Below are 68,261 nucleotides of genomic sequence, written 5' to 3'. Positions count from 1 at the left end.
ATTTTAGTAATGTCAGACACTGTAATTTTGAAAGTTAAAAACATATTTCTACTCTCTCAACCCTTAATTTTTTGTTACTTGGGATGTTAGAGATATATGTGAAAGTATCTACAAATCTCAAGTAAAAATACCTAAAACATACGGATAAAGGGTAAAACAGTGATAGACAAAAGATACTTCTATTTTTCTATTTTCCTTAAGCAAAACATACTTCGTAGAGTGTAAAATCCACACCTTTATACAAGGCTTTGGATCCTAGCCCATCCATTTACCCGTAAAAATTGTTGGGTTAAGTGTCATTGGTTTGATCATTGAGCCACCTATTATTGACTAGTGATGTCATAATTATTTTATAAATATTAATTATTATTTGATACGAGAAGGCGAGCTATCCGAGTCGTGCAAGCTGTCCGAAAGGTTGAAGAATGTTACTTGTTCAATTTTGGCGCAGACTTTCTAGACTTGAAGTCCAAACCTTGGCTTAAACTCTAGTTGAGGGTCACGAGTCCTTATGGTTCTAGTCGTTTGCTTTAGTTTGCTATTTTAATTTTTTTTTAATTTTGTTAGGGCCAGCTAGTCTGTTTTGGTCCGATTGCTAGTGAAAGGTTTAGTAGTAAAGTTAGTTGTTGTTATTTAGGGCCGGTCCATGTTTTGGTCCGCATATGTAAAGGCTATAAATGAGCCTCCACAACATTGGTTGAAACAGAGTTTGATTATTGAGAAATTCGTTGGTATTTTCCAGCAATTGAGAGAGCTTTGTCTCATGGCTTCTTCGAAGGTTCCCTTGAACCCCTTACAGAGTTTCAGGTGTTAAAAAATCGGCTTATCAATTCAAGATCACGTTAAATTGTGATGCCCTCTATCTAATAAATTTGGTTCTCTAATTCGATTAATTACAAGTTGAGATTATATCAACATGTTCGTGACTTTTAGAATTAATTAGGATCAAGTTTTTTTTCGGCTGCCAAACCTAATATATTAATCATGTAGGTCCAGGGTATGTGATCACGGGTTAAATGTTTCAACATGTTCTTCATAAGAACACATTAATCAAGAAAAAAAAAGGAAGAAATCCTAACTTAAGCGTTTCAACATGTTCTTGATAAGAATAATCAATCAAGGAGTTCTTGATAAGAACGGGTTAAGTGTTTGTTTCAACATATTGAAACAAGAACATTAGGTTTGTTTCAACTTGTTCGTGATAAGAACGGGTCAAGTGTTTGAACATGTTCTTGATAAGAAACAAATCAAGAAAAAAATTCTTATCGTTAGGATTTCTTCCTTTTCCTTGGGTCGTTAAGTGTTTCTTCTGTCCATGTTCTTCTTCTTGTGTTCGAGTCTTCAATTTCAGCAATTACTTGTCTACCTCTTGTGTTAGTATCTTGTGTTATTCGTGAGTTAAAAAAAAAAAGTGTCGTACCTTATTTTGTGTTTTTGGTGGCTGGTTTGACTGGTTCTTGAAGGTTCTTGGAATTCTTGGGATTTCTTAATACAAAATTTTGAAATTCTTGATCACTTTCTTCAGTTCTTGGGAAATCTTGAAGTTCTTGAACACACTCTAGTTTGAATTTCTTGAACTTGATTGGACTGTCTTGATTTGTTGCTTGAAGTTGCGACTAAAAAAATAATAAAATAAAAAAGAAAATCAGAATCAAAATGCAACTTGTGCCTTGATTGATCCGTGGAAAAAAAAAAAGAAGAGAGAAAGCAATTCGGATCATAAGTGAATCAATAAATAGTCTTGTTCTCTTGGAAACCGTGTGTGACTTGGAAAAGTATCCAAATCTGGAAATATAATCCTTATCAGATTCAGTTCCAGCTTCTTGTTTATGTAATCCGAATTCCACCTAGGGGAAAAAAGGGGGCGGGTCCACAACTGAATTATCTTTCTTGATTACAATCCAAGAATCAATCGGACTTCTTGTTCAATTTCCAGCTTGATGAGAATCGGGTAGAGTTATCTAGGTTTCTAAATTTCGGCTTGTTGTTTCTTGAATGTAGTCGACTTGTTTGCTGTCCAGCCTTGACGACTGATTTGTGCAGCCATATTAGTTCGTTGTTGAGTCTTTTGTTCAGTTTCATTCGAGTCTAATAATCAGAAAGCAAGCCCAAATCAGTTCCGGATTTCTTAGGTAGCGATAGGATCTTTTCCTAGTTCCATTTGGATTTCTTTTCTTTGGCTACTTGATCCGAGTTTGTCCAGCTTTAAATTCAGTTTCTTTGAGTCAATTTTCCAGCCATATTCCAGTCCTTGTTGTGTGTGATTTCCAGCATAAATTAGTGTCCCTTTGAGTCTTAAATCTTTCTTGCAAATATAACTAAGCCATGTCTCGTGAGGGAGAAATTCCAGCTGTTGACTCTACACTTTGAATTGAAGCTCTAATTGAAGATTTTCAGCAGCGAATGACCATGGCAATGGAGTCCCTTCTTGAACGAATGGATAAATTGGAAACATCACATGATAGCTCCAAAGGCAGCCGTGGAGGTAGTAGAAGCCGTGGAGGACATTAATCTAATGAATTTAGTGATTCTAACTCTGAGGATGACTTTCAACGAAGGTGAACAAGGAAAAACACTAGACCAATTGGAGATGCTATAAAGGGCATCAAAGTGAAAATTCCACCTTTCCAAGGCAAGTTTGATCTGGATGCGTATCTTGAGTGGGAAAGAAGGGTTGAATTGGTGTTTGATTGCAATACATATTTCAAGGAATGGAAAGTTAAGCTTGCAGTTGTTGAATTCACTGATTACGCTATTGTGTGGTGGATCAACTGTCAACTAGTAGAAGAAGATGTGGTGAGCAAGCCGTTAGTACTTGGGCAGAATTAAAACACATTATGAGGAAGAGGTTTGTGCCTAGTCACTACCATCAAGACCTATTCCAAAAGTTGCAAACATTGACACAAGGAGAGCATAGCGTTGAGGATTATTTCAAAGATATGGAGATATCTATGCTGCGGGCTGACATTAATGAAGATCGAGAAGCAACAATGGCAAGATTCTTGAGTGGATTGCATCCAGAGATAGCCAATATTGTTGAATTGCAACACTATGTGGAGATGAGTGATATGCTTGAGAAAGCTGTCAAAGTGGAACGTCAACTCAAGAGAGGGGGTTTTAGTTGCTACAATGCCAATGTCTGATCATCTAATTGGAGGCAAAACCAACCTAGAAAAGATTGATCAAGGTTCAACTTCTGACACTACACCAAAGCCGAAGTTGGAGACTTCATTGCATGAAGCTAAAACCGAGGTTAAAGGAGTTTCCAAAGCTGCTTGCAATTCATTTAAGGATCGTGCGAGAGATACTAGATGTTTTAAGTGCCAAGGTCATGGCCATATCGCAAGTCAATGTCTGAATCAGCGAGTTATGGTTTCATTGCCTAGTGGAGAAGTAGTGACAGATGATGAGGTTGAGTACGAGTTTATGTCGCCATTGGTTGAGGAGAAATCTGATGGAGAGGAGCAGCCACCTAATGTTGAAATTGGGTTAGTTGCTCGACACACATTAACTACACAATTCAAAGAAGAGAATGTGCAACGTGAGAACATATTTTACACACGTTGTCACATTCGCGACAAAATGTATGGTATGATCATAGATGCGGGAAGTTGTACTAATGTTGCCAGTGCCTTGATGGTGCAAAAATTGTCGCTGCCCATAAGTGATCATGCAAGGCCATACAAGCTTCAATGGTTAAATAATAGTGGTGAAGTTCGAGTCACTAAGCAACTCCTTGTCGCTTTTTGAATTGGTCGATATGAAGATGAAGTGACATGTGACGTGGTACCCATACAAGTGAGTCATCTATTACTTGGAAGACCATATCAATTTGATATGCAAGTAATTTTCAATGGCTATTCCAATAAGTATTCTTTCGTCCTTACAGATTGGAAAGTTACACTTGTACCTCTTACTCCAAAACAAGTGTATGAAGATCAAGTACAATTGAAAAAAAAGAGTATGAGTTGGAATGCGAAAAGAAAAAGAGAGAGAAAGAGAGCTGAAAGGGGAAGAAAAGCCATGAGTTATAAAGAGGCTGTTTTGTGTTCGGTTCATAAGGAAAAATTGGAGTGTAAACTGATTTGTTAGTGCAAGTTGTAAGTGATGTAACAAAGGAGTCTTGTGACTTTATTTTGTTTAGTGCTTCTTGTTTCATGCAGGTTAAGCAAGGTCAAGTGGAGGTGATCATGCAATGTTCTATCCCAAAGTTGTTTGTAAAATTCACTAGTTTCCATGGAGTTTTCTTCTAGGAGTTAAATCAATATGGTATCAATTCAAGGAATTGGTTGAGTTCAAATCTGTCCACACCTTTGGAGAGTCAATCCATGTTCATCTTGAAGGGGGAATTCCAGATTCTAATTCTTGTTTTTATAACTATGGTTCATTCATTATCTTTACCTTGTTTTGAGCATGTTTCTAGTTCTAATTTTTGCTTTTCTTTTGCAGATTTTCAAGGGAAGTTTGATGAGCCAACCATGAATAATCTAGTGGAATCTGATACATGTGTTTTTGAGCCTCGTCTTTGCGACAAAGTGCAACTGAATTTTGTGATCCTTCAAGTCATTTCTAAGGGTTTATTCCCAGCTGAAATTCATGAGTTTTCGTGTTTGTTTCAACCTATTGAATATGATTTTCAGGAATATACATTCCATCGCTACGAAAATCCTTCAACCTTTCGGACAGCTTGCACGAGATTTGGTAGTAACAAACCATAGTAGTTGTCCAAGTCATGCCCTAAACTGTCCAAGTCGTGCAAGCTGTCCGAAAGGTTGAAGAATGTTACTTGTTCGATTTTGGTGCAGACTTTCAAGACGTGAAGTCCAAACCTGGCTTAAACTCTAGTTGAGGGTTACGAGTCCTTATGGTTCTAGTCGTTTGCTTTAGTTTGCTATTTTATTAGCCCAGCTAGTCTGTGTTGGTCCGATTTCTAGCGAAGGGTTTGGTAGTTAATTTAGTTGTTGTTATTTAGGGCCGGTCCATGTTTTGGTCCGCATATGTAAAGACTATAATAAGCCTCCACGACATTGGTTGAAACAGAGATTTGATTATTGAGAAATTCGTTGGTATTTTCTAGCAATTGAGAGAGCTTTAACTCATGGCTTCTTCGAAGCGTTCCCTTGAACCCCTTAGGGAGTCTCGGGTGTTCAAATATCGGTTTATCAATTCAAAATCATGTTAAATTATGGCGCTCTCTATCTCATAAATTTGATTTTTTAATTCGATTAGTTACGGATTGAAATTATATCAATATGTTCGTGACTTCTAGAATTAATTAGGATTAAGTTTTTTATCCGCTGCCAAATCTAAGGTATTAATCATCTACGTCCGGGGCTTGTGATCACAAGTTTCGTCAATTGACAGGGTTCGTATCATTATTTTAATTATGTAAATTATGAAAAAAGATAATTGAAACATAAGAACGAAGGACAAATAAAAAGTAAAATGCACTAGCTATTTAAAAAAGACATTATGCACATGTGTGTGTGTATATATATATGTGCATATATATATTTTTTGTGAAAAAAGCTAAGAGAGATAAATAAATGTATATAAGTAATTTATTTGTATGTAAAAATAGGATTTTTCTAACGGGTAGGCACTCGTTAACAAGATTAAAATTCACCTAACCTATCATGTATAAATAGATACTAACAATTATTACTTTCTTTTATTTTTATATACTTTTCCTATTTAATCTTGCCTACCCTCCCTTATTTTTATTTGCTCTCCCTAATAAATATTACGTTTTCAAAAATATGAAACTTGAAATATGTTTTAAAAGTACCAAATGGATACCCGTTAGATAGAACCATAAAAATAGCAGGAAAAAGCCACACATCCATATTTCACACTCCAAACCTTAATCTTGCTTCTCTATCTCATAGGAGTGTGCCTCGAATTTGAAATCCATAAGTCAAAACTATGAATTCAAATTTTTTTCAAATTGGACATTGGAAATTTCGATCTATTTCACTTTCAAATTCACCTATTCCATTTTCAAATTCGATTTGAATTCGTTTCAGAATTTTGGTAAACTACTGAATTCACCAAATTGCAGAACCTATTATATAGCTCTATTTTCTAGCAAGAAGGAAAAAAATAGTGCTAGAAAACTTCCGCCACCTCTCTCTCCTCCCCTCTCCCTGCCCCTTTGCGCAATCTGGGCATGCAGCTAGTGATCTGGTCACGCGATTTGCGCAGGGAGGAGGGAGAGGGGAGAGAGAGGTGGCGGAGAAAAGGGAAGGAGAGAAGGAGAGGAGAGGAAGGGAAGGAGAGGAGGAGAGGGATAGAGGAAAAAGCCAAAAAAAAAAATCTGCTACTGGCGACGCCGACTTCCGACAATTGGTGAGGTGATGGAGAAGAAGTGGAAAGGAAAGAAAAAGAAAAGGAAAAAGAAAGAAAGAAAAAGAAAAGAAAAAGTTTTACATCTTACAAAGTTTTTATACAACTTCTACAGTAAGTTATAGTAAAGTTTTAGAATAAAGATAACAACCTTAGAAAATTTTCTCACACTTTGCCTGGTTTATGTCTTGGTCCTTTTTGGTTTTGGAATAATGGAAATCGGAATTGGAATTTGGTTTGCCAATTGAGTTTTCTATTTCTAATTTTTGTATTATAACATATAAATGATCAAATGAATTAATATATTTAATCATTCCATTTTTATATACAAGTATACAACTGACTTAATTAGAGTTATTATTATTATTATTATATGATTATTAGTTAGAGGCATTATTACATAATATAAATATTTTATAGTACATATACTAGGTGGATTTCCCGCACAATGCGCGGGCGCTGGGTAGCAGGCGGTAACTCTGGCGAAGTTTGGTTTTCAGTTTGTGGACATGTGGTCAGATGCTTTGATGGATAATTTTAGAATTTTAGTTAAATAGAGTATTTCTAACTCTATGGTAAAAATTCAAGAGTAAAATCGATGTGATTTTTATCTTTATCACTAAATTTATCTAAAAATATCTAAATGTATATGTTATGAGTATATACATTTTTATACATTAGATAAGTTTTTTTCAGGTTAAGTGGTGGAAATATCATTTAATTCAATAATTTAGTTGAGTTTTAATTTTAATTCAAAACTTTTATTGGAGTTTAATTCTTAAAAAAAATCAATTTTTTTAATTCACTAATTTGGGAATTTGTTGAAGCACTGAGATGAAGTCGGAATCCTAGCAATAGTAGAAGGACCAAGTGGTTCTTATATATATGAAGCAAAAGAATATATAAAGGATAAAGGATGTGTATATATGTATAATTATTATATATATTAATTAATATATGTATGTATCTATATATATATATTGTATATATTTTTATATGTGTACAATTATGATATATATGTTTTATTGTATTTTACTTGTATATATTAGTATTATATCTATATATATTTGTACATTTATGTAATATATGTGTATATGGAAATATGTGTATATATGTATAATTATTATATATATATTTATTAGTGTGTATTACTGTTATATATATGTATATATTATATATATTTATTACATATATTATTGTTATATATATGTGCATATTATTAATTGTTATATTACTGTATATATGTATTTATATGAAGGATGTATTAGTATTATATGTATATATATGTATATATCTGTATATATGTAAGTATTTGTATATATCTACAATTATGATATGTATGTATTATTGTATAGTACTTATAGATATTTGTATATATATTAGTATAATATGTGTATATATTTGTATACATATGTGATATATTTGTATATACATATGTGATATACTTATTTATGTATATTAATTATTACATATGTATATATCTATATATGTATGTATATATTTGTATATATGTGCAATTATGATATATATGTTTTATTGTATATTACTTGTAGATATGTGTATATATATTAGTATTATATCTATATATATTTGTATATATATATGTAGTATATATGTATAGGATATATTCGTATACATGTATAATTGTTATGTATATTTATTAGTGTATATTACTGTTATATATATATTATATATTATATAGATTTATTGCTGTATATTACTGTTATATATACCAGAAAGTTCTTGTGTCTTGAAGTTACCTAAATGTATGGTGTATTGACGTGTGCATGGTAGCTATTTGTTTGCACGTGTAGCTAGTATCAGACGGTAATTTTTGGGTGAAAGAACAGTAAGAAGTACAGAAAATTCACGTGTGCCTAGTAGTGTTTCTTGGTTATATACTTGAATGTCCGATAGGGGTAAGAAGTGTGTGTTTGGTACTTGTCTGAAAATAGTTAACGTTTGGAGATGGCGGGTGGAAGTGCGAGATTTCCTACTGTTCAATTGTATTATCCAGAGGTGGATGAAGAGGTGAATCAACTGGCTATTGTTCGTGGAGCAGCTTATCCTATGGGAAATGGGTGTCAAAATCGTCCAGCTAAACTTGTTGTGTGAGCTCAGGTGGCAAATGTTTTGCTGAAAAATGAGGTATGTAATTTGTTCAAAGAATTTTATAGGCATAATGATTGGGCTTCGGTTTTGGAGGCTGCGTTTAGGACTAGAAGGGGCTATCCGATCTTGAGGTTGATTGCTAGTAGAATGAGGTTGGAGGTGTTAGAAGAAAGGTATTACTTTCCCAGTCCGCTATCTTCTAGTGACTTCGGTGGCGACACTGATTAAAGATTTTGGTTTTGCCAAGATCTGTTTGTTAGTTTGGGTATTGTTTGTTTCTAGTGTATGCTTTTTGGCGTATGGTGCTTAGCCATTAAGATGTGTTTGTCAGTTTTTGAAGGATATGGTGATCTTGTATTTGCTACATAAAGTAGCATCATATGTATTTTTATCTGCTATATAAAGTACTGGAGTTTTTATTTGTATATTTGTGGTACGATGGTATCCAATGAAAATTTGTAAAAAAGTTTAAGATTGGGGATGTATTAGTTTTCGATTGATCAAAATTCATGCGAATGTAGGCTATAGTTTTTGGGAAGCAAAACTTGTTAGCAGAACCAAAACTTGCAGACTGAAGGTGTTTAGAAATTTGTATCTTGAAACGTATGAATGTGTTTAAAAATTTAAATGTGGATTAAATGCATAATAAAATGAAGGATATTTGTGCAATATCTTTATATGTTCCATGTTATGTTTGAGATTTGGAACCACTGAACAATGAATTATTGTGCAATGAAAGTTTGTAGGAAATTCGAAATTGAATGGGAGTTGAATCTGTAGTTTTTGACAAGAATCCAATGTTGGATGGATGAGAGACAAAATACATGAAGGTGTATAAAAATTCAAAAGCTGATTGAATAGATAATGAAATGAAAAAGATTTATTTGATATTTTGTACTATTTCGTGTCATATATGACATTTTTGAATGAGTCAACAATGAATAGTTGTAGCAAATTTGGGATAAACATTGATAGACTAAACAGAGTGGTGTGTTTGAAGATAATATAGTGTACCAACAATTTTATAGATGTAGGAGCAATATGATCAGCCAAATTGATGTTGGACGAGTTGACATCTGTTTTTGAGCAGTGATTCTTTTTATTTTGGTTTGGAGAAAGAGTAAGAGAATTCCCGTGTGTACAGGAGATTTTTGTCTGGCACATATCTTTTTGTCAGTATTGTTTAGTTCACATGTGTATACTATTATTCTGTTTTTTGTATATGTTTGTTTTTGCTTTATGATGTACTTGGTGTGTATAAATTCATTAGTTCTGTGATTTGGTTATTTAGTTGCTGTATTCTTATAGATTTTTGTATGGTTTATTAGTAATTTATTTCTGCTTCTTTGTGAGCTGAAGATGGATTATATTCAGAATCGTATTGCAGTATTGCATGATTTTCATCCAGATGTTGAGGTTATGCTGAATCGAGTATCACTAAGTGGTGTGTTGGGAAACTTAACTGGACATAATAGAGATAATGGGAAGTTGAGTGGTGCAGATCGACTTCTAGCGAATAATATTTTACTTAGGAATGAAATATATGACTTGTTTAAATCTTTTTATCAACATCTAGAGAAAGCTCGTGTACTGGAAAGTGCATTAGGAGATATTGGACAGCTTCCATTTATTCAAATCATTGCTCGTTGTACGGAAGTAGAAGTTGAAGAACAAAGGAAAGCAATTCAAAGCCCAATGAGTGGCTTTTCTGATGCGTCTGGGAGAAATTTGTAGGGCGTTGCTATGTTTGTTTTCATTGGTTTGTATGATTTATATAGTGGAATTGTTTCGAGATGTGGTCTAGTTTGTTATATGTATAAGTTTGTGTTTAGATTTTGTGTTGAGGAAGTTTGATTGCATGAACTTCATAGGTAGTGGAAATGTATTTGTGTTTGATCGTTTGTTAATGTTGGGTTTGATTGCAGTTTGTTGTGTGTGTGTGTGTGTTTTTTTTTAAATCAAGGTAAAAGGAATAAACTATTGTAAAGTTGAAATGGATTTGCAGGCATGAAGGAATAAGTTGTTGTAAAGTTGCACAAAATCAAACAAAGGCAGTGAAGGGAAAATAGTTGCAATAACTGTACATATAACTCTGGTCTATTTTTACTTCACGAAGCTCAGCTAACTATCTTGAAGCAAAAGTGCATCAAAAGTTTAGCAACTATACAAACCATAAAGAGTAGTAAAGGTTCAGGAACGAAAAGTTAAGGAATAGAAAGCTGAGCAGCCAAAGTTTAGGGATCAAAAGTTGTGGAATAGCAGTAGAAGTCCAAAAATATCTGCTAACAAAAAGTATTATATGGTACTTTCAATCTTCCTTTTCAAACTTTTCGGTATGTTGCTTTTTAGTTGGGTTCTCTGTGATTTTCAGAGTTGAGAGCAAACTGCCATGCACATTTGTGTCTTTTGGAGTAGTAGTGAGTGGAGTTTCATTGGTCTGTGGAGTGGTGATTGGAGCTTCTGTGCTCGACTCTGTGTAAGCAATGGTGGAAGGAACTTGTGATAAAATCTTTGTCGGGGGGTTTTGTGTAGGATAATGGCTGAGTATTTCTCAGAACTTGTGGATGCATGGGTGTTTATCATTTTCTTCACAAAGCATGTTATCACGGTACTGTTAATGGCTTCATAGTTCAGTTCATGCTGTAGAAGTAAGATAAACAGATTTGCATTAAACATAGTACAATTGGTTCTTACTCAGAGTATTCTGAATACATATGAAAGGGGGATTTGTTACCTTGTTTTCTAAGTCCTATATCTCTAATAGGGTGAAAGGTAGTAATTGAAGAGCATCGTTGTCATAAAGATCAAGCGTTAAAACTCCAGAATAATCAGCAAGTTCTAAAGTTAATCGGCATCTTGGAGCAATATTCACTTGTTTGTTGCATGAAGTGCAAACAATTTTCCAGACAGGCTTTCCTCTGAACGATTTATGGCATTGTGGACAAGCATTATACCATAATCGTTCGTTCTTGTCTAGTAATCTTGGAGTACCATGCAACCAGTAGGCTTTTTTCTGTATTAAAGTCATTATTGTTCAAGTTACATTGATAGCTAAATTGAGATGTAGATTATTCAACATGTTTAAGAAGATGATGAAAAGGCTGAAATAAAAAGTAACCAAAATAAGAGTCAGTGGGTGACTTACATGTACAAGAGGTCAAGAACAGGGAACCAAATGATAAACGTGGGGATTTTCTAGAGCATAAAAAAGAAAACATATTTTCTAGAGCACAAAAAAGAAAGTATATCTGTGAAATGTTGTTGGTAATAAAGGATGAGAAATAGAATTTACCGTAGGAAATGCAAGAAAGTCTTGAATAGTGGTTAGCTCATCATCTCTTAGTTGTTGCAGAAGCTTAGCTCGATTGTGGTATGCTTTTTCTGTTATCAGTTTCTTGATTTCTGCTTGAGTCTCAGTAGCCCTTGCGAGTCAAGATAAAAGTTTTATTAGTAAGGCTTACAATATATTTAATAAAAAATATTTTCGAATGATTACTTATCAGAAGGATTAGTACCACTGTTTGAGATCAACAACTTGTTGTATTGGAGGATTAAGGAGAATGCTTGATCCAAATTTTGTTGAGAGGTTTAGTGTTGCAATATTTATGTGTTGTAAGGTACATAGTATTATGAATACATACTAACTCAGAAAATATGTGGAGGATGAGAAATTTGTTATGTACTTGCTGTGATATGATGATACTTTAATTCGAAGTGCAACAATCAGTGGCATTGTGTCAATGACATTTGCAATCGCTTGGCCTTCATCTGTTTCATGCTCACCCCAAAGAGTCAGAATCACAGGCATCATGCTGCATTGTGTTTTATTGATGAGTGAAACTTCGTTAGAAGAGGATATTTTCATCAATCTGTAATGGTTTAGAGTTGATATAGAATAAATGGATGGTTTTACATACCTTTTATCTATAATCACCACTTCTCTGGTAGCAGTAGTAGCTCTCTATATCCGAGGATGAACTTCAGCAACAATACCTAAGACATCTGATTTTGAAATGTGCTAAGTCATAACTCTTATGAAAATTACATATATTACCAGTTCGGCACATGCAGTTCTGAGTTACCTATATCTGTATTATCATCTATGTGCTGGTGGAATTTTCTAAAGGATGAGAATCTGAACACAACTAGAATCTGAGGTGGCTAAACTTTATCTATTGTTTGAACAACAGTAGAATTGTCTATGTACCATGTACACTGATTTGGATGAGTACGATACTCTGATAGTGTGTATTCAACTCTAGCGTTGCAGAGAATGTATCATTTGTAGAGTTGGAAATAGTTTCTGAAGAAGTCGATGTCTGATTTATAAATCATCGCTTCAATTGTTGTGCCCTGATAACAATTATAGTTATGTTGATTTGAATATAAAGGTTGAGTAACAAAGCATATAGAGTGGAATTTAGAATTTGCATTACGTGTTGGTCAATTAATATCAGCTTCGAATATTGGTTCCCTGCTTTTGAGAGTAATGCCTTTTGCTTGTCCAGAACCTGAACCACAGTTGTCCGGTTTTGTAGTCCAGGGATTATCTCGGTGAATGGAATCATGTTTTTTTCCTTCTGTGACTTGTAATAAGAATACATAAGTACTGAATGATGACCATAAGAGATATACAGTTATGAACATAGATAAATAAGTCATATGCACATGCTTAGAGCAGTTACTGATAAGCTAGATCTAGTACTTCTATATATACTATATTTTCAGTAATCAAGTCTTGTTGGTCATCAAATATGGATGGTTTAATAAGAATTTTGATAGAACTACTGTTCTTAGCTCTTGACATTGCTACATATAGCTGTCCATGTGAAAAGACTGGTTCACGCAAATATATGCCAACAAAATCAAATGTTTGTCCCTAAGCTTTATTTATTGTCATAGCAAAATATGGTTGAATAGGAAATTGAATGTGTTCAAATGATACTGGTGAGTCTGAATTGTTCTCTGCTCTGAAACAAATTCTGTGGATGAAGACCTCTTTTCCAGCAAATTCACCACATGTTATAACGGCATGTATGATATTTGAGCTCAAGGATTTGCATATGAGTCTAGTGCCGTTGCATAATCCCTGAGGCGCATCAATGTTTCTCAGTAACATGATAGGACAGTATGGTTTAACAAGTAGCTTATGGGGCAGGAAACCATTTGGAGTCAAACTGTTTAGCAAGTCCTCTATGATTGTCTGCTCAGAATTGTCGATACACTTGTTTCGACTGATATATTCTTGCAGTTGTCCTTCTAAGTGTACAATGAGCCTCTCATTAATTTCATCGACATAGTCATTTTTTGTCGTGAGTATAGCACGGTTAACTGCAGATAAATTTTCCTGAGAAAAAGCTTTCAAATCTGGAAACACCATCCTGATCAGTGCAATCATTGATTCTTCCTCATTTGTATATCTTATTAGCATCGATGGAGGTATCTGGATAGAATTGTTGAAGATAACTGGTTCTGTTATATTTCCAATGCGAAGTAGATATTGAGTGAACTCTGGATCATGTCTTGCTCTCATGTTTTGAGTCAGATGTAACTTATGTAGCTGTGGCCATATGTATGAATTGACTATGCTTGCATCAATAAATTCAGATTTTGATCCCTTTGTTACCACTGGCAAGACTTGACGGAAATCGCCTCCAAAAACAATGACCTTTGATCCAAACAGATCGTTTGAGTCCATTATATCCCTCAGAAGTTTGTCAACACTTTCAATTGAGGCCTTATGCACCATTGGAGTTTCATCCCAGATAATCAGAATTGCAGATTCAAGGAGGTTTGCTAATGAGCTTTGTTTACTAACTCTACATTACTTATCTGCTGTTCCACCAATTGGTATATTGAATCTTGAGTGAGCTATTCTTCCAACTGGTAGAATGGAAGCCGCAACTCCACAGGATGCTATAGCAAGAGCTATACACCCTTTAGACCTGATTTCTGCTAGTAGTGCTCGATAGAGAAATGTTGTTCCTGTTCCACCTGGTCCATCAATGAAGAAGGTTCCTTTCTTGTGAACAAAAACTGCATTCATGATAATGTCAAAATCTTTTTTCTGATCAGCATTTAGTTGTTTAATTGCTAATAGGTCATGCTCTGGTATAGAGATTCTTGTTTCAGCTATTATATCACGGGTGTTTTTGTTCAAACTGTCAAAATACATGGTATTTGGAACTAAAGCATATTGATTAATGTCTTTTCCCATTGATTGTAGAAACTCATTTATTTGGCATAATACCTGCAAACGAATCTGATCAACTGATATTTCTGGAATTCTACTGATATCTTCAAATAATGGCTCTTGAAATTGCTCCCAAAGATACCTCGGATTTGAAGAAGGAAAATGAACAAGCAGAGTCGCAAATAATATTCTCAAACTATATGGCATGTGATTCGAACTTGCTTCTTCGAGGCATTGTTCTTTGTGACTTATCAGACTCAAAGTAACCTCTCAGAATTGCTGCCTCACGAAAAGTATGTACATATGCTTCATTTATTGTTTTCAAATCATCAAATGACGTTGGACTGTTGACATCTGTGAGAAGCAATCTGAGGAAGTATCGCTCTCCTTCCATTGGACTTGCTGTCACTATCCCGCCTATAGAATCTTTCTGTTTTCTTGGCTCCCATTTTCTCTTTCCTGGATGCCAGACAAAATGTTCAAGGAACTCTTTCTAAGTGCATTTGAGGTTCTGAGCTAGAGAATCAGTAGAATTCATGTAAAAGAATTCTATTAACATGATTCTCTTAGCAAATCTGTTTCTTACTACATTGCGTAAGTCTTGATCTTCTCTGAAGTTTAATGGCTGACAATTTTCTAAATGAAGTTGTAGGTGAATAACAGAAGGATGCATTTCAAATAGCAAGAATCTGTATATCCTCTATATACCTTCGACAGCGCATACCTACCTAACTGACTGATAGTCTTTGATTTCATCAATTGTAGATAGATAACCATTAGAATTTGAGCCATTAGAATTGTCTGAATTCACTCGAAAATGGATCTTGTCATGACCTTTGTAGATGTACTTGTATATGTACTTCACTGCCTTTCCTGTGAAGCAGATTTTGACATTTATATGGCAGTTGAATTTTGTGAGAAGGTAAGGGTTGTATGGAACAACCCATCTGTTATCCACCTCATGTCCACGAACCATCATTTTGCATCCATTGTTCCTTCTTTGATAAGTGGGGTATGCATTATCTCCATGAAAGGTTTTATCAGCAAATGGCTTCGAATAGCTGTTTCTGCATTTTTTCTTATGTTCCCCTTGCATACAGATATTGTTTGGATTTTTTTCCCATAGGGACCATGAATCATATGTCTGCGAACCATGTTGAAAAGATGTCGATTTTTTGTCTCATTTGGAATCTTTGCACTAACTATTTTGTCATAAGAATCTGTGGAGTAAAGTTTTGAACATGGCTTCAAGGTTATGAGGAAATGGGCATGAGGCAGATCGCGTTTTTGGAACTCAATCACATAGGTGTAAGCAGCAACAGATCCAAATATCTCTTTTTTGAATAATTCTTGCTTCAATACATCAAGTTTTGCATGGAAGACTCGAGTTTTGCATGTGTGCTTCATCTGTTGGCAGCATATGATCCTTTATTTCTGGCCATGAAGGATTACAAGTGATCATAATGAATAAATCTGGTTTACCAAATTTCTGTACCAAAGCCATAGCGTCAACATATCTCTTTTTCATGTCACGGGGGCCTCCTATAAATGAAGCTGGAAGCACCACTCGCTGGCCTATCTTTGAACCTTGGTATTGACCTGCTATGACGCTATCCATAACACCTTGTAGCTGCTCTCTTCTTATAAATTCTTGTTTGATCTTATAGTAATCTAGTCTTTGGCTTTCGATTTTTATGTACATATCAACAATATACTGCTGAAGTAATCTTCCAGTATTCAATATATTTGGGCAATATTTATCTCTCATTTGCAATTTATAAGCATAATATTCTCGCATTGACACAGATTCGCTATTGTTTTCAGGATCATTGCAGGCTGAAAGTTACATAAATAAGCTATAAGTTATTCATTCCATTGCATGAAGCTGAATACATTCAGAAAATATAAGTAGTTTGTGTTCTGTATATAACCAATGGAAGTAGTGTGTTGTGCATATAAGCAAGTGGACATGTGTAATTATATCAGTAATGCATAACTAATGTATAAAGGTAATGTATAAGTCATTTGCATATGATTAATGTATAAGTCATTGAAGGGCAGAACTACCTTGTTCTTCGACAGATATCATTTCTTGAGCAGATTTGTAATTGGCTAGAATAGCAGTAGATTTAGTTTTCCCAATGCATCTTTTTCTCTTTTTTGGATTGTCTGTGGTTACTCTTCTGATGCCAGGATGCCAGCCTGTTTCACCAAGTGGAAATAATAGTGGATACTGCAGAGGATCGTAATAGCCATAATAATATTGCACCAGGTGATCCCTTCCTTCTTTTGTATAAATTTGGATGTGTCTAGCATAACTTGATTCTGAATTTTGTTCTCCTGTCCAAAGAGCTGCAACTTGAGAGGCTGTTGGGTGATTGAATACTCGTGATCATTTTCTGAATGCGATTTGAGCACTATCTGATATGAATCTAAATTTGGAACATTTCTGAGGCTTCGCAGAAAGCATGCGTATGGATTAGACTTCATCAGTTCCATGATCCTCATTACTATACTTTCTGTTAATCTTTCGGAAATTGCCATTCTATTTTCAAGCTCATGGTTTGTATCATGAAAATAGAGCTGTAGATATAATCCACATCCTCCATGCGGAATAAGGTCTTTGATGAAATGATAGGTTTGTCCCTGAACTTTGAATGTATAGATACCATTTGTTCTCTTGCAAAGCGATTTATCATAGTGTACACCAAAAGAAGTAAAAGCAAACATATTATTATATGTTCTCACATATGTGCGGAAGGACAAAGCTTCATCAGAGTAACCAGTAAATAATTCCACAAGAATATCTGGAAACTTATTTTCATGTAGAACTACTTGTCTGTCAGAGCAACAGAAATTAGGTGTCTCAGAGTGCATCATTTTTGCTCCACAGTATTGATAATCAGGTTTGGTAGGTAATCTATCTGCATTCTCATTAATAAACTACAGTGCATGAACTCCATCAACAACTTGATTACCTGTAAAATTACCAATTACTTGAGTGAAACTAAACCTTGAGAGTCAAAATAACTATGTAGAAGAGCAACAAGAAATGGTTTGTAATGTAGACCTCTTTTTTTTCTCTTTCTGTTACTGTTGTCTTTCATTTGTTTCATTGGTGAATGTCTTCTGCCTGAATAATTCAATTATATATAATTACAAGTACAAGTGAAAAAGGTTTATATACATACTTGTAGGAACATGATGAAGGTATTTAGATAAATAGAAGTGATTTCAGATTATATAATAGAACTATTAGTTATGCATGTCAGGCTGATCTTTTGAATGAGTCAGATATGCTGATATTAGGGCTTTGGAAAGCTACCAGAAGAAATGAGTTCTAATAGCATTGAATATATGTGAGTGGTAATGATGAATATCATTTGGATCATTGAACTGAAGTATTTTCATTCATAGCGGAAGCAATTAAAAAGTTTAATGTGTTTGGGTGAAACATTTAAAGGCTGTATAAGTATGATAGGTACAATCAACATAATTTTTGGATGCCTGCTGATGATCACTGGTCAGGTTGAAGGTAGCAACCTCCACTTGTCCTTGTTCTAGCAAAGCCAGTGTCCGGAAGCTAATACACTTGGTATGTTGGAAGGATGGCTGACAAATCTATTAAAGATAAAGTTGATCAAATTGTTACAAATAATGATATCAGGACTTTTTTAAAAAAGTTGGAAGAACATTTATCACCTGAAGCCTCTTCAGCAATTTCTGTCAAGAATTTGTAGCAGTTCATACATATGAATGATTTATCTGATAATCAAAGAAGGTAACTAATGTGAGTGTTGATCATAATGTTGATGGTTATATATAATGAACGCCAATCAATAATGGATTTTGAAGCCTAAATGACCTGCACTCTGTGTCAAAGTTAGGCACGTATGTTTTGTCTCAGAGTTAGATGTAGATCCTGCATTTAAAAATTGGAAATAGATCATTGTATAAATAGAATAATGCTTATAATCTGAGTATAAACAATACATTGGAAATGAATTATGTAATCTACCTTTTCTCATAGCTTGAGAATAAAGAAATCTGTTCCTTTGACTTTTTACTCGATTCTGTATAACATAGTTCAGCACTATTGTTTGCAGATTCAGAAATTTGAATAGCACATTTTCGAGCACCTATCAAAATCAATGATCAGGATAAGAATGATTGAAAAGTGTAAGTGATCAGAATGTAGTAGGCTAAATAGAAATAGTACCTCTGCAGTGTTCTGTAAAATGAGAGGATGACAACTAATTGGTGGAACCAACTACGAATGATTCAGAAAAAATGTGAGTTGACTATACGTAGATATGTTGCTTATAGAAAAATAAATAGTATGGCTAACCTTGATTACAATCAATAATTCGATCAACGTTCTCCTTATCTTTCAAAGTTTGAGAAGCAGTTACTCTGCTAACTTTATCATTCAAGCGTAAACATGAACCACGTAAGGGAAATAGTGAATGCGGAACACACAAATGATGAAAATATAATAAAAGTCTTGGAATTAGCATGTACCATGAGAACATTGTTCAGCAGCAAGGGTACGCATTATAGATGCAGAAGCTGGTGATTTGCAAGCCTGTTGAAATTGCTTTGGGAAAGACTTGCAAAGCATTTTTTCCAATTTTTTTCCTATGATAGGCTTCTCTTTTTTTTTTTTTTTTTTTCCGACAAGCTTCTTTTTCTTCAGGCGAAAGGGCAGCAAATTTCTCCTTCGTTTTACAATTTCAGTTATCCTTTTTCTCACGAAGTTTATCAGGATCATTCCTTACGAACAGCTTAGAGCAGCTCATATTTGTTATACACAGAGACCAAGCAGAAAAAAAGACATAGGAAGAAATATATAGGTGTATGCACAGATATATATTCTTTGTATATATGTATGTAAACAGCTATATATATATTGATGCCTAAGAAACAAACTGTCTATGTAAAAAACAGGAAGGTAATGAATGCATAAGTAGAAAGCAGTTAAAGCAAGCAGAAACAGCACAAGACCTTTTTCCTTCATTTTACAATTTCGGTTATCCTTTTTCTCACGAAGTTTATCAGGATCATTCCTTACGAACAGCTTAGAGCAGCTCATATTTGTTATACACAGAGACCAAGCAGAAAAAAAGACATAGGAAGAAATATCTAGGTGTATGCACAAATATATATTCTTTGTCTATATGTATGTAAACAGCTATATATATATATATATATATATTGATGCCTAAGAAACAAACTGTCTACGTAAAAAACAGGAAGGTAATGAATGCATAAGTAGAAAGCAATTAAAGCAAGCAGAAACATCACAAGACCTCCAAGAAGACAGGAAATCACTGCTGATCTGAAAAAGTTGATGAAAGATTTAGCTGAAACACCTGAGGAAAGATCACATCAAACAAGTATACATACTACTATCAAAGAAATCAACAGCTGATCTGAAGTAAATTTGGCTGAGGATAAAAGAATACTTGATGTCAAGCAGGTAGTCAAATGCAGTGAAATTTGCTTGTAAACTAGTTCTGTAGATGTAGCAAACTATTTGAATGAATCTGTCCTACCTTTATATTGTAGCTCCATCAGTAAAAAAACAAGAAATATGGAAAACTAAGACAAAGGAAATCGAAATGACAAAAATAGCGAACCTTGGGAGCACAACAGGCCAGAAAATAAGCATCTAAATGGCCAAAAGAGTAAAAACCAAAAGTAGTGGTAGACAAGTGATTTAACCTTCCAGCTAGATGATTTAACTCCTTGGTCAAAATTCAAGAGTAAAATCTATGTGATCTTTATCTTCATCACAAAATCTATCTAAAAATCTCATAACTCATTATATATATATATATATATATACATCTTTATATATTATAAATCTAACATTTCTAAATCTATGACTTCCAAATTATTATGTTTACCATAATTCTTGATTTTTTTCATGATTGTTAGGTCTATGAATTGTTACCATAAATGATGAAAACATCATTTAATTCAATAATTGAGTTGAAGTTTATTTTTTATCTCTCACAAAAGTTTATTTTAATCTTAATTTAGAATTTAAATTGGAGTTTAATTCTCCATCTTTTAATTCAGAATTGGAGTTTAATTGGAGTTTTAAATATATATATACATCTTTCTATATTATAAATCTAACATTTCTAAATCTATGACTTCCAAATTATTATGTTTACCATAATTCTTCATTTTTTTTTTCATGATTGTTAGGTCTATGACCGTAAATGATAAAAATATCATTTAATTCAATAATTGAGTTGAAGTTTATTTTTGATCTCTCGCAAAAGTTTAATTTTAATCTTAATTTAGAATTTTAATTGGAGTTTAATTCTCCATCTTTTAATTCAGAATTGGAGTTTAATTGGAGTTTTAATTGGAGTTTTAATTCTACATTCTTGATTTAACTCCATCTTTTGATTGGAGTTGAGTTTTAATTTTAATTAAAAAATCTAATATTTCTAAATCTATGAGTTGCGGTTATTATGTCTACCATAATTCTTCTTTTTTTTTTTTGATGATTGTTAGGTCTATCATCATATAATTCAATAATTTAGTTGAACTTTATTTTTATTTTTCATTCCAGAGTTTACTTGGAGTTTAATTCAGGAACATCCATTATCATTTAATTTAACTAAAGTTAATTTCAAGAGGAGATATATTTTTTTCTTCCCCATCCACACAACTATACATACAATTAATGTGGGGTCCATGGTCCACAAGGAAGAAAGCAGAAATCTCCAACGTATATATGTGATGAGATGATGAAGGAGCCTGAACCACAATGAAAAGCAGAATGTTGCAGTGGAGTGTTAAAGTGGACATATCTTTATATATCTTCCAAAAATTATTATGTCAACCATAATTCTTGATTTTTTTTCATGACTGTTAGGTCTATGACCTTAAATAATGAAAAAATATCATTTAATTCAATAATTCAGTTGAATTTTATTTTTGATCTTTCCCAAAAGTTTAATTTTAATTTTAATTCAGAAGTTTAATTGGAGTTTAATTATCCACCTTTTAATTCAGAATTGGGAATTGGAGTTTTAATTCTCCATTCTTGATTTAACTCGATGTTTTGATTGGCGTTGAATTTTCATTTTAATTCAAAAATCTAATATTTCATATATCTTCCAATTTATTATGTCAACCATAATTCTTGATTTTTTTTTCATAATAATGAAAATATCATTTAATTCAATAATTCAGTTGAATTTTATTTTTGATCTTTCCCAAAAGTTTAATTTTAATTTTAATTCACAAGTTTAATTGGAGTTATTGGAGTTTTAATTCTCCATTCTTGATTTAACTCCATCTTTTGATTGGAGTTGAATTTTAATTTTAATTCAAAAATCTAATATTTCTAAGTCTACTTCATTTCTTTTTTAGTTGAAGCTTATTTTTATTTTTCATTCAAGAGTTTAACTGGAGTTTAATTCTTTTGCGAATATGCATTATCAATTAATTTAACTCAAGTTAATTTCAAGAGGAGATATACTTTTTTCTTCCCTATCCATACAACCATACGTGCAATCAACGTGCGGTCCACGGTCCACGGTCCACAATGAGAGGCAGAATGTTAAAGTGGGCTCCACAGTCCAAAAGCAATAAACCAAGAGTGCAACGTACAAAGCACAACCATCACAAAGTGCACTCGAACGTACAACATCCTCAAGCACGGAGCTGCACTCGAAATCCCCGCAACAGTAAAAGGGCAAAGTGCTTCTTATATATATAAAGGAAAAGGATATACACACACTATAAATGAATTTGAAATCAAAATAGGTAGCTGATTTTCTACTTCTGAATTGTGAATTCAAAATTAAAAATTCCAATTTAAAAAAATAAACCTTGAATTCCTTTCCGTTTTCCATTTTTTCAATTTCAAATTTTTGAATTCAATTCGGTCATAAATCGGTTTTTTTTTTTTTTCCGAATTTGCACGCCCTGTTGAAGACTTGAAGTAGCTCATTTGATTCTTTCACGCGGCCCAGTTTTGATAATTTGTTTTATGTAGAAACAATTCGAAAGTACTAGATATTGCATTAGTCCTACTCCTACAGCATGATACTTTTTCAATTAAGACTAGATATTGAATCGTTTCACGTGGTCCTGGAAGGCTATTGGTCCTACAGCATAATACTTTTTCAACAAAGACGTGTAGTACTTTTTTAACAAAGACGCGTACATTTCATTGACTCCACAGCTTTTGGTCACTCCATTGGAAGCAACAAGGTTCATCTTCTTTTCAATCATTCCAGGGCTCTCGCTTGCCCTTTCTTTGTCTCTCTCTCTCTCTCTGTACAGTTGGCGTGCAAGTTATTCTAAGTTGTGTATTTTTCATCCGGAGATATATGATGGCTTCTGTTATTCCCACTTTCCTTCCAGTGGTATATGATAGTAAAGCAGAGTTTCTGAATTTCTTTCGTGACACAGTCTGCCAAGCAGATGTTGAACTCTTCAAAAAACTCAAGATGAATTTCGTGGTAGCTGCAGCACTACTTGATGATGCAGATATCAAGCAAACAAGGAACCCATCTGTCAAGCAATGGCTTGAAGAGCTTCGTGATACTGTTTACGAAGCAGATGGCTTACTCAATGAGATCAATACGGAAGCTCTGCGAGTTAAGGAGGAAAATGTGTGCCAAAGCTCAAGCAGAAACTGGGAGAGTGCTTCCGATTGCATTCCATCTCTGAGTAGTAAGTTCCTTAAAAAGATCATTCCCCAGACAGAGAGAATAGCTGTTAGACTGGAAGCATTTGTAAAACAAATTAATCCCTTGGGTTTTCAAGCTGGGGAGTCGAAGAGACAACCATGTCAACTACCAATACCAACAACTTCTTTGGTTGATAAGACTGCTATTTATGGGAGAGATAATGACAGAGATAAGATAATACAAATGTTGCTATCTGAGGATGCAAATGGGGATCGCATCGCTGTGATTCCCATATTTGGACTAGGCGGAATTGGCAAAACCACCTTGGCTCAATTGGTTTACAATGACCAGAGGGTGAAGGACAATTTTTCTACCACGGCATGGGTTTACGTATCAGAAGAATATGATCCTACTAGGATAACAAAGGAACTCCTTAGGGAACTCAACATTTCATTTTCCGACTCCCGTGAGAATTTAAATTCCCTCCAGGTGAAGTTAAAAGTTGGTCTTACCGGTAAAAAGTTTCTTCTTGTTCTAGATGATGTTTGGGTTAGTGACTACAATCAATGGGGTAATTTACGGATTGCTTTCGAAGGTGGATTACGGGGTAGCAGAATCATTCTTACAACAAGGAATCTGTACGTTGCAAGAATGATGGGCAGAGAGAAGTCAATTCATCATATGAATTTAATATCAGAGGATGATTGTTGGTCCTTATTTGTGAAGCATGCCTTTGAGAATAGAGATGGCAGTCAAGCCTTGGAATTTGAAGAAATAGGAAAGAAAATTGTGAAAAAGTGTGGAGGGCTGCCTTTGGCTGTGAAAACAGTTGCCGGTCTCTTACGTTCCAAAACAACCAGTGAAGAGTGGGAAGACATTTTTATGAGTGAAGACTGGTCTCTGACAAGTAATCAAATGATACCACCATTGAGCTACAATGATCCACCGGAATGACGCAGGAACTCAAAGATGTCAATAGGCAACTGGACATAACATTTTGGTATTTCAATAACTCTCTCCAGGTGAAATTACTACTTCCCTCTATTTTCCGTTTCATTGTTTTTGTTTAATAATAAAAATAACAATAATAGCAACAGTAATAATAATGACAACAGCAACAATGTTAACAACTCATTACTGACTGCACTCCTTGTGTTTTCACAATTTGGTTTACCTGAAACTTGTGCTGCATCCTTACAGTATAATTGCCAAATAATTGACTTTGTAGATTGTACTTAGTTGATTGCCATGTGTATTCTTTAGGAGAAGTATCTTACTAATTTTGTTGTCAACTTTTCAACCTTATTTAATACCAATTAAATTTTTCTAATTTATACAAATCTTTTCCTACTTGTTGCTATAAAATGATATTATCGCTTAACTTTTCTTCAAATCCCAACTTAAAATCCTATTTGTTGGGTTTTTCTACGCAATATATATGAAAGGTAAATCAAAATTTTAATACGTAGATCAAAGGTGAATTTAAAATGAATAAAATAAAAAAACTATGCGCTCTTTTTTATTTTGCGAAGGGCTATAGCAACTGTTATACTTTGTGTGTCTGATACCTACATTATTTTGGTCAAAAAAATGTTAGATAATTTTCTCTAAAAAAAAATAAATAAACAGTTTGCAATAACAGAATGCAAATATTACATTAGTCTAGCACAAACTCTTGTGCTATATCAAAAGAAAATTATTTTTAATTACATGACATTTTTTTAATTTGATGAACAAAACTAAGATTAGCAATATGAATATGTGATCAATTAAAGAGTTAACCAAATTTTTTCTCATATACAATATAGATAAATTCAAACTCCTTATTGACCAAGTTGCTATAGGTATTAAAAAGCAAAACTTTGTCTTTTGTTGTTCAGCAAGAAAGATAATGAAAATTACACTACTGTTTCTTGTAATTGTTTTATAAAATTTACAAGGAGGAGTCTTTGTATGAATTTGTAGATTTTTCACTCTTAGTCGTCACAAAAAAAAAACAATAGACTTATTCCACAACAAAGTGAATTACGGATGATAAGCTAAGAATTTGAGTTGCAAAAAAAGTAGGAAGAGATTTGTGTTAAAGTTGGAAAACTTCATTAGTTTTAACTATGGCTAAGAGTCATAATTTAAATTTAATAATACTCAACCATCTAAATGTGTATCGAGGATTACTCGGTATAAACTGTACTAAACTGCAGCCTATCACATACATGTTAATTTCTTTGAGCTTGGCTTCGAACGCACATAAAGGAAACCTTTCTCATTTTTATGTGGAATGAGTTTTGATCATCTAAAGAAGGGAGTTGGATCGCGCATCAAAGGGATTGAATCAATCTTCAAAGCTGCATCTTCGAAGAATTTGTGTGCGAATCCTTTCCTTAGCCCCACTGTTGAGATATGCCAATTTTTCCTACAGATTTTATCAGATTGAGTTTGATATCAAAATAATTTAGTTATTAGAAAAATAAGGATATTTGTTAACCAAAGATCATGTTAGTTTGTTAACAAATATTTTAGCTAAGATTTGCTAGTAGAAGAAGATTATATTTTGTTGCGATTTTTAGGATAATTGTTAGTTGATATTTTGCTAGTTTGTTTCATATAATTACTATAAATAGTGAGCTGATGAATGTAGAACATAACCTCATTTTCCAACTTCAATACAAGTCTCTTATAAGCTTTTTTTGCAACACTAAGATGTTGTTTCTTAGTTTATGCTCTCAAAAAACTAACAAAGTGGTATCAAGAGCCTATATCTTAAGGGTCTGAGTGTTTTTTTTGAAAGTGATTATTGATGAGGATCCCTTATAAGTTCAAAATCATGACAAGAAAGAATTTTTTGTCAAATATTTCAACTTTTAGTGGTAAAAGTTACAAAATTTGGGTCATAAAATTTTGGACTTATTTGGTAGTCAATGATCTACGGGATATGGTGGAGACGAATTTTGTTTTACTAGCAATTGAAGAGCTGATGGATATACAAATTAGAGACCGCAGGGTTGTAGTTAGACAGAAATCCAATGCCAGCATTCACATTTCAGTTTTTGATGCCGTTTTCCCAAGGATAATGGCTAATGATTTGATTGAGAATAAATTATTTTCAATTAAAATAAAAAAGAAAAAGTTTCACTATGAATTAGTCAGATTTTGACAATTCTAAAGTGGAACATGATGATGAAATCAAGAATTCAGATCGTGAAAAAATTCAGAAACAGATCATTGATAAATCAAGAGGTATCAAATTGATTCCTGATATTTATCAAGATTATAACATTTCTATTTTTGAGTCTATAGATTTTGATGGTGATGACAAACTGAAGAACCATGCAGAATTTCATATTTTCTGTATAAGTTCAAATATCGTCAAAGGATGTTCCACTTTAAACCTATGAGAAGGTTATTTGGAAACATTAAAAAAAAATCATCTTTATGTGGAGTTTGGCATGAGAAGACAAAAGAAGTGGTTTGTTGTAAGATTAATATTTATTCAGAAGGAAATCATTGATAAGTCAGGAAGTATCAAATTGATTCCTGATATTTATCAAGATTATAACATTTCTATTTTTGAGTCTACAGATTTTGATGGTGATAACAAAATGAAGAATCATGCAGAATTTCATATTTTCTGTATAGGTTCAAATATCGTTAAAGGATGTTCCACTTTAAACCTATGAGAAGGTTATTTGGAAACATTAAAAAAAAAAAATCATCTTTATGTGGAGTTTGGCATGAGAAGACAAAAGAAGTGGTTTGTTGCAAGACTAATATTTAGCTTGCATAAAAACCCAAAGGAAGAAGTTCATTTCAAGGCTAATCATCAATTGCAGAGCTTCTTACAAATGTCTCGTCCAAAATAAGATTCAAAAATTTGAGAAAACAATTGAAAATCTGCAGCAAAAGTGGCAAGGAGGAGTGTTGAGATATGCCAACTTTTCCTACAGATTTTATCAGATTGAGTTTGATATCAAAATAATTTAGTTATTAGAAAAATAAGGATATTTGTTAACCAAAAATCATGTTGGTTTGTTACCAAATATTTTAGCTAAGATTTGCTAGTAGAAGAAGATTATATTCTGTTGAGATTTTTAGGATAATTGTTAGTTGATATTTTGCTAATTTGTTTCATGTAATCACTATAAATAATGAGTTGATGAATGTAGAATATAAGCTCATTTTCCAATTTCAATACAAGTCTTTTATAAGTTTTTTTTGCAACACTAAGGTATTGTTTCTTAGTTTATGCCCTCAAAAAACCAACACCCACAAATCTGTGCTGCAGATTAATCCCGTTGATTGTGTGAGCTTCTGGACACAATCCAATCCAGGAATCCAGGGCCGGGCTAGATATGCGGGCCGGATCCGCGGATGGGCACCTTGGATCCATTCGCGGATCCTAAAGGCTGCCAGACACGATGTTTTATTCATTTTTCGTATTTTCATGTATTTTCTTTTCCTTTTCAGTTTAGAACTTGTTGCCTACAAATAGGACGTAGCTAGAGTTTTATTTTACAGCTTTTGACCTTTTTTTTTTTTTTTTTTTATCTATTTTTAACAGCATTGTATTTGGATTAATTCCTATTCTTAAGTGCGCTCAAGTGGAAATTCGTGTGGTATCTTGTCTGGGTTCTGATTTGAATCCTATTGTTTTCACTTGAGGGGTTGTCAATCACCCTTGGCTTGCTTGTTTGGACTAATTTGTGTAATTAATCCATTTTCCTATGCTTCTTCTATCGCATAACATTTATTGCAATTCCCTCCCTCGTTTTGTCATTAATCTTTTCACTTTTATCTTTGCCTGGACATGTGGCTCTTGCTTGATTCAGATGCTATTTTCTTTCTGCTTTCCTGCAAGTGCTATTTGATTGGATGACTCCGCTGCATCTCGCCATCATAGGAAATATTGTGTTTCTTTTACTTGAAATTGACAATGTTTTTCTTTCAAGTTCTATTTGATAAAGAGGAGTCGTGGTAATTTGAAATTTCAACATGAATGCAGCAACTGTCCATAGCTGCTAGTGAAGATGATGTTAGTGCCTTATATAGAGTGATTAGCAATAATCCAGACCTTTTGGAATGCATAGATCAGAAACCATTCAACAATACACCATTGCACATTGCTGCAGAAACAGGGCGTACACGCTTTGCCCTTGAAATCATGAGTTTAAAGCCTTCTTTAGGGAGGGTTTTAAACCACGATGGCTTTAGCCCTTTGGATCTAGCTTTACGAAATGGCCACAGAGAAACTGTGAGAAGGCTTGTAAGATTTGCTCCAGAGCTGATCCGTATTCAGGGCAGAGAAAGAATTACTCCTTTGCATTATGCTGCAGAAGTAGAGGAAATTGATTTTTTGGCTGAATTTCTGATGAAATGTCCAGCATCAATCGAGGATGTGACCTTATGCTGCGAGACTGCTCTACACATTGCCGTGAAAAATGGAAAACTTAGAGCTTTTAAAGTGCTCTTTGGTTGGCTAAAGCGAACTAATAATAGGAGAGAAATATTGAACTGGGGGGATGAAGATGGCAATACAGTGTTGCATGTCGCAGCATCGACAAATCAAACTGAGGTACATTTCCTTACATTTTTTTTTCTCTTTCTCATCGACAATAAGATGCATATTTAGACAAACAATTACAAGCACTGTACATGAATGCACAATGCTTGGATTTTGGGGCGGTAACTGCTCATGAAATCAAGTTCTTGGCACATAGTTGCATTTTATCCCAAAATTGGAATCAGATCTCGGTTAGTGTTTATCAGAAAAGAGGCATAGTCATATTTAACCAAAGAAATAGGAATTTGAGATGCCACGACTCCTGAACGTTTACTTTAATGATACCGTAGTTTTGTGGAGATGTGCTACTATATGCAACTATGACATTTTTTTCAAAGGTTAAGACTCGAGATATTAGAGGTCCTGAATACATTTATGGCTGAACTAGAGGCTCCAAAAGTTAGATGTCCTTGGTTTAAATCTCCCATTCTCCCCTCCTCACTTCTTAAATTTCCATGCTAAAAAAAACAAAGATCATATGAGATTTTAGATAGAATGCCGGTGAGTATAATTAACTGGGCTGATCGATAAATAATCCCTCTTACTTGCTTTTCAGGTTGCCAAATTGCTGGTTAAATATGTCAATGTTAACGCAAAGAACCATGAAGGCCTGACAGCCCTTGATATATCCAACACTAAACCTCCAATCCAAGTGAACGCAAGGATGAAGAAGATTTTACTTAGGGCAGGAGCTTCAAAAGCTTCACGGCTTCATCAACTTCCCACTTTAGCAGAAATGTTGGGGTCACCAGAGGCACTGATTGAGAAAATATTTCAATTCAATGCATATTTGGACGAAGGCTTATCAGGTGAAATGCGCAATTCCATGTTGGCTGCGGCAATACTAATAGCCACGTCAGCATATCAATCAGTCCTCAGCCCTCCAGGAGGAGTCCACCAAGGTGACACCAACACCTCAAATCAACCAGCGGTGGAGCCTGGAGAAGTGGTGATGCGAGCCACTAAGTTTTATCCATTCTTGTTGGGGAATTCATTGGCATTTGGTGCTTCATTGGGCATTGTCTTTTTGCTGCTACCAACAACTGGTTACGGTGTGCTGCACATTTCTTTGGTCCTTCTGATGCTAGGATACATCGACTCTGCACTAACAATATCACCTGCAACTCCAACTGCGGTGTGCTTCGTGTTTGCGGGCTTCCTGTTGTTCACTTTGATTGTGGCCGTCAGGATGGTGTGGAAACTATTGCAGAGATTTCCATCAGCTTCTTGGGAGACTATTGGTAGCGTCTACTTTCCCAACCGGGATTAACTCCACTTTGCACCCCCAGATTTGTACCACTTTAATATGCATATTTGTCTGTATTTGATGGCGACAACGACGGAGCAGGATTTTTCTCCGCCTGGAGGGGGGGTGCAAAATTTTTTCTAACAAAATTATCTTTGTATGTTATGCTTAAAATAATTTTTATCTATTTAAATATATGACATCTAAAAATATCAAATATTAAATTTAATTATAAAGGTATGTTTATTTCGTAAATATGCAGTATAGTCACAACAAAAATTAAGATAAGAAATAACTTTTGATTAAATATTTTATAACGTCACAAACCATCCAAGTTGAACATTATGAGAAGATGTTCTAATAAGTCACCTATGCAATATAAATATAACTATTTTCAAATAAAAAAGATAAAAGTTATGGTAACATACCTTGAAATTTCAATCTCTTTTCTTAGAAGTAAAATGAGATTTACGTTCTTTCATAGAACTAAATTTATCTATGATTGAATCAGTGCTAAATTTTTCAATAACTTCCTTTTTTATGTACATAGTGAGACAATCATTCAATAAATTATCTTCCATCTTGTTTCAAAACTTTGTCTTGATTTTTTTTATAATTAAAAATGTTTGTTATATAGTTGCAGTTGATAGAGGAAGAATGAGAACAAGTTTAATCAATTAGGCTAAATTGTATATTTGTCTATGGACCAATAAAGTAATTATTTTTGTTTTAACCTATTGATAATTATGAATTGGGTCTTTTATTATTATATATTGATATGGTATAAATTGTAGTACATTTATAGATATAAGTTACTAGTTAACTATGTTATTTGACTTTTATGTTGAGTAGAGATTATTTAATTTTGCTTTTATAATTCTAATAGGTGAAAAGCTCAATTGGAGAGAAAATGAACTAAAAACGTGGTGTGAAGAAACAATGAAAGAGAGGATAAAGTGAAGAGGAGCGCATTTCGCAAGAATGATATGTTTCAATAGTTTGGCAATAACTTGAGCTACACAAGTCAGATTGAGATGATTCTTGATTCAATTTGAAGTTAGGAGGATGCTCTACAACTTTTATGAGACTCAAAGTTTGATTCTCACGTTTTCATAGTAAAAAAATCCAAATTCCTAAAGTATAATTGTATTGCGATGCTCTTACGACTAGGTCTCAGTATTTTAGCCATAGTTAAAGTAAAAATAGTTTTGATAAGGACAAAAAAGGAAGTTCATAAAGTAACGATAAATATTAACACCAATGTTAATCCTAAACCCCTTCAGCAGGTTTTAAATATAGTATAGATATACTTCTATTATACTTATATAATACCCATCTGAAAATATTAACTTAAGAAGAACTTGCAAAATACATATATTTTTTAATACTCAACTAAAAAAATGCTCATACATGTAATAAAAAATACAAAACACATATCAAACTTTTTCGTCTTTCTTTTTCGATGTTCCCATATTGTACTTAAAAAATAATATTGCAGTTTATGACAAAAATTTGTGTTCGACTACAAAAAAAAAATTGTATAACTTATAAGTCAAGCAAAAAATAACAAAGACTTATATGATTTTATTTTCTATACATATGAATGTAATATCGACAATTTGATTAATATATCATCCCTAGAATTATGATTAAAAACTATTATTAATATAGAATAACATCTAGAAATCATATAAATGCATCTACAAACATATTGGTATTTTATGCATAATTTTGCTGAACTTGTATTTCATGCATAATTTTGCTGAACTTGTATTTCTTAGCCAAACTTTTAAGGACTAATTTTTCTTACACTGACAGTGTATATATTGTTAGTATTTGATAAATGATAAGTATGCAAAATTTAAATTTAAAATTCAACATTTGCACATATATCATGAATCTCACAGTGATAATATATACATTGTCAGTGTATATAAAATTTACTCAACTTTTAATCCTTCTATTTAGAAAAATTGAATAATATGCTTGCACTCGAACACACTGTAGACAATGGAATTTTAATTAAATTTTAAAAATTACCATTGGTCTATTAAATATTTTTGTCCAATCGGATATTGCCATATGGCATGTACGCTTGGAAAAAATTGGTTATTAAATGGCCAATTATATTTTGCCACGTGTCAAGGCGAGGTGTTCCAGATCAATTCAAATTACAGGGATATCTCCACCAACCAAATCATATCATGTCACATGTCTATTGGATAAATATCTAAATATTTATTTCGTATTAAAGGGATAATATTTAGAGTTATTTAATCCAAATATATCTCTTATATACTGCAATAGATTGGCCAGTCAAACGGCGCCATGTCACGTGTCCCCACGAGTTTGGCCAATCGATAAATTATTTATCTCTTTATTAATAAATATAAAATGAAGAGATAATATTTGATTTGTACAGTTCTAATATGACTGCACGTCTTGCAAGACAAGTAAAGTAGTACACAGGTCTTCAATCTCTACCTCTTGCTACAACTATAAATAGAGGTCTCTTAACCAAATCAAACTCATAGACATATAGAGATACACACCAAAAGGCATCTCATACACTCAAATGGTGAAGTTCCAAGCTACGAACATTTGGGTTTTCAAACTCTTCAAGTCTTCCATATAGCAAGGCTTGGGCTTCCAAATATTTTCAAGTTCTTCAAATCTTCCATATCAAGATTTGAAAGAATCGGTGGTTGATCCAAGAACAAGCTGCGTAGCCCTTGGATTGGTGTTCGAGGAGAAGAATCGAAGGAAACTCTCCATAAGTTCGAGAAACTTTCAAAGATTGTACCCCCATATTTTTCTAAATTTATATATTACATATTTGTCGTGTATTTCTTTTTCTTATCGTTTTGCAGATTTGAAATTTTTATCGCGTACAAATTTTTGGCACGCCCAATGGGACCATCTCTGCCTTCCATCTCTTCTCTTCGAATATTCAACTACGTATATCACCAATGGCACCAAAGAACAACAAAATCATGATTGCACGTTCCAAGGCTACTGATGCTAAACCGGTTCAGGAAGTTGCACATGTTGCCATCAATACCCGCGCTATTGGTCCCGTGACAAGGAGTATGACGAGAGCCTCCACCCAAAATAGCATGGAAGCTCCATCGGCGCCAACTCACATCTTTGGGTCAACATCACCAATGAGCTATTCTTCCACGATGGGAATCCAAGACGTTCCTGCATCGATTGAGAAGGCTCTTGCCATGCTCGAATTTGGATCCGAATCCAAATTTTCTAAGCATGACGATGATTCATCAAGCACTAGATTGGCCTCTTCACATGAAGCTCTTCATTCAAGATTTTCTATTGAAGATTCGGTTGCTTCTTCTGCTGCAATGCCTGCTATGATGACAAATACTTTGAGTCTCGAAAAACAAGTTTCGAACATGTCCAAAATGATGGAAACCATGATGAAACACATCAAGAACCAAGATGCTCTCATTGCTTAATTGCTCACCCAGAAAGATCACGAAGGAAGCCATGCGAATCCTAGGGAGCACCAAGAGCGTGAAATTCCTTCATCTAAAAGCAAAGACAAGATGAAGGAAGTATATGTGACTGCCGATGGAACTATCCCCGTGGAACAATTGAAGGAATTTGTTGAAGGCGTGATCAAAGATAAAAAGGAGGGTGGTTCAAAGTCAAGCTTTACCTATTGCAAGCCTTACACTGCTAGAATTGACAACCTAGTAATGCCTGTTAGATATCAACCGCCTAAATTTCAACAGTTCGATGGGAAAGGTAGTCCAAAACAACATGTGACCCATTTCGTCGAAACCTGCAATAACGCTGGAACCTATGGTGACCTGCTAGTCAAACAGTTCGTTCGATCTTTGAAGGGCAACGCGTTTGATTGGTACACTGATCTCACTCCGGGGTCCATCGATAGTTGGGAACAGTTGGAACAATAGTTCTTAAATCGCTTCTACAGCACTAGAAGAACTGTTAGTATGCTGGAATTGACTAACACTCGTCAATGGAAAGATGAACCTGTGGTCAACTACATTGATAGGTGGAGAAGTCTGAGTCTCAACTGCAAGGATAGACTGTCTGAACCCTCTGCCATAGAAATGTGCATCCGAAGGATGCATTGGAGCCTGAGTTACATTCTACAGGGTATACGTCGAAATACATTTGAAGAATTAGCTACTCGTGCTCATGATATGGAGTTAAGCATCACGGCCAATGCAACTGATGGGCTTCCCATTCAAGCTCCGCGAGTGCAGCCGCCTTGTCAAAATAATGAAAGGCAAGAAAATAAAAAAGAGGGCAAACCTCATTCAAGATTCAATAATAAGGAGTCCATGGCAATAAACACAACTCCCATGAAAATTGCTATCAAGGTGAGTCGAAAGGTCACCGAAAAGTTAGACTCCCCTCAAAATAGGTCGATAAGAAGACCTACTCTAAAAGAAATGCAAGAAAAGGAATACCCCTTTCTTGAATTCGATTTACGAGGGATGTTCGATGATCTTTTCAAGGAGAAACTCCTTGAACTTCCCGACATGAAGCGCCCAGAGGAAGCTGGTCAAGTCAATGATCCAAATTATTGCTGTTATCATCGCTTGATTGGCCACCCTCTCACTAAATGCTTTGTCTTTAAAGACAAAATTATGGAATTGGGCCGTCAAGGGAAAATCCTTCTCGAGGAAGATAAAGTATTGACAAACCAAACAACAATAATGTTTGGATCTGTGTGTTGTCCGATAGAAGTTTTATCTATAACAAGCAGTGCTTCATCCAAGGAGCTTGAAAAATCCTCAATTGAAGATGTTATTGAAGATGACAACGAAGGATGGACTTTAGTCACTCGGAAGAGGACTTGCAAGCCAAAAATAAAGAAGTACATCTTTTCGAAAAGCATTCGTTCGACAAACCCTGAAGTGACAATGAAACGACGAAATGCAACAAAGAAACAAAAGAGAGTGGCCACAAAATCAATTCCTTCAGATTTTCAACTCTTTCAAGAGGTTCGACAGCCCGTGACACTGAGAGAATTTATACCCAAGGGGTATTTAAGTGACAATGCTGATAACTCAACATCTTGTAATGTCGTTAAAGCTGAAAATTCTCAAGTCACACAAATTGGTACGAAATTTGAGAAAAAACTCAAAATCAATGAGAAACCACCAGTGGATTGTGTAACGACTATCATTTTTTATGATGACGATTTAATTGTTGAGTTCAAAATCCACAATCGACCTTTGTTTGTTAGTGCGTATGTCCAAGAGCAGAGGATGAATCGGATACTCATTGATGGGGGATCTGCTGTCAATATCATGTCCGTGCGTGCTATGAAAGAGTTAGGAATCTCAAGCGATAAACTCTCCCAGAGCCGCCTCATGATCCAAGGATTTAACCAAGGGGGGCAAAGAGCAATTGGCCTCATAAGGCTTGAATTGCTCATTGGCGAGTTGTCTTCAAGCACGTTATTTCATATCATTGAAGCCAAAACCTCTTATAACATGCTCTTGAGAAGATCCTGGATTCATGAGAATAAAATTATACCGTCTACTCTGCATCAATGTTTCAAATATTGTCGAGACGGCATAGTTAAGAAAGTTGTTGCCGATGATAAACCTTTCACTGAGGCAGAAACTCACTTTGCCGACGCGAAATTTTACCTTCAGACAGAAGCAAAAAGAAAAGAATCAGTAAAGGAAAAAAATCAAGATTTCAAGGTACCCATTTTGCGGTATATTCCAAGGTTAAAGAGAGAAGAAGCTCAATCCTCTTTTATCAGAAATGATACATTAAATGTTCCGCTCACCAAAATAGAGTCTGTTAAGGGTGAGAAAATGAGCTTGCAAGGATTTGTTCGTCCCAAAGAAGAACCGGTAGTAGAACTTTACTCACTACCAACTAATCGGACTCAAGAAGGTTTTGATCCAAACGCATATAGACTTCTTGCTAAGACCGGTTATAACCCAAATGAGAAGCATGCATTGGGAAAACTCCCCCCTGAGGTGACTGGCGAGAAGACTCATGGATTAACATCTACGCAGAAAATGTTGAAAAAAAAGGCTATAATGTTGAAAGTTCATCGATGGGTCTTGGTTATCAATCACCTTCTCCAGTGCATATAATGATCAAAAGGGCAAGTTGTAACTACGTGAACGAAGAAATGGAGGTCACAACCCGAAAGAGATCTGTGTTCTATAGGTTGGAAAATAAGTCGAAGCGTACTTCTGTGTTTGACAGACTTGGCCCACAGTCGAAATATTTGAAACCGCCCGTCTATGAAAGATTAGGCAATAAAAAGCAAGAGTACCAAGTTGCCAAGAAAGAAAGTCTTACTCTAATAAAGAAGAACAGACCAAGAAAGCGAGTCTCCAATTTCTTCATGCACTATGGAGACTTATTCAATGTAAAAATTGAAACTATTTTTGAAGAACAGGGTCAAGAAAGTATGGCTTCCTGCCATCATATTACGATCAATGATTCTGAAGAAGAAGAAGAAGATGCAGATGACGCTCCCGCTGAATTTGAACAGGGAGTAAAAAATACAGTCGATGCCCTAAAAGAGATTAATCTTGGCACAAGTGACGACCCTCGCCCAATTTACATAAGTTCTTATATGACTTCTAAAGAAGAGAAATGGTATGTTGATTTGCTGCTTGAGTTCAAAGATGTTTTTGCCTGGAATTACTCAGAAATGCCCGGTTTAGATCCTAGACTCGCTGTTCATAATTTATCTGTCAAGCGAGGAACAAAACCTGTCAAGCAAACTCAAAGGCGCTTTCGGCCTGAATTGATTCCTCTTATAGAAAATGAGATAAATAGACTAATTGAATCAGGGTTCATACGGGAAGTGAAATATCCAACATGAATTTCAAGCATTGTCCTTGTGAGGAAGAAGAATGGGCAAATCCGAATTTGTGTTGATTTTCGAGACTTAAATGAGGCTTGCTCCAAAGATGATTTTTCGCTCTCTATCACAGAATTGACGGTAGATGCTACGACCGGGCATGAAATACTATTTTTTCTCGACGGATCGTCTGGTTACAATCAAATACGTATGACGCCTGAGGATGAGGAGTTCACTGCCTTCCGCACTCCCAAGGAAATTTATTGCTATAAAGTGATGCCGTTTGGCTTGAAGAATGCTGGAGCGACATATCAAAGGACAATGCAAAGAATTTTGATGATATGCTCCATAGGAATGTGGAGTGCTACGTCGATGACCTTGTGGTGAAATCAAAGAAGCGAGAGGATCATATTCAAATCCTTCGAAAAGTTTTTCAACGCCTTTACCAACTGAAGATGAATCCTTTGAAATGCGCATTCGGAGTCACTTCTGGCAAGTTTCTCGGTTTCATCGTTCATCAACGGGGAATAGAGGTCGATCAATCAAAAATCGATGCTATTGTGAACATGCCTGAATCGAGAAATATTCATGAATTGAAGAGCCTTCAAGAGAAGTTAATACATATCCGGAGGTTTATCTGGCCGGACGATACCAACCCTTCAGTCGACTGATGAAGAAAGGGGTGCCCTTCGAGTGGGATGAATCGTGTAGGAATGTCTTTACAAGCATCAAAACGTATCTCATGAATCCTCCAGTGTTGGCTACACTCATCCCAGAAAAATCATTGATTCTCTATATTTCAGCTCAAGAACGGTTGGTGGGGGCCTTACTTGCTCAAGAAAATGATGAAGGTAAAGAGAATGCGCTGTATTACTTGAGTCGGATGATGACACCTAATGAGTTGAATTACTCCCTCATCGAGAAGTTGTACTTGGCACTTATATTTGTCATTCAGAAGCTAAAACATTATTTTCAAGTGCACACTATTCGACTCATATCTAAATCTAATTCCAATAAATATGTGATGGCTAAACCTGTACTGTCTGATCGGCTCGCGAGATGGTACCTCCAGTTTCAACAATTCGAAATTATTTATGTACCTGCGAAAGCTGTCAAAGGACAAATATTGGCAGACTTTTTGGCCGATCATCCCATACCTGCCGAGTGGGAGTTGACTGATGAACTCCTCGATGAAGAAGTGTTTATGGTCGAATCCCCATGGTTGATGTATTTCGATGGAGCTGCTCACCGTGATTGAGCTGGTGCAGGAGCTGTCTTTTATACTCCTGAAGCAGATATATTATCGTACTCTTTCACTTTAATACGCCGGTGCTCAAACAATGTGGCCGAATATCGGGCGTTAATTCTTGGTCTTGAAACGGCTGTAGACATGAAGCAGTTGCATTTTAGAGTCTATGGTAATTCAAAATTGGTGGTAAATCAATTTCTTGGTATTTATGATGTCAAGAAACCTGAATTGATCCCATATTATAAGTATGCAAGACAACTTATGGGATATTTAGATAGTGTCACTATAGAGTATATCTCTAGAAATTTCAACCAACAAGCTGACTTTTTGGCAAGGGTGGTGTCCATGATCACCCTACCTTCTCATCAAAATTAAATTTCAATATGTCAAAATTGGGTCATACATCCGATGTTTGATGAAGAAGATGATGGTGGGAGAGAAAATACTTATCACATTTTTGTCCATGAGATCGAAAAGGAGGATTGGCGTCACCTCATCATTGATTACCTTAATCATGAAAATTTACCAGAAGATCCTAAGAAAAGGGTTGATATATGTCGTCGAGCGCCACGTTTCATTTGCTACAAAAAGACGCTTTATCGAAAATCATTCGATGGGGTGTTTCTACGGTGTCTTGGAGAAGATGAGGCCATGCAAGCAATGGAGGAGGCTCACTCTGAGATATGTAGTACTCACCAGTCTGGCTCGAAATTACACTTTCGCATTAAAAGAATGGGATACTACTGGCCAACAATGGTGAAAGATTGCATTGACTTTGCTAGGAGATGTCAAGCATGTCAATTCCATGGGAATTTCATCCATCAACCTCCTGAACCATTGCACCCAACTGTGTCTTCTTGGCCGTTCGATGCTTGAAGTTTGGATATAGTTGGACCACTTCCAAAGTCTTCTGGCGGACACATTTTCATTTTGGCGGCGACAGATTACTTTTCAAAGTGGGCTGAAGCGGTCCCTCTAAGAGAGGTTAAAAAGGAGAATGTAGTAGATTTCATTCGCTTGCATATCATTTATCGGTATGGAGTTCCGCGTTATATTATCATCGATAATGGTAAGCCTTTTTGCAATGTAGCAATGAACAAATTTTGTGAAAAGTTTCATTTCAAACAATACAATTCGTCCATGTATTACGCTGCCGCAAATGGACTCGCTGAAGCATTCAACAAGACCTTATGCAATCTGTTGAAGAAAATCGTGGATAAATCGAGAAGGGATTGGCATTTTCGAATTGGAGAAGCACTTTGGGCATACCGAACTATTTTTCGGACTCCCACGCAAGCAACCCCATACGCGCTTGTTTAAGGTATTGAACCTGTTCTTCCACTAGAGTGTCAAATACCTTCGCTAAGAATTGCGATTCAAGAAGGGCTCAATAAAGAAGATAATGTCCGTCTTCGCCTCGAGAAGTTAGAAGCACTCGACGCAAAGAGATTGGAAGCTCAACAACGAATTGAGTGCTATCAAACCCGCCTTTCAAAAGCATTCAATAAGCATGTCCGGCCGGGTTCCTTTCAGATTGGGGAGTTAGTACTCGCTGTTCGGAGACCAATCATTCTCACTCATGGAGGACAAAGAAAGTTTACTCTTAAGTGGGATGGTCCATATGTCGTTCGAGAAGTATATACAAATAGCTTATACAAGTTGGTTGCTGAAGATGGATTAAGGGTTGGTCCCATCAATGGCAAGTCCTTAAAAGGTACTATGCGTAATCGGACCCCCTCGACGCTCCTGGCCCGCATGAGCTAAAACTGTGGATGGCAACCAGCAATAGTGTAGTATGTGGCTAAACTGCTGAAACACTCCACCAAATCTAAGGTGGTAAACAAATAGACGCTCCTGACCCGCATGAGGTTAAAATGTGAACGGCAGGAACTACGTGTGACTTGATTCCCCTTGTTGGGATACGTAGGCAGATTGGAGGGCAACTTCAAAGTTCAGTTACACCATTTCAAATCAAATCCTTGTCCCTGGCAAAATTTTTTTTTTCTTTCCAACAAAAAAATGAAAAATAAATAAAATGCTCCATTTGAGTTCTTTTCTCTTTAAAAAAAAAAACTCATTACATGAAAAAAAAATGAATGACAAAAGAATTCAGGAAAAAGAAGTACATGGTGGAAAGCCTAAATATCAAATTTATATTCCACTACAACTACTTTATATGATTGAAGTACAGACTTCATGTCCTCAAGTTCCTTCACAGCGTCATCAGTCAAGATGCTAGTATTTTTAATGGAAGATAACTCATCATACGCTTGGATTATTTCGGTCTGGATCTCTTTGAAGGTCTCATGCTTTTGATCGATAGTTGAGCTGATTTCCAGGATTTGTTTCTCTAAACTGATGAGTTCCTGTTGCAGAACTTGCTTCCTGTCTTCAATGGACTGCAACTTTTCTTCAAGACTTTGCAAATGAGAAGTTAGTTCTTCTCCCTTTGCCTTAACTCTCTCGAGTTGGACGGTCGCTTTGGAAAGGAGTTCTGCATATGTTTCTTTGCTTATCCTTTCCCACGATGAAGATGCCAGAACATCATATGCCTCCGCCTTGGCAAACAATTCCATCAAGTGGTCTTTTAAAGGGAGACCATTGGTGGGATCCGTTCTTGTGATTTCTGCAATGATTTCCTCTGCACACTCTTTTACAGAAGAGATCTGCTCAATTGGAGTGTCAAAAATCTGTCCGCGAAAATCCATCCACAAACTCTGCAAGTACTTTCTTCGATGTGTCTGGATCAACTTTTGGCTATGAAATTCTAAAACCAGTACTACCTTAGGTATTTTTTGGGTTTCGTGTGAACTAGTCAGCTCCTTCTTATGCATTGACGAGGTATCTCCACTGGGGGCAAATTGTTGTGGGGTACTGATAGCTATTTCGTCACTTTTGTTGTTTGAAATTATATCATCAGCTTCGAGCTCGGGTGGTAAGTTGTTACCAACGCCTTCTTGACGGAGTTCAAGGAACGGGGGCTGAAAAATTTTTTTTAAAAAAAATTTAAAAAAATTCAAAAAAAAAGAAGGAAAAAAATTGAGAGATGATTATTTTAAGTGGCGACACTCCAACCGACAGTGGTATAAAGAAAACCTCTTCCAAATCAGAAAATGTCCTCTTCTTTGATCTGTTCTAGTGACGGTCTTGACTACTACTACCTCTCGCCAACGAATGGGCTCCTCCTTAGATAAATCTGATGCCCTGAACTTGAGTCCCTTCCTTTTCTACAACCTCGATAGAATCACAATCGTCCACCGTTTCAATTTCGATATCTTTTTCTGTGCGATTCACGGATAAGGATTTTGAAACTTTGAGCGGCGCCTTCTTCGTTGGAATCACTGGTTGCGCCTCTTTGATAGCCTGTCGAGAGTCCTTGGAAGACTTATTTTTTGTGGCAATATTTTTCGAGGGGCTGTTAGTAATTTTGTTCTTTCGCAAGGTGGATGAGGCAAGACCCGTTACAATCTCTATAGCTCCATTATGATGCCCTGACTCGTTGGCAGAGGTAATCTTACCTTTCTTCGATGATTGTTGAGGGATCTTAACGGTGAATTTAAAGGAAGTTGAAGAGACACTATTTGACCGAGTCGACCACCAAGCGTCATAGTCTTTTGTGATCAATGGATGCTTCCTGTGCGTGGGTATAGTCATCCGAGACCGTGTCTGCGTGCAAACTGAGGAATCCCATAGTTGAATAGTCTCACATAAAGTGTAAGTGTGAGTGATTGCTTTCAAGTTGTTGGGAATGTCATGACAGAAACCGAATTGTCTGCTGAACCTGTAAGGATTATATTTTTCAATAATGAAAGTATTGTCCTTACGTAGAGTTAAATGGCAAGAGCGTTGATTAATGAGGTAGCTCGCCAGTCTTGATGATAAGGATCCATCATTGATCAACACCTTTTCTTCATTCTCAGTCCAGCACAATTTAGGAAGCATCAAAGGGTTCACCTCTTTGAAGATTTCCTCAGCTTCTGATCGGCCATAAAATATTGCCATTTTATCACCGCTAAATCTCGTCATGCGCGCATGGTGGCCACTCACTTGATTATTCTCGTGATATACGTCAAAATATTGGCCAATCCAAGCATAGACGTAATGGATTGGAAAAGTTACCCCGCATTCTCCAAGATTAGGGGCGTGGACGATTTCCCTTAACCCATGATATATGCTTGCAAGGACGGGAATTGCAAGGCAAAATCTTTTTCCTGTGGCCATTAAGCATGCAACCTTGAAGACACTTGGGCGAATACGATCGACCTTTTTGCTTGGCAAAAGGAACTTGCAAATCCAACACGCTATGAATACCGCAATATAGGTTTCCTTTCTTAAAGACCCTGGGATACCTAGTGTGTCGAAAGGGACGTTGAAGTCCTTCGTATCAGCAAGGTCGTGAGGCTCTACGCTTCCAGAAGGGTTGTAAGTCATTTTCAGTTTAGATGCGATCTTTCTTCTATTCGCTCTGCTCGGAGAGGCCCTATACCTAACATCTCCTTTGAACCAGAAACGGATCCAGTCTTTCATCCATACACCTTGGTCATTCGTCCAAAGGTGGTAGTAAGCGGAAAAGAGATGCCTGCAGCTCTCAGGGAGAAGTGGCTTCCCTTCTTTGTCACGAGTAAGAAGCTCCTGCGTTGAAGGAACAACTTCATCAAAGAATGAGCCATCGATCGAAAGGCCGCCAAATCGATAAAGGTCCCAAAGTGTGATGGACAACTCCCCAATGGGCGTATGAAGTGTGTTTGTCGAGGGACACCAATATTTGAAGAAGGCTCGCAAGATATTTTCACAGCGGTCGTAGGAATATCTTGACGTGTAGACAGTTTCAAATATGTCAGCGCGTGTGAGTACCTCTTTATACCTTCCAAAAATGTTCTCGACCCACTCCCAATAATAAGAGGTGAAGCACGCCTCACCAAAGAAGGACGAAGGGATCTTCCATGAAGTTTTGTCAATATTGAATCCTACGAACGGAAGTGTGAATTTGGTTATTTCTGGGTCTCCATTGTGGAGTGACGAGTTTAATACGACCACTTCCTCTTTCCTCGACGTAGTGGAGAAAGTCGACGGTACCACCACTTTCTTAGTCCACTTGCTAGTCCAATCTTCGGGATGAAAACATCCTTCGAGGGGTATGAAGGATTCAGCGAGCAGGCCGATTGCCGGTTTGTAAACGTGTAGTGACAAACTCTTTGATTGAAGTCCTCCCCGTTCATCCGTCAGTGAAATATGCGGCAGTGGTACGGCGTAGTCCTTAATTTGCATGATTGCTGGAATTTTGAAAAAAGAAAGTATTAGACGATGAAGGGAATTTCTTACAAAATTTTGGTAATTAAATTACCTAATCGGTGGCTCTCTTCAAATCCCCGAAATTGTTTCAAGATCCTTTTCAGGCACGAGATGGGGTATCTGCAAAAGAGCAAGTTAGTAAAGTTGAGATATTGACATGGATTAGGGCAAAAAAAAAAATTAAGGTCAGAGTTCTAGCAAAAGGAAGGGAAATTTTTGCTCAAATATCATATTTGGTATTGTCCTAATAGATGAGCAAAAGCAAAAAAAAAAAAAAAAAAAAAAAAAAACAAAAACAAAAACAAAAAAAAACAAAAATGAAAGAAAAAACACAAGACAAAAAAACAAACAAAAAAAACAAATAAAAAAAACAAAAAGAATGGTACGAAAATTGAGATTAAATTTCAGCCCGGAGGAATTGCTCAAAAAATAATATTTTGAACCAATCTTCATTTTCTAGTAATATTTAAAGGGTACACATGATTTCGAATAATATTTAAAGGGTAGCTCAAATTATATTTTGTGCCAATTGTCATTCGGTCAATTTCAATCTTCCAGCCGAGACTCAAGCTTCATTCTCAAATAATGTTTTGAGAATTTATTTGGTAAGGCTCTAAGCTTCTTAATTGACCGAAGCTTCTTGTAGCAATTAAACATTGCGGACAAAAAAAAAAGGGAGCTTCAAGTACCTGGTGAGCAAGATATTTTGGAGTACAGCCGATGAATGATGATTGATGCTCGTGGTTCGGCAAGGTTCCCCCGAGGCTAATCTTCCCTTTGGAGAATTGCTGTTGGAAACTGGTGTCGGAAATAAACACACAACGTCAAGGGTGCATCAAAATAAATGCGCAAAGTCTATTGCTGAAGTTCCATTTAGCAATTAAGTATGGGAAAGCAAAATCTTAGGTGCCAAATAAAAATGGTTTCGGCAGGATGTGAATAGCGGGTGGCACTAACTTGGTCGAGGCAGCCGTCAAATATTTCTATATGACCGCTCATAGTGCATCAAGTTTTCATCTTGAAACATGATTGGTAGACATAATGTTCTAACCACTTCATGATGGGAAGTTTCATGCGAGACCAACAAAGACAATAATTCATATGGTACTTCACATCTTGCATGGGAAATAAATATAAAGCACATCGGGTCAGATGTTCTTGCAACATTGACAAGGAAAATATTGTCCCTGAATCTATCTGTGCACAGACTACAAAAATCAGCAATTGTTTCATGCAAAAAAAAAAAAAATACAAGCAAGGTGGTAATAAGAGTGTCAAGTCATTCATCGGTTAATCCGTATAGGTTCTACCGTGAACTCAAAAGGCATATTAGATTCATGCATGAAAGCTATTCTGGCTGATATGAGAGCAAGCGTGTCCATGGATAATTTGAAGGTCCGAGAGACAGCTATATAAAAAAGGGGGAGAGTTTTAAACTCTAGCAAAGGAAAAAAAATCCACCCGTAGCCTAGGGAAGTAGTGCGTACCTTAAAATAATTCGAGAGTGGCTCGGCAAGAGTGATGCCCGACTTCAAACTGATTCTACCAGTCGAAAAGACAATGAAGCCAAACAAACTAGTGAATTATGAACGACAGTGAACAAAGAAGATAGTGGCAATTTTTTTGTTGGGCACACTGCAAAGCGAGAGCAAAAAAAAAAAAATGAGGGCATCAACTGGAGATCCGCAACTCTGAGGAAATTATGAATTCGTGGCTTCGGCCTTGAGAGTTTTATAGCAGAGAGTTTCACTGAAGGTCGGCAGAGATTCAAGTCCAAACGCAAGTGGATTTATAGTTCATTCATGGGTCTCCTTCATTCCCGAATCCTCTATTGATAAGAGTTCGTCACGGGCAGGTCAACTAGTTCCTTTTTGTTCGCGCATGAAAGTTTAGCATCGGGACTTATGAGAGCTCCAATAAATGGAATCCAAGTCCAATTAGGAGTCCTCTGGGTCAATTACATTATGAAAAAACCACTGGCATGGAAAAGCGGGTACTGACATGGCTTATGTCTTTGAGGGATAAGGGAAGGCAGTTTCCTTTTGTAATTAAAAGGTTGCATCTCGGTAGGAGTTGTCTGCAATTCTTGAAAGTATACTTTCCAGGTTTCACAGATTGAGCCTGCCCAAGGAAAAATTGACTAATTCATAAAAGATACGAGTTCTAGTCAAGCTTTGAGATGTCACACATGTATGTCGTTTGCATCCTAAGGAGCAAAGGAAGGCTTGGACATTTGGGCAAATGAGTATGAAGTCTCTCGGCCGAAGGAAAGAAATTTCTCGCGAGGTCTTTGTAAGTTTTGGGGAGATTGGCTCTGCACTGATGGTGGTCTCCATTGCAATTGGGTTTCATACTTCTAAATTGCTTGAACTTCGAGACTAACAAGGAATGGAAGTTGTTGATTCAAGAGTCCTAGTCATATTAGAGGAATTTTGATGATTTGCCGCTCAAGCTCCCGAGGCCGACAAGAAGAAGTGGTCTTGAAGTTTGGAAGCGGTGGAGTTCCGTGGGTTCCTATGATTTCTATAATCAATTGGATTCCTATGATTTCCGTGTGTGACTGGTAAACAAGATGCATGGAAGATCAATTGATTCCTATGATTTCATCCTTGAAATGCCTTGCACGTGAATGGTTAAGCAAGCAATGTGCAATGTTCCCCATATGAATATATTAGGCTTTCTTGAGAACAAAAGGTTATAATTAAAGTTGATGGCCATTATTATTATTATTATTCTTAATGGAGCATAGAGTTCGGTTTCCTTAAATGGCGAGTGAAGGGAGAAAATCAACGTATTTCGCTTAAACAAATTGGGAGATTATAAAGTCGAAACTTGCCCGTTCAAGTTTTACTCTTCGCAAACAAGTTTCGAGGGGGCATTTGTAGACAATGGAATTTTAATTAAATTCTAAAAATTACCATTGGTCTATTAAATATTTTTGTCCAATCGGATATTACCATATGGCATGTACGCTTGGAAAAAATTGGTTATTAAATGGCCAATTATATTTTGCCACGTGTCAAGGCGAGGTGTTCCAGATCAATTCAAATTGCAAGGATATCTCCACCAATCAAATCATATCATGTCACATGTCTATTGGATAAATATCTAAATATTTATTTCGTATTAATGGGATAATATTTAGAGTTATTTAATCCAAGTATATCTCTTATATACTGCAATAGCTTGGCCAGTCAAACGGCACCATATCACGTGTCTCCACGAGTTTGGCCAATCGATAAATTATTTATCTCTTTATTAATAAATATAAAATGAAGAGATAATATTTGACTGGTACAGTCCTAATATGACTGCACGTCTTGCAAGACAAGTAAAGTAGTACACAGGTCTTCAACCTTTACCTCTTGCTACAACTATAAATAGAGGTCTCTTAACCAAATCAAACACACAAACATACAGAGATACACACCAGAAGGCATCTCATACACTCAAGTGGTGAAGTTCCAAGCTACGAATATTTGGGTTTTCAAACTCTTCAAGTCTTCCATATAGCAAGGCTTGAGCTTCCAAATATTTTCAAGTTCTTCAAATCTTCCATATCAAGATTTGAAAGAATCGGTGGTTGATCCAAGAACAAGCTGCGAAACCCTTGGATTGGTGTTCGAGGAGAAGAATCGAAGGAAACTCTCCATAAGTTCGAGAAACTTCCAGAGATTGTACCCCCATATTTTTCTAAATTTATATATTACATATTTGTCGTGTATTTCTTTTTCTTGTCGTTTTGCAGACTTGAAATTTTTATCGCGTACACACACGTACACACATGTAACGTTTTGCATTATGCCTATTCTGTATTTTACTATGACGCAAAGTAACAGGCCTCTAAAAATATTCATAAGTACAAAAAAAAAAGAATAAGTATTGGGATGAAATACAGGGGCGAGTATCAATACGTACCGTGTGGTAGAACTTGACTATGATACCTTGTACCATATTAGCCGTAATTAAAAATTTTCTTTTATTTTTAATTCACTGAATGCTGCAAAAGAGCATTTTTTATTATGCTTAATTACCTTTACTTCCCTTGAGCGTTAGCCAAATTGCTGAACAATCCCTGGGATTTAGCCAAATAACAAACACCCCATTCAAGCAACTTCCGTCAAATAACTTGGACGGAATTATGTCAACCTCCGCCACAACTACAATCTCCACCTCTGGATCACAACCCACGTTGAGGAATTATGTCAAATTTGTAGGATCACTTCAATTTTTCAATTGGATCATGATTTCAGCCTCAAATTTGGCAAAAATTGATTGAAAAGCTACCAAATGAGCCTAAATCAGTGGGGGCTCTTCTTCTTCTTTACCCCTTAGATCAAGATCTAAATCCACAATCTTCACAAGAAACCAGCAGCATAGAAAGAGGCGTCAACAATGGCATGGAAGCAGAAGAATTCGAGTAGAATATTTGTGCACAGGCCATTTTTTTTTTCTTTTTTGTTTTGGCTCTCTTTTATTTTGATAATTTTTGTGTGTTTACCTTGGCTTATTTTTGACAATTGACTTTTCAAAAAATTGCAAGTCCCATTTTTTTTTGTTTTGGATTTGTCAATTCTTTTAGTATATCTTAGAAAAATGGAAAAAGAAAAATTCTTTTTTAACTTAAAAGAGTTTGTCATGACAACCACAGTAGTTTTGTGCTGACATTAGCAGCCTTCTTTTCAATATCTCAAGAGACGTTAGGGAGGTTTTGGATAAACGTTTGTTCATTCCAGGGGGTGAACTATTATTTGACCTTATCTCAGGGGTTACACGGTAATTTGCTTAAACCTCAAGGAAGGTAAATGTAATTAATCCTTTTTATTATTATGTCAGAACATTATATTATTATATAAGTTTAAAATTTGAGCATTACTAAACGCATTGATGAGGACAGCCTAATGTTGAAACTTATTTCTAGAACAAAAAAAGGATTGGCACAACAATCTCGCAGCCGAGAATTCCTAGTGGCTGAATATTGACATGATTTTTTGCACAACTAAGATGAGAGTAAAACAAATTCAATTTTTTTTTAAAGTTTGTTTGCTTGTCCAATTGTCTTGGTTTACATTTGAAACAGAACTAAAGATGTTTGAATGTGGGACTACAAAGCAAAAACTTGGCATTTATCATTGATATAGAACGAGGAACTCCGGGGTCAAGAATCGCTCATCGTATCAATAATACTTTATTTAGGAATCATAATGAGGATAATTTTCCTTGTTTTTATTAGTATTTTTGTTTATTTTAATTAGTAATATTAGTGGAGTTTGTTTCAATAAAGGATTGTGTGCCGAAGAGGTTGGAAGGGAAAAAATGCAAAGCGATCTTCAAGGAAGATTCGGCAGATCTTATTAGTAAGGTTGGATCCCACGTCGAGATAGAATTTATGATTGAGCTGCTACCAAGATGACCATGCTAGAAAACTATTATAGAAAGGTGTCAAAAGATATTAGCTTATCTGATAAAAAGACAATAGACAAGACTAAAAGTGATAATGTACCAGTTATGAAAAATTATCCTAATGTCTTCCTTGCGGAACTAACCTCTTTACCACCCGAAAGGGAAACCAAATTTGTGATTGAACTATTGTCCACATCAGCATCGATTTCAAAGTTAACTTATCATATGGCGCCAACAGAGTTGAAAGAATTAAAAATTCAACCAAGTGTGTCATCGTGGAGAGCTCTTATGTTATTTGTAAAGGAGAGCTCTTATTTTATTTGTAAAGAAGAAATATGGGACTTTGGTTATGTATGGATTATCAAGGGCTAAACAATATCACCATAAAGAATTGGTAACCATTATCACTTATTGAACTGTTTGACCAACTACAAGAAGCTTTACTATTTTCCAAATTTTATTTGAAGCAAGGTTTTTACCAATTGCGTATCAGAAAGGAAGATACAGGTAAGATTGCCTTCAGTACCTGACGTGGTCACTATCATATTTTTTTTTTGAAGCAAGGAAATCCAATAATAAATAGGAACAAATCTGGTAATGCAATCCTTCTGATGATAGTGGCGAGGTCATGTGCACTTGCTATCTCTTGCCTGCTAATCTTTTCCACTCCTACATACTTGACCCAAGATAGCAGAAGTATGATGTCTTCTAGGATTGTTTTCACATGCATAGAGGCCTTATCTAGCTCCCTTGGGTGATAAGTGCAACACAATTCGTTTTAATAGCGTCAGATTGAATACCCGATCCTTGCAGCCATTTGAGTGCTTCCCAACACTCTAAAGCTTCAATTTGGAGGGTGGACAGCGCATGTACCTCATTAGCTTGTCTATGAAGCATCATTTCCGTGGAATCTCAAACTACTTATTTGACTGCTGCAGTCTTACTTGTTAGGATTTGTTAAAAAATAAACAAACTAAAGTTAGAACAAAATAGGCGGTATAACTGACCATATATTATTTAGGCGGTAGACACCAGCCATATAGTACTTAAGTGGTAAAATCGACCATATAAAAGGGTTGTGGCAATCCAATAAAGACAAATAATAAAGCAAAATGAAAGACACAGAAATTTACGTAGTTCGGTCAAAATGACCTATGTCCACGGGCAGAGGAGGAGCAAATATTTTACTATGAAGAAAATATACAAAAACCGTAGGAAAGTAGTTCCTAGGCCAAAAAGGCATCTAATACTAAAACACAAGAGAGCCCAATAGATTTAACTAAACAAAAGGGTTAATGACCCAAAGGTCCAAATAGCCACTAATGCTTTCTTGGTTTGGTGCACTGAATTGGTTTGCTTGAGAGCTAATTTATAGCTCTCAATCCTTCCCCCAAAAAATCAATTCCACCGATGTGGGATGAAAAATTATGCCACAAAAATCAAATATTGTGGATGTTGAAAAAATCAACAAATCTCCACCTTAGCATAATTTTTAGTCTCACCATCGACAATAGCAAAACTGCTCCACCTTCTCCACATAAGCCCCAATGGGTCTAAATCACCAACAATGAATACCAACCCAATTCAAGCATTGCTTGAACTTGTAAACCGGAAGAGCTTTCGTAAATATGTTAGTAGGATTTTTCTTGGTATTGATTTTCTGAACAAGAACTTTGCCCTCAGCAATGATATCCCGAATGAAATGATACTTTATATCAATATGTTTCGTTCTCTCATGATACATCTGATCTTTAGTCAGGTGTATGGCACTTTGAGTATCACGGTGAATAACAGTAACACCTTGATGTAGACTAAGTTCGCTAAACAAACTTTTCAACCACAAAGTTTCTTTGATTGCCTCGATCATAGCCATATATTCTGCTTCTGTAGTAAGCAAAGCTACGACAGATTATAGAGTAGCTTTCCAACTGACAGCACAACCGCCAATGCAAAATATATAGCCTGAAAATGATCTTCTCCTATCAAGATTCTCAGCGTAGTCTGAGTCTACAAAACCAATTAAAGTGTTATTATTTTTTCCAAACTCCAAACATGTATTTGAAGTATCTCGTAAGTATTTGAAAATCCACTTCACACCCTGCCAATGTGCTTTACTAGGGTAAGACATATATCTGCTAACAACACTGACTGCATATGAGATATTTGGACGAGTACAAACCATTGCATACATAACATTGCCGACTGCACTGGAATAAGGAACCCGTGCCATATAATCTTTCTCTTCATCTGATTGTGGTGATTGAGCAACAGATAGTCGAAAATGGCTAGCAAAAGGAGTAGATACTGATTTAGTATCTTTCATGCCAAAACGCTCCAAGACTATTTCAAAGTAATTTTTCTTGGTCATGAACAACTTCCCTACTCTTCGATCTCGCTTGATATCTATGCCAAAAATTTTCTTAACTGCTCCCAAATCTTTCATTTCAAATTCACTACTTAACTGTAGTTTCAAAGTGTGAATTTCTGATTAATTCTTGGCAGCAATGAGCATGTCATCAACATACAGTAACAGATAGATAAAAGAATCATCATCTAACTTCCGGAAGTAAACACAACTATCATACATGCTCCTCAAATAACCATGACCCAACATAAAAGAATCAAACCTTTTATACCACTGTTTTGGAGACTGCTTCAATCCATATAAGAATTTCTTCAACAAGCAAATATGGTCTTCCTTACCTTCAATCTCAAAACCCTAGGGTTATTTCATATAAATTTGTTCTTCAAGTTCGCCATGTAAGAAATTTGTCTTAACATCGAGCTGTTCTAACTCCAAATTATACATGACAACTAAAGCAAGCAAAACATGAATAGAGCTATGTTTAATAATAGGTGAGAATATATCATTAAAATCAATACCTTGTACCTGACTATAACTCTTTATAACCAATCGTGCTTTATACCTTGCATCTTCAATCCCTAGAATACCTTCTTTCCTCTTGAAGACCTATTTGCATCCAACAATTTTCTTATCTGAAGGCAGCTTCACAAGAACTCAAGTTTCATTTTGATGAAGAGATTTAATTTCTTCATTCATCCCAATCAACCACTTTGCAGAATCATCACACGAAATTGCTTCTGAATAGGTGGAAGGCTCACCAACTGCATCAATTTCTTCTGCAACAGACCAAGCGTATGCAACTAAATTTGCATATCTTTGTGATGGTCGAATATCTCTCCTTGGTCTATCTCTGGTTATGAAATACTTCTCTTCTTTTGAACTATCTTCAACAGTAGATTCAGGTGCATCTACTGGCACTTGTTAAATAAAAGATTTAGTCTGAAAATAATCAGAACTGCCAATATCAAGCTCCACCTGTTTCTGTATACTATCAATAGTACAAGGACTAGAAGACTCCTTCTTGAAAGATAACATAGACAATTCATCAAAAGTAACATCTCTACTGATCACAAATTTGGGAGATTTGGGATCAAGACACCATAATCTGTATCCTTTCACCTCAAAAGTATATCCAAGAAAAATGCACTTTTTAGACCTAAACTTCAATTTTTCATCATTCACATGCATGTATGCTGGACACCCAAAAACTTTTAAATTGAAATAATTAGCAGGAGTACCTGACCAAATTTCTCAGGAGTTTTGAAATCAAAAGATGCAGAAGGAGAACGGTTGACAATATAACAGGCCATATTGATCGCCTCTGTCCAAAATTCGTTTGTCAACCCTGCATTGGAGATTATACATCTCGCTCTCTCTAAAAGCGTTCTGTTCATACGTTCGGGCACACCATTTTGTTGAGACGTCATTCTGATAGTGCGATACCGAACAATTCCTTTATATTTACAGAATCTATCAAATTCACCTTCACAAAATTTCATGCCATTATCTATCCTCAACCGCTTAATTTGTTTTCCTGTTTGTTTTTCAATCAAAACTTTCCATTGTTTGAACGTTAGGATAATATAATTTTTATGCTTAAGAAAATATACCCAAACTTTTCTTGAATAATCATCAATGAAAGTCAACATGTACATGGCAGCTCCTTTAGAAAGAGCAGGAGAAGGCCCCTAGAGGTATGATGAATGTAGCCCAAAGTTCCTTTTGTCTTGTGAACTGCCGACAACTAGAAGCTAACTCTTTTCTACTTTCCAAAAATGCAATGTTCATAGAATCCCATTTGTCCAATACTTTGACTACCAAGAAGACCTTATTTGCATAAAATAGATAAGCCTTTCTCGCTCATGTGCCCCAATTTCATGTGCCACAATTTGGTAAAATCAGAATCGGACAAAGTTGATGTTTGAACAGCAGCAGCACCTGTAACAATAGATTCCTGCAAAATATACAAAGTACCAGATTTATGTGCTTTCATAACAATAAGAGCACTTTGAGTGATTTTGAGAATTCCACCTCCAGCTGAATACCTGAACCCAATAGACTTAAGAGTGCCCAAAAAGATGAGATTTTTCTTCAAATCTGGAAAATGTCTAACATCTATAAGCATCCTTACAATACCATCGTACATTTTAATCCGAATTGTGCCTTTGCCAACAACTTTACAAACAGCGTTGTTACCAATTAAGACAACTCCACTTTCAGTTGATTCATATGTTGAAAATCAATCCCTATTGGGACACATATGATATGAATAACCCGAATCTAAAATCCACTCATTGTTAGACCTAATATTATTTTCTGTTGCATAGAAAATAGTTCCATCATTCTCATCAACTGCAATATTTGCCTCGGTGGTCTCACTCTTTTTCTTCTTTTGCTTTTCTTTATTTTTCAATCTAAAGTAATCAGAGATAACATGACCCTTCTTTTTACAATAGTTGCACACCACATTTTTATGTTTGGATTTGGATTTACTTCTATTTTCTGTATTTTTCTTTTCAGATCTACCCCGAACAAATAAGCCATCGGCTTGACTTTCACTAGTTTTTCTAATAATATTCCTATCTATCTGCTCTTTAGATTTTAATACAGATTTAATTTTTCAATACGAAATTATTTTCTTTCTATAAATCATAGTATCACGAAAATACTTAAAGGACTAAGGAAGGGAACACAAAAGTAATAGGGCCTGATCTTTATCATCAATTTTGGAATCTATATTCTCTAAATCCATAATAATGGAATCAAATTTATCAAGATGGAAAAGTATAGATGTACCTTCAGACATTCGAAACATATACAAACTTTGCTTCAAATATAACCGATTTCTCAACAGTCTTCTTCATATACAAGGCTTTCAATTTGTCCCACATAGCCTTGGTTGTAGTCTCTGTTGCTACGTCACGCAATACCTCATCAGAGAGATTTAAGATTATGCTGGATCTGGTCTTCTTATCCATATCGGCAAAATCCGCATCCTTTATATCTTCTGACTTGTTCTCAATTCCATGAATTGTCAAATCAACTCCGTCTTGAATCAGAATAGCCTCCATCTTGAGTTGTCACATGCCGAAATTGATATTTCTGTCGAATTTTTCGACAATCATCTTTGTTATCGACATTATTGTCACAAAATCTGTAACCTGAAACTTGTCTCAAAAACTGGTCAAACAAATATGCAAGTCTCGTGAGCGAGCCCCACAGGGTAAGCGGACCCAGAGAAAGAGTGGGCCCTATGGGATGAGCGGGCTCCACAGGGTGAGCGAATCCACAGAGTGAGCGGATCCCAAGAGATGAACGGGCCCCATAAGATGAATGGGCCCCACGAGATGAACCTGTCTTACAAAATATATCAACCAACTCTAATACTAGTTTGTTAGGACTTGCCCAAGAATAAACAAACTAAAGTTAAAACAAAATAAACGGTATAATCGACCATATAATATTTAGGCGGTGGACACCAGCGATACAATACTTAGGTGGTAAAATCGACCATATAAAATAGTTGTGACAACCCAATAAAGACAAATAATAAAACAAAATAAAAGACAAAGAAATTTACGTGGTTTGGCCAAAATGACCTACGTCTACGGGCGGAGGAGGAGCAAATATTTCACTATGAAAAAGATATACAAAAGCCATAGGAAAGTGGTTTGTAGGCCAAAAAAGGCACCTAATACTAAAACACAAGAGAGCCCAAAAGATTTAACTAAACAAAAGACTTAATGACCCAAAGATCCAAATAACCACTAATGCTCTCTTAGTTTGGTGCACTAAATTGGTTTGCTTGAGAGCTACTTTATAGCTCTCAATCATTCCCCCAAAAAATCAATCCCACCGATGTGGGATGAAAAATTATGCCACAAAAATCAAACATTGTGGGCGTTGAAAAAATCAACATTACTTACGATGTCAAATGAACCATCAACTAAAACTTGCACCTAGAATCTGTCCTCATGGTGTGGTATCCCTTGACCATAGATTCTGATATTCCCTCTTTCCCAATTTTGTGGAGGTTTGACAAGTTCACGCTTTTCTGGTTTGTATAAGTTCTTAGAATGAACATTTACTAACTGCATGGGTCAAGCAGCAATCAAGACCTCCCGTGGCATATCCATTTTATCTTCCCATACTAATTTATTCCTTAATAGCCATAGTTGCCAAAGAATGTAGATTGATTTAGTAATTAACTCCTTTGTTGGCATTGCATGGTACCATGAGGAGAACCAATTAGAAAACGAGCAAGGTGTACCAATATCAAAATTAAAACCAGGGAGGCAGGAGGGGCGGCAGGGGGAAGCTCGCCATATTCTCTTGGATCCCTCAGAGTTTAGGAAGTGATCTATGATTTCTTCCTTTTGCATCTCTACCACAATGAAGGTGTCGATGCCACCATGGATTTTGACCCTATGTATAGAGAATATGTGAAAAGGTTAAATGTGTAGGATGATTGCACCAAGGAGCTAGAGTTGGGTATGGAGTTCGAAGCAAAAAAACACATGCAATGAGTCGTTAAGTTGTGGTCAATCAAGCACAATAGGAAGTACAAAGTGAGGGTAAGCAACCATTCACTTGGTATGTTCATTGCAAGCCTTGCAACACCTCACTACCCTGTAATTGGTAATTGAGAGCAACTTTACAATGCATGCACAACATGTAGAAGATTGTAATCTTTGTGAGAGCACAGCTGTGTTTGTGTCTCTAATAGCAATGACTACCAGTTCCAATATCATTGCCAATTACGTTATACACGTCATCTACAGTTGTCCACTTTTCCCGATCAAACAAATTCAGGTGACACTTAAGCATGAGTTCTAAAAATATGTATGCCGCCAAGACAATCACTTTTAGAGATTTTATATGTACTTGAACTATTTGTGTATTAATAAATAACATCTTTATCATATTGATTGCTTGTATATATTTATACTTGTATGATAAAGTGTTCACCTTGGTCGATCAATCCTTGGTTTTGATGATTAACAAACCAAAATGTAGATTTGGGCTAATGTTTTTATGTGAGTAATTTGTTAGAACAGATTCTTGTGGCATAAAAGAAGAAGCAAAAACAGGGCACTCATGTCGGACGCTATCGGACGTCCGAAAGGATGAAGAACATCAAGAAGGAAACTCTGTCGGACGCTCGTGAGGAAGCATCGGACGTCCGGAAGGATCGGACGCACGCCTCGGACGCACATCGATCGCATCGGACGTCCGAGAAATTTCGCAAAGATTTGATGACTCTCTGCCTACGTTCGGACGCAGGGTTCGGACGTCCGACAGGTGGTTCGGACGTCCGACAGGCACCTGTCGGACGTCCGACAGGCCAACGGCTAGTTTTGACAGCATTTAATATTTGACCGTTGGAGAGTCTTTTGGAGCCATTTCTCACCTTCTATAAAGACCCCAAAGCACAAGAAGACAAGAGACTTTTGCCAACACAAAATACAAGCTTACAAGTGAGATTTTTGAGTAGAAAGATTCTTTGTTGGTTGTATAAGGGGTTGGGAAAGTTGGGTTGTGAGGTTGCTCAAGTGAAAACCTTGGTGAAGGTGAACCTATCACTTGGAGTGGTAAAACCTTGGTGAAGGTTGCCTCATTTGTATAAAATAGTTCTTAATTGGGTGAGTGATCTTTCAAGTGTAGGTTGTTGAGGGTTAACTAGAATTGTTGTAAAACTCCTTGGCTCAACCAAAGAGTATTTGGGGTGAGGAAGGAGTGAACCTTCACTTGTACATCTTGGTTAGCATCGCCATCAATTGAAGAGGCTATTGGATTGATATTTGGTTTGCATTTCTTATCTTTTCTCTTTAATTAAGTTTTCTTTATTGTGCTTAAATTTGATATATCTTTGTGCATCATTGTGAAATTATTTGTACTCATTGGGTTGCACCGGGAACCAACATAAAGTATCTGGAATAAACTTAATCAATAAAATCATAAGTGTTATGATGGTGAGGTTCATGTGATTAAATATAAAATTTATCTTTAAACATTTCTAGTTAAAATTTTAACAAGAATGGGACATTGTTAATACAGTTAGAATAACATATTACTATGTTATTTCTATTAGAGAAATAGTAGACCTCATCTCCTATGCTGTGTGAGACACCTAAACTAGTATATGAGTGCTTGATAGTATGATCAAGTTTACTAGATTGATTCGTGTAATGATTTCTTTTGTAAAAAAAAAAAAAAAAAAAGCTCTAAATGGTGTTTTATATAAGTGATCCTTAGACTTGAGGTTATCATTGTACCTAGAGTATGGATAGTTGTACTTTATTTGTTATATGATTGCTCCCGTAAAAGGGAACGCTCACATCATTAGTATATGGGTATATACTTGAAGTATAGAAAAATAGTGAATAATCTTTAAAGATTTACCACATCTTATGGAAAAGGAGTTATCTCATTAATGGCCACTTGTAGAAATATAATTCAAGAAATCTTAGTACTAAGTGAATGAGTCTTAGAAAAGGTGTTTCTAAATACTTGTTCTTTTAGGAGTTATATTTTGGTACAAAAAAAACAACATTAATCACATAATGGAATTAGCACGATTCATTCCATAATTAATGTGAGATAAACGTGGTAAATGAATATCAATTACACAGTAAATGTTCATTAAAATGTGAAGTCATCCATTTGACTTTTCTCATTATTTGAGTAATTATGATGCATTGTTAGATGCCAATCTTGATCTATAAAACTAGGTTAATTGAATCAACGATAAATTAAAAAGTTTCAATTTATCTAGTCTTGTTAATTAAGAACTATAACTCGTTTTTTTTCTAATGTATTTGAGAACCTAATAGGTAACACACATTAAGAATTCTTTTAACTGGATTAAACGAATTTCAAGTAAGGACTTGAAAGATAAGTTCTATAACTTATAGTATAATTTGTGAGGGGATTAAATGAATTTCAAGTAAGGACTTGAAAGATAAGTTCTATAACTATAGTACAATTTGTGAGACAAATTAAACTTGAGGGACTAATGTTACAATTATGATTGAATCTTCCAATACGAGTTGTATTTGGGTTAGGAAACCAATTCCTTAGGATACCAGTTTTAGGTTTCCATTAGCATTGGGTTAAGCTCTTTGTCTATACAGACACACACACATACACACATATATAGTTATTAAATGTGGCCTCATTGGATAGTTGTACCAGTAGAACCAGTGACCTGTCCATTGGATCAAGCCGATTTTTTAATCTGACTGGACAAGGAAGTAACCGACTAGGAACTATCAAAACCTGCGGTTGGATCATAAAATCGGAGACCCGAGTGAATTTGTTAAATCTTGGTGGATTAGGAAAAATTGAGTCATATTGACTCTTTAACCCAATTAATCTTGTTTGACCACTGACCTCAAGTTAAATTAGGATTTCTAGGTTCTCTTCTCTAATGAATGCAGAGTCGCAGAGACAAAAATTGCTCTAAGTTCTCTTCTTCATCCAATGTTTAATTTTTTTTTTGCCATTTTCAAGCTTGCAAACATAGGCTTCAAAATTCTTTCTTAGTCTTTTCCCTTTCTCGTTCTCTTAAGTCTTATCAACTTTGGCAAGAATTAATTTTGTTGTTGCTCTTCATCATATCCCCTATGCATAAGTTCTAATTTTCTCTATCTAATTTTAGCTTATATTTATGAGATTCTTGTTTTTGGTTGGTTGTTAAATTCTTCCTGAGTTCGTAACTTGAGGCGTTTCTACTCAACTGGGTTCTTCTTTTGAGCCTATTAGGTGTTTGTGAAAATGCTTGTAAGGAACATTTTCAGTAACAATAGTTGAAACATTTCAACTTTGATGATAATTTATGCAATATGAAGGCATACAATAATAAGGCTAAAATGGAAAGAAAAATGATTACCTTTTTTATATGAATCTGTATACATATCTATTCCTAGCACTCAAAAGCACATACAAACTGCCTTCGGAAACATGCACTATAAGAAATAGTTGAGCATTTATGAATTTTACAAGTACTAGTATTTGAGAGGCTTACTTAGATGTGGAGATCAAACTTATATGTAGCATCTTAAGTAGACTCTCTAAGTCTGATAGCAACAAGCACATGCTAATGCACGATAAATACCATTGACTTCTTATATAATTGAAAATCACAAGCTAATCACCATATAGTCTATATATAGAAATATTATAGGGGCATTAGCATTAAGAAAAAGTTGAGCTATTTAAATGATTACCTTATGCAACTCTTGAACCAAATTTTCTTGCTTCATTTGGTACATCTTTTTTATCCAATGAATACATGCTTGCATTTGCATTTTTTTAGATGGATTTTGTTGGAAAAATGTCTACAAGTGCAAGACCAAATACTCTAAGTTCACAATCTCAACCTATAACAAGTGGAAAAATGGATCTAGCTTGTTCTCATTGTTTAGAAGGCTCAGTATCTAATAAGAACGTCAAGTGTTTGACATGTTTTTACCGTAGAAAAAAGATACAGGGTGGTGGTATCAATCAATTCAAGCAACACTTTGTGGGTGTAAAAGGAGAGATCTGTCCGTGTCCAAAAGTTGAACCACAAATAAGATATGAAATGCAAAATAACTTACAAGTTGTGGCTAAAAAAATGAAGCTTGCAAAATCATTTGAAAGGAAGTGACATGTACGACCAACCTTTGAGACAATATGAGAAGCAATTGTACATGTAAGATGAAGATGAGGTTCAAGAGGTTCAACCAACTACACATCTAAAGTTGTAAAAGGAAAAGGAGTTGCTCAAGATCATAAAAGAAGAAAGACAATTGGGACCATATTCATGCCAAGAACAACTCATGGAGGACAACTTACCATCAAGAGTGTTTTGCAAAGTAAAGAGGCAAAGGAAAAGGTTGATTTGGCTATTTCAAAATGGATGATTGATGCTTCAATCCCATTTAATGCAGCTAATTCATAATATTATCAATCCATGTTTGATGTAGCTTGTTCTTATGGGGCAAGTTACAAAACTCCTAATTTCTATGATTTGCATGGTTGCTTATTGACAAAAAATGTTGAGCAGGTTAAGAATTTTGTTGATAGCTTTCGATCAACTTGGAAAGAAATAGGATGTACCATAATGACAGATGGATGGATTGACAAGCAAAGAAGGACACTTTTTAGTATATTGTCCAAAAGGAACAATAATTTTGAAGTCCATTGATGCCTCAAATGCTTCAAAATCTGTAGACATGTTGTACAAATTATTTAGAGAAGTTGTGCTATTTGTGAGTGTGGAACACATGTTGCATATTGTCAGCGAATTATGTTGCTGCAAAGAGATTATTACAAAGGGAATTTCCAACACTTTATTGGTCTCCATGTGTTGCTTACTAGCTAAACTTGATGTTGCAAGATGTTGGTAAGTTAGATGAGGTAGGTAAGATGGTTGGACAAGCTTCTAAGATAACAATATATATATATATATATATAATCACTATTATTCACTATATTTGATGAGAAACCACAGTGACGGGAGAGAAATAATTCATCCTGCTCCTACATGCTTTGCTACTAATTTTATTGCCTTGCAAAGCATTTTGCTGCAAAAAAAAAACCATGAGATCCATGGTCACTTCAAAAAAATGGACTATTTCCTCATATGCTAAAGAAAGTAAAGGGAAAAGTTTGTGGATGTATTATTGGATTCTATATTTTGGAAAGAATGTGCTACAATAGTCCAATTAACCGAGCCACTTGTCTAGGTTTTAAGGCTTGTTGATAGTGATGAAAGGTTTTCAATGGGGTATTTGTATGTTGCTGTGCACAAGGCAAGAGAAGAGCTTTTGAAAAGATTTTCAAAAAGAATGAAAAGAGTTGACACTTATTTGAAGATAATTGACTCAAGATGGGATACCAACTTCACAATAATGTCCATGTTGTCACTTTTTGGCTAAATCCTACTTACCAATATGATTTTACTAAATTAGAGAAAGCATAGGCATACTACATCAGGATTTTTGGATGTGATTGAGAAATACTCTTATGGAAATCCTTATTTAATGAGCCGTTTAACAAGAGAAATGAAGCTATTTCATAAAGTTGAAGATGAATTTGGAAGAGTTTTTGCAATAAGAGATCGAAATGCCATGCTCCCAAGTATACAAATTACAAACAAGAATTTCATTTTTAATTATTAGATTCCAATTTCATTTTTTTATTTTTTTTACTTATTTTAATATATGAATGGTGGTAGTAGTGCGCTTCATTTGCAAAATTTAGCTATACATATTTTAAGCCAAACTTGCAATGCTTCCGAATATGAAAGGAACTAGAGTGTCTTCGAACATATCCAGTTAAATAAAGAAAATAGATTGGAACATCAAACATTGAATGACTCGGTTTATCTACACTGTAACTTAAAATTACAGCAAAGGTATATTATTGCCTAGTTCTTTATTGGAATTTCTAATTTTCTCAAATAGGATGAGATATTTACATTAGGAGTCTTTGTGTTGTTTAGAAATGCAAGGGGAAGAATGTGAGGACCTGAAAATTTTCTTATTTTCATTGAATTACTGGCTTATTTAAATAATTATTCACTCATTTTCTCCGAATTATTTATTTTTGACCATTTTAAATCCATTTATATGGAACAACGTCTCTTTTATAGTTTTAAAGCGTTTTGTTGGAAAATCTACTTTTGAAAATTCCTTTAGTTCGGAATAACAAGTGCACGTTTTCGAGGCTACACTTGAATCGGGAGTGTATCAACATTGGAGAATTAAGAATGATCAATAGTAGATCAAGAAAGATTAATTGAGGAATTAATACTAGACTCATGCGAGGACTCGTAAAATTCTTATTTTTAAAAATCCTATTTTTGGCTCATTTAATTATTTATTTGGATATTTGCCCCGAATATTATTTTCTATCTTTATTAGACCTAAATACATGGAATTATAGCTTATTATATTTTTAAAGTGACTTGTTTCAAAAATTAATTTTTGGAAGCTCGTTTAATGAAAATAGTGAAAACATGTTTGAAAATTTTAACCGATTGAGAGTACAATAAGCTCGGAAATTTGGAGACATGTACAATGGTTCTAAAATAGGTAATTTTAGGTTTAAGTACGCAAGTGATAGTTAGTGGTACGATCGTTATAAGAATTTCTTGAAAGTTTCACTTTATCACACCTAAATTGAAAATACGCGTTTTCACCCGTGCGCTTAAATGAGGGACTTTAGACCATTATTTTGGGACAATTAAGAGTGAATAATAAAATTTGTGTGAATATAAGTACATTAGAGGTTTAGTGCACTAGTGAAACAATGAGAGAGAAATCGAGCCCAAACGCGCCCTATTGAGAGTTGACTTTGGGAATGATTTTGCACCACACATTGTATCTTCCTTAGGAAGCTAATATTGGACCAAACACTCTCTCTCTTAGTCTCTCTCTTGGCCAAATTCTCAGCTGCAAAACACAACACAAAGTTGTCATTTCTCATCTTCAATTCTTGCACCAAACCTTCATAGATTCATACCAAAATTGAAGACCACTTAGCTTGTCACTTGGAGAGTTCATCTAGCTATCAAAAGAAGGAGTTTTCATGGCTTTCTTGAAGCTGTCTAAGGACCGAAAATTCTGCCTTGGTCTTCAACTAAATTAGGTAATGATCCAACACTTTAATCTTGGTTTATAGAGGTTGTCTAACACCTTTAAGCTCTTGTATCCATATGGGTGGTTGTGATTGTTGGAAAATTTTGAAGGTGGGTTCTATGAACTTCCACCCTTGTCTTGATGGCTGATGTGATGATTAATGATGGGTTAAATGTTGGTTTCGTGCTCAAAATGGTAAATTAATGGTGTATTAGTCGTATGAACTTCAAGAGATGCATGAGGGAAAAAGTTCCATTTCTAACACAACACAAAGTTGTCATTTCTCATCTTCAATTCTTGCACCAAACCTTCATAGATTCATACCAAAATTGAAGACCACTTAGCTTGTCACTTGGAGAGTTCATCTAGCTATCAAAAGAAGGAGTTTTCATGGCTTTCTTGAAGCTGTCTAAGGACCGAAAATTCTGCCTTGGTCTTCAACTAAATTAGGTAATGATCCAACACTTTAATCTTGGTTTATAGAGGTTGTCTAACACCTTTAAGCTCTTGTATCCATATGGGTGGTTGTGATTGTTGGAAAATTTTGAAGGTGGGTTCTATGAACTTCCACCCTTGTCTTGATGGCTGATGTGATGATTAATGATGGGTTAAATGTTGGTTTCGTGCTCAAAATGGTAAATTAATGGTGTATTAGTCGTATGAACTTCAAGAGATGCATGAGGGAAAAAGTTCCATTTCTGCCCTGCCTTGAACATACCTATATTTGTGGAATTTTGAGGTTGTAACGACTTATTTATGATGTTTATATGTTGTATAGTTGGTGTATAAAATTTCATTGAAAAATATTGAGGTTTGGTTGGTCAAATGAATCAATTACACAAAACTAGTAAATCTGGAACTGTTCCCGTAATGCTCTGACCAGTTTTCGTGTTTCGGCCATAATTTTATATTTCGATGTTGAAATGAAGTGCCGTCAGCGGAATTTGAAACTAGACATTACCACCTTTCCGACGGTAAAAAATGCACGTTCTGGTTTCAAGTATGTGAGCCGAACCAACCACTTAAATTCGGCTATTCTGTTTCTCTGTTTTACTGGAACGAAATGCTGAAGCTGCAACTTTTGGCTCGAATTCGAGCTAGTTGTGTGCCGAATTTTCTAATGATTTCTTCTGTGAAATTTTAGCTCTATGAATTTGTTTTCCAACGCCATAAACCATGCCTAATTCCGAGTTAATTTGAGTGATTTGTGACCCAAATACGGAGCCTGCCCTGCTCTTGAAAAGCCTGACTTTTGGACAGATTTGATGCAAGGTTTGGTATAGACATGCTAACTGAAATTTTGGTGCTAAACACTTACCAAATGTACCATGAATGTTCCTTAGGCCTTGCCTACACTAATGAGCCATGTTTGAGGGATTTTTCCTTGACCAAATGTTTGGAATGGAAAACAAAAGGGTCAAGGCAGTTTTGTCTTGGAATTTTTTGAAACTTTGGTTGTTTGATTGACTACCTTCCCGAAGGTATTTTTCCATGAAATTTGATAGAGGGATACTCTTTATATAGGAGTATTATACTACTGAATTTGGTACCAATCCAAGTTCATTTCGATACCTAACTAAAGTTCCAAAGTTGGAAGCTCAAATCTAGAAATTGTTCACCAGTTTTGGATTTTTCCCTAACTTTGAGCTACCGTATCTCGGTGCTCGAAACTCCGATTCTTGATCCGCTTTTTCTGTTATAAACCTTACTTGCAACTCTAATTGAATTACAAATTTCAGAGGCTAGCTCGTAACGTGTGAATTTTACCGAATTTCCAAAGTTAGCGAAAAACTAACCCAACACAACCTTAAATACTCTGAAACAGTAACTTTGAGCCCATTTTTGAATATTTTTCATTTAGAATCATGGAAAAGTGTCTTCTAAGAAATTTTATTACTTTCAAAGAGGTTTCCAACGGTACCAAGTTTTCAAATTTTTGACATGTAGAATGTGAGATACGATTTTTCAAAATAACGTATCAAAACTGAAAATTTTTCGAATTCCAAAGGAAGGGAGTTTTTAAGCACTCCTTATTCCTTCGATATTACTTGAACGTTTTATACTTGATTTTCCAAAATGAAAACTTGATCGCTCTTGTACTTTAAGAAACTCTAGTTGAATCTCGATTTACGAGTAATTGAGGTTCGTTTTCATGAAATTTCCTTAGATTGTACTAGTATACAATCTTTCTTGATAATTGGGATATATGAGTGATGCTTCACTATTATTTGCTCAGGAGCATACGAGAACCTTCAAGAGGATCCTACAGTGAACACTTGAACTTCTGGAAAATATTTCTTTTTGATTTGCTCGGTGAGTGCCAAGTGTATGACTACTTGAACTCAATGGACTTGATTCATGCTTGGCTTACCTGATTACATGCTTAGCCTACCTGATTTTGAAAAATGGAGTCGAGTGTGTACTTTATCGCACTCGTTCTCATTTGAAACAAATGACTCATGTTTAACATGGTTTGTCTGGTTTACATGACCTGAAATACATGCTTAAACCTGTCAATTGCTTGAATACATGACATGGTATGCTATGGCTGCATACGTTGTTGGAGTGAATCTCCTCGACACTTACATGATACATGGGGGACGCCCAAAGTCATAGGCTGACCTTGGAACTCGAGCCGGCATGGGTTTGGTCGGGAACCTCGGTGAGTCATGAGATTCACATGATAAGCTTGATCTATTGAGAGATCTTACTTGGCATACTCGTGGAGTATCGCCTTATAAATGTCGTGCGGGCCCGAAGTGGTGTACGGTGGACGGATGAGAAGTAAGTGGTGATCTACGGTTTGAAAATATCAACCCGATTGACGGAGAGTCATCACGGGAAGATGTACGAATGAACTGGCAAAACAAGTGAAACTTAGCTCCTGTTAGCTACCATATCCTTGAATTGTTTCTGTTTACATTTTGTTGGCTTTATGAATTACTTGTAATTTATTACTTGATCTGTTATTTGGGCTTGTTACCTGAACAACGTGCTCGCATGTGTGTTCTTGGCCTCACGAGCATTTTGCTCACCCTGTAGATTTATTTTCCTTAACAGGTTTGAACTCGGAGGTGTACTGGAGAAACCCTCCTGATGTGCTATTGTTTAGGATTTCTATTATATTTTGGCTATGCCCTTGGTTTTGGGTTGTACTTATGGAATTGAAATGTAACTTTTGGGGCGTGATGTATATTTGGGAATTATGTTGTACTTTAAACACCCGACGTGCGGGTTGGATAATGGATGACTATTGTTAAATTTGAATTCTTCCGCATTTACTGTATTTAAATTATTTACTTGTGTTGTGTAGATCGATAATAAACTTGAATGGAATTACTTGAGTCCTGACGAGAGCTAAGCAGGCATCCCGCGGATACCCTTTGGTTCGCCTTAGAGAGAAGTGGGGGCGTCACAGTTGGTATCAGAGTATAGGCTTTAGATCTCTATAGTGTATCCTAGGCTTAAAAGTTTAGGATGCTGGACTGTGGAACAGGTTAGGAAGTTAAGTGACAGCTTTTGAAAATAAAAACTAGAACCTAAGTTTGAATTAGTTGATGGTAAGAAATCTTGATCTTGTGTGATATATGTGGGATAGTACGAAATGATCAGATCTAGTTTATTGAATATATCTGGACCTATATGGGTTTTACTTTTAAGGGTAAGTTATGGGAGGTAAGGGTGATATTAAATGGTCTTGAGATGCTTTCCGGTGGTCCATTATCGAGAATGACCTAAGGGAGCATTGAAGAGATAATCCAATTCCCAGAATTAGGACTTTATGTAATTTTCAAAGGATTTGCTCGCGCCCAAATAATGGGGTGTTAATAGTGGTTGATCATTAAAAATGACTATCCGAGGAAATTAGGGTGATTCGAAGGGATAATCGGAAAATGAGGGCAATTGCGGATGCCTAGACTACTAGAATTCTTGAAGTGGAGATTGAGATACTTAAGGAGCGAGGAAGACAAAGGCTCCTTGTGAGAGTTTTAAAAAGTTAAGACCCGACTTGTTAGGGTAGTGCCTAAAATTAAAGATAAGATAGATAAGTCGATGGTTGGGTGTGTTACATTGGTTGAACAAATGGAGAATGACAAGATATTAAATAAGGGACATGAGATCTAAAACACCTAGTGCTGGAAATGAAAATGATCCTACGGAGGTAGTGAAGACTTTTGGCCTGTCAATCACTAAGTTAGTGATTTAAACTATTTTAATAGTTCTGCCAAAGATTGACGGGGTGACGCTCGCTTAAAAGGCCATTGTATCTTGTATCTTGTTTCACTATGTTTCCTATATTTTGAGACAATTAAACGTTATTCATGACATGCTTGACTTCACTGCTTTATGAATTCAAATCCATGATTGGGTTGTACACGTTTGCGATTATATTGGTGTCTTCCCTTTTTCTCTTGTATTTGTTTGGCGTGATAGAGGTGTCACTTTTCAAACTCTGTTTATGTGCACTCACTTTATATCATGCCTTTAAACATGTTACATTTATGGGTGGCCAAAGGAGTGAAAAAAAAAAGATCGAGGGCGAGGGGTTAAACAACTCCAAGCCCAAGGGGGCAATTGTAGAGTGACTGCTAGACTGGATCAAAACCCTAGAAATAAAGGAAAATAATCACGTGATTATTGCTATTAACTAGATGATTGATGCCCTAGCACGATTAGTAGAGCACTAAAACTCTAAACCAATCAACCACTCTGGGGACCAAGAGAGATGTGAAAATGGAATGATTTTTGATGTCCGCCTATCTAGGTTTTACGGAGAACCTAACCTCGAAATAATAAGATTGAATTGATGTCGCGCCCCATTTTTTGATAAATAAATAAATGGTTTAAAAAATGTATTTTTTGATTCAATTTGTGATTGGAAAATGAATTGTGATTTAAAAGAAAAATGGGTCTAAATGGGGGTTTGAGAATGCGACGATTTGACCCAAAATTATAGTTTAAAAAGGGTTTTTGAAATAAAAATCGGAGTCGCCACTTGGTAATGAGTTAAGGTGTACCAAGTCACCTAAAAATGAATTTTTAAAGAAAAAATAGGAAAAAGTAGTAAGAAAACCCCTTTTAAACGACTCCTAGTCCACGTAAACCAACGAAAAAGATTCGGGAGTCACATTTGACGAAGGGGAAGGCAAGGATACAAATCCAAGGCACCCCTTTGACCTAGCCAAGGCTAGTTGCGGGATTTAATCAAAGATTTTCTTGTTTTAACCAAAGAATTTATTACATTTGGATATGCTACATGAATGCAAATCCTAGACCTAGAGGTATTGGGGGAAATTTCTCTTCAAAGGTTGAGTGGTGCCAATCACATTAATTGTGAAGCCCAATAACGATCCTTTGAAGAAGTCACGAATAATGC

At 35.6% G+C, this 68,261-nt stretch overlaps 1 protein-coding gene across 2 annotated transcripts; it reads left to right on the top strand.

The window, feature by feature from the left end:
* The first annotated feature begins 22,920 nt into the window (after positions 1-22,920).
* LOC113708036 (ankyrin repeat-containing protein BDA1-like) lies at positions 22,921-30,316 on the top strand. Of its 2 annotated transcripts, none has more exons than XM_027230480.2 (3): positions 22,921-24,335; positions 28,313-28,882; positions 29,427-30,316. In XM_027230480.2, exons 1-3 carry the CDS (start codon positions 24,264-24,266, stop codon positions 30,138-30,140), a joined length of 1,356 nt encoding a protein of 451 aa, XP_027086281.1. In that variant the 5' UTR covers positions 22,921-24,263; the 3' UTR covers positions 30,141-30,316. The 2 variants fall into 2 exon arrangements, with proteins under 2 accessions (XP_027086281.1, XP_071920370.1); XM_072064269.1 differs by having other exon boundaries at positions 27,596-28,882.
* The last annotated feature ends 37,945 nt before the right edge of the window (positions 30,317-68,261 follow it).

The sequence above is a fragment of the Coffea arabica genome, chromosome 9c, assembly GCF_036785885.1.
Source record: "Coffea arabica cultivar ET-39 chromosome 9c, Coffea Arabica ET-39 HiFi, whole genome shotgun sequence".
Lineage (NCBI taxonomy): Eukaryota > Viridiplantae > Streptophyta > Magnoliopsida > Gentianales > Rubiaceae > Coffea > Coffea arabica.
Note: the sequence above shows the minus strand (reverse complement) of the source record. Positions and strands in the feature narration are given on the sequence as shown.

Coding starts and splice junctions, on each gene's coding strand:
- LOC113708036 (XM_027230480.2), top strand. CDS start 24,264: ATGACGCAGGAACTCAAAGATGTCAATAGGCAACTGGACATAACATTT. Junction 24,336..28,312: donor ATTTCAATAACTCTCTCCAG/GTGAAATTACTA, acceptor ACATGAATGCAG/CAACTGTCCATAGCTGCTAG. Junction 28,883..29,426: donor CATCGACAAATCAAACTGAG/GTACATTTCCTT, acceptor CTTGCTTTTCAG/GTTGCCAAATTGCTGGTTAA.